Genomic DNA, 57,561 nt, shown 5'->3' with positions numbered 1-57,561 from the left:
TAAATACAGATTTATTGTCACGATGAAACAGCTTCTGGTATGCTGAACTTGAGCAGTTTTATTGCATATAAATTTTTTTGTTACTTTGTTTTATGGCCACCTCAAACGCAACCTAGCCTTCATAGCATTGTTCTTCTTTTTATTTTATTTTTGGGAGCAAGTTTTTTTGGTGCCATAATTTATATTAACAATCGTCTATAAATTACGCACCGCCTAATATATTTTCATTATAGCAGTAGAAGATTATTAATTCTTTTTGGCAGTGATTTTCATTACAGTTGAACCCCTATTTTTATTTTTGGATTAATTAATGACTCTGCGAGGGAAAACTTGTGATTTTTTTGCTTTCTTTATTAAATTTAGCTTTGCGTTATTTACTGATAATAATCTACTTATATTTATATTAAAAATTTATTGAGATTCAATGATCAATTATTCCCTATTTATCAAGTTAGGGTGGTCTTCTAAAAAAAATATTTGTTGCAAAGTTTATTTCAATTTTCATCATAACCAAAACCGACAGTTGGGTTATAACGAAGCAGCAACAGCATAAGTTTTTTAAAGTGTTTGATGGGCTTCGGGAGCAGATTTCTTTAAATCAAACTACATAATGAGTTTCGAAAATGCTATTTGGAGCGTTCCATGACTCAAGTCTGTAAACACTGAATAGCTCAATAATACTAAATGTATAACTGTCGAAATAACAATAGGCAAGTCGTATTTAAATGGAAAAATGTCAAAACCATTGTTATTAGAATTGATAAACAAATAAAATTTTTGTGTGGAAATCTTGTTAACTTGGAGGTTTTTTAAGACAAATTAAATATGCTGATTTCAAATATGCAAACCATATTTCACCATCACGTCAAGTTGTAAAGATATTTGGGTTCAAATCTTTAGTATTTGGGATAAAGTCTCTAATATTGTCGAAAAAAAAGTTATTTAAAAGTATGTCAATGAGTCTCAAAAGAAGCGTATTTTCATTAGGATTTTAAAAATGTTATTTGTTAGTAATAAAAATAAGTACAATTTATATTATTGCTGAGAAACATTTTGTTAAAACTTTTTTAAGGGTCTTTGGCATTTTTTTTTAACATAATTCTTTTGTCAATAAATTTTAATTAATTTTTATCTTTTCTAAAATCTCTATAAAAATACGCTTCTTTTGAGACCCAGGTTGATATACTTTTGAATAACTTTTTTTTCGACAATATTAGGGACTTTATCCCAAATACTAAAGATTTGAACCCAAATATCTTTACAACTTGACGTGATGGTGAAAAATGGTTTGCATATTTGAAATCAGCATATTTAATTTGTTTTAAAAACTTACCAAGTTACCAAGATTTCCACAAAAAAAAATTTATTTACTTATCAGTGTAATTCGTACTTTTACCAAAAGACGTAATTAATCAAAATTAATTTTTACAAAAGGACGTCATTAATAATATATTATATATATATATATATATATATATATATATATATATATATATATATATATATATATATATGTGTGTGTGTGTGTGTGTATATATATGTGTGTATATATATATATGTGTGTGTGTGTATATATATATAAAATAATAAAAAGATCAAAACTAATTTCCTTTTAGTTTATATACTAACCATATTTATAAGATTAATTATATTATAAGATTAATTTAGAAAATTGATCATCCGCTGTGCTCTGCGATTAAACCGTTAAGATTTTTTTGAGCACCTTGGTAATAAAAAAAATTAAAAAATTGCACTTTGAAATATTCCGCTTTTCACCCAGTGTTTCCGGAAATTGCGTATTTAGTTTTTAAAAATGATTCTTGACCATAGTAAAAAGTTATATAAGGATAAATTTTTTGAGTTATATAAGTTTTAATTTTTTAGGGCGATTAAAGTTTTATGGCGACTGATTAAGTGTGAATTTTATAACATCAAATCTGCTTAAATGCGAATCCAATTCGCACTTATGCCAGTGTTTGTAAATTCCTTCAGCGCACTTTGGCCAATTTCTGAAACTACTCCGACATAAATCAGTTTTTAAAACTGCTCCGCACCAACACCAAGTGCCCGTCTTTCGGGCACTTATGCCTTTGCAACTGCTACGCACTTATTCAGCCTCCTGGTTTTTTAATATAATTGGTAGCAAATTTTGCTTCCAAGATTTTTATGGCCATTTTTAAAAAACAAAAAAACAATGATCGCGTTTGCAAAAACTTATCTTCAAGAAAAAAAAAATATGATCAAGTTATTTACGAAAAGATTCTGTAAAAAATATTTGCGAAAAAATTTATTCAATTAGTTAATTAAGAACAAAACAAACATTAACTACTATTTCGTTACATTATCTATTTTATCCTCAATTTTGCTCTTTATATTAGTTTTTATTTCACTTCGTTTATAAATATCTTTTATATTCTTTAATTTTTGCATTACCTTAGATAAGAAAAAAATTAACAATTGAAGATTAGCACTGTGCTATCAAGGCACGACATAGAACAGTCTCTGTACCTCTTACGAAGCAAGCACTTAACGACTATAGAGCAACTACAAAACACTGTATTACTATAGATTAACTATAAAACAATTATAGAACACCGGATTACTACAACAAAAATAATTTTAACCATAAAATATCTTTATTTCAATTTCATGTCTTTACACTTTTTGTTTACACATTAGTGATTAGATATTTTTGGTGTTTCCTTTTTTTTAAGAAGTTTATATAGAAGAAATCCACTGAAGTACAAGCCTAAGTTCGCAATAACTAACTAAGAAAAAAAAAATTAATTATTATAATATATAATCAACAATCTATCAACAAGAACACATTTTAAAAATAATCTAAACATTTTAAAAATAATCAAAACTTACATTTCTTCGTCCTTTAATAGTGTCAGTATTGAAATACAATTTCCATCCAGTTCGAGCTAATTGTTCTGGTGTTAAATGTTCGACCATTTTTTCTACAAAACATAACATCACAATTATAGCAAATACAAATATAGTATTATAACTGAAACAGTGAAAAACGTATTAAAAATTGTAGTAAATAAAGTATATATCAATTATTTTCTAAACAAAAATAAAATTATAAATATGTAACTATTTTCAATTATGATTTTAGCAAGAATCTTGACATCCAAAACCTTTGACTATTTTTAAATATCTAAAATTTGAAGACCTTTTCCCGATAAATTTTAACAAATTTTTCTGTAAGAGTACAGAAAAATTTGTTAAAATCTTACAGAAAATTTAACAGGAAAAGGTCTTCAAATTCTAGATATTTTAAAAAAGTTTTGTTTTACATATTGTTTAAATTATAAAGCAATTCCAAGTTTTCAGAACTTTTTCAACGTTTATACTGAAATATTTAATTTTTAAGAAATCCCAAGAATTTAAGAGACAAAAATGTTTTTTTTTTTAATATATGGTTAAATGTTTTTTTTTTTAATATATGGTTAAAAATATCCTTTAAATAATTTTCTATTTTTTTAATTACTATCTGTATTAATTTAAAGTTTTTCCTTATTAATATATAGTATATAAAATACAGCTAAGTACTAATTTTTAATTTATTTACATGATATTTTTAAAAGCCTTTTTTTGTTTTACAGTTCTCTTAGTTCGCTGGATTAACTAAAAAAATCACCCCAACCTAGAATAAAATACTATAAAGCTAAAACTTTGCACAAGTACACATAAACATAAGATACTTCACCAAAAAAAAAAAACCCCATCAATTGGAGCATTGGAAGGTGTACTTTTAGGCCTAATTAAAAAAGAGTAATAATTTTTATGGTCAAAATTTTTTTTCTTTCAAAAATATACTTTTCATATATCGTTGGAAAGATAATTTAATACTGATTCATATTTGTATAAGAACTATAGGGTTGAAAATAAAAAATTAAGATATACTTGTTACTTTAGATACACTTAAAGATATATTTGTTACTTTAGCACAGCGTTTTATAGATTCAATAAATTTTACAGCACCCATGGGCATTAAAACATGTGACATTACAAGCTAAGTTAGTCATGCATGTTGTAAAGGTTTATATCTTTCTTAAACAATTTATTAAACAATTTTAAATAATAGTTAAAAGTTATATGATGTTTTAGTATTTTATGTTTATTTAAGGTGTATGCCTAACTTTTTAAAGAAACAGTAAAAAACATTATTTAGTAATTTCTTTTACTTATTTTGAATTTCTTTTACTCATAGTAAAAACTTTATTTTTAGTATTGAATTAAGTTTAAATCTTTAATGGTACATTTATTAATCTACTATTACAATAGTTATAAACATGGTTTTAGTTTACATGATCATTATGGTTATATGTTCCTTTTGATAACGATTACTCCAAAGCCATATAGTTGGTATTCTGCATTTTTGTAGATACAAATATATTGATTTATTTTTAGATGGCTCAAATTACCATAGAAGAAAAGTGTTCAATATGCAAAGAACCGTTTATTATTGACGAAACACTCAGTAAAGAGTCACATGTCATTGTCAAGTTAAAGGGATTAAAAAAATTCAGCAAATAAAGGAAATAAAAGATTTTACTGTGTACTTCAATTCTATGAAAAATCAGAAACCGATAGGTAAAGTTCTAGTTCATCATAGCTGCAGAAGAACATTAGTAGATCATAGAACTCTGCACACACACACACACACACACACACACACACACACACACACACACACACACACACACACACACACACACACAAAACAATCTAAATTGTTACATACTTTGGTATCATCTTTTATTCTTGGGAACTCTTTTAACTGAAAAAAAAATGATGACATAAAAGAAGCCCTGTTATTGAAGTAACAACTTTACAAATTTTGATAATGATATAGTTAATTGCACAGATGATATAGTTAATTGCAAAGATGATCCAAAAACATGGATTCCGAGTAGCTTTATGACATTTCTTTAACTGCTAATTCCATCCAAACTAAAACAAATAAGTATTGGACAATGTATCGTATAAGCTTCAAGGCTAGTTGATCATCTTTCAAAATATGGATTCTTTATCACATCGGGATGAAACCTTTCACTCCAAACAATCTGCTATTGAAGCAAATGACACAGTTAATCTAAAAAAAAGGCTACCATCTGTTGTTCAGTGGGTTGCTGATAATGTAGACCAGAATACTGTCACTATCTGGAGAGGGCACATTTCATGGGATGGGTATCATATCGGTTAGCTCGGTATCTGGATGCCAAAAAAGCTCTATAAAACGTTGAAAACATCTAATTTAGTTATGTATCGTGGTGTTAAGATATTACCTTATTCATAATCTAGTAACATTAGCTTTCAGATGACTAAATTTAAACCTTACAGAAAAATGGCCAATTACACTTCCCAAAGAATTAAATTTTGACTTGTTATGGCAAGGTGGCTGGTTCTTCAGTTCCACTGAGAACTTGCGGCCAAGCTGGTCAGGTTTTATGCAACTAGTAACTGATACAAAGATTTGTCAGCAAAAATCATTAGTTTTGTCCCTTCCAATAATTGATCTCAATCCTTCTGATGAAATATGCATTTACTTCACCCGTCGTTTTGTTATAAATCAGGCTGAAAAATTAAACATACCAACACCTTGCGTAACTTTTGACCAACTTTTTCATACCATAATGAGTTACATTGAAAGCATTGGTAAGCTTATGGTAGGATCTGGTTTGGAGGAGTTGTTTAATGAGATATATGTAGAAAATAGTATTATACACATGAAGTCTGGAAAAGCTATTGCAAGGTTGCTTCGAGCGCATATTTTAGAAGAAAGTGCCCTTAAAATTATACTGCTGGATATCCTTGTTAATGATGGAGAGATTAATCTTTCCTTGTTTTAACCTGTTTTTGAAAAAGCAATGAAAAGTACTTGCTAACGACTGAAGACGAATTTGAAGAGTTAGTAGAAACAGAATAATTTATCACTGTTTCAAGTAAAATATACAGTTTCATCAAATCTCTGAAATCACTATCTAAAACTGCAGAACTCTGGCTTAAATATATGGAATATATTACAATCACAAAAAACTTCATTATTGCAGAGAGAACATCAAATTGGTCTCTTCACTTACATACAACAAAGCTTATGCTAAATTTATTTGCTGCAACTGGGCACATAAACTATGTCAAGAGCACCAGAATTTATGTTCAAGAAATGAAACACTGATGGCTCAAAAGTTTTTGGTTTGTGACTGCTTTTATAATGGATCACATGCTGTAAAAAGAACCAGTCATTATTGGGCGGGGCTTTGGTCTGATTTGGTAATAGAACAAACACTAATGCCTTCTGTAAAAAGTAGAGGTGGCTTAACTCGAGGACGTCAACTAACAGAAAGTGTCAGAACTCTTTGGGTGCTTTGTTTAAACTCCAGTGCGGCTATACACAAAGCCATGACAACTCTAACAGGATGTGATATAGAAACAAGTGAACAACACAAAGAAATGGGGTTAGCAAGATTTTTGTATTGTTCACAAGTGCAAGGGATTTTTTAGAAAAAATTTGTAAAATGGTTAAGGAGACAAAATCCTTTTATATATCAAGACTCAAACTTGCATTCTCTATCAACAGGTTTTGTCCCATTGGAAATAATGATATAAATTGTGAAAAATCTTAGAAAATTGGATTGATAATCCATAACAAGTTAGACAACTTAGTTATCACTGAAGGTAAAATCAGATGTCAAGACCAAATAAAACCACTGGATGCATTGCACAATGTAATAAAACTGAAGGAAGGCAGCTCTATACATATTAACCCAACCATTCTGTCCACAAGACTTGCTGCAATTGCTCTAAGAGATGACAATCTTGAACACTATTTTAGTTATGAGTTGACTACCACACCTCTTGCGTTATTTAAAAACGAATTGATGAGGAAACCAGAAAAGTCATCACTGCAGAAATTACTTTTACCTAAAGAGGCTCAATGCAAAGTAGATGAAATATAAGCAAAATTTATCAGATTTGTAATAAATGGGGGAGTTTTGGTAAATTGAGTAAGATGGGTAAAAGGATTAAATTTTGACGATATTTGCGAGTTGTACTTAACATACACCAAACGCAATTATGGTGTAGTGTCTTGTTTGATGGATGAAACTTTTTTAACTAAATCAAATAAGCATGGTAAAAGACAAGAAGGAAACAATTCTTATCTGATCAATGTGCATGATGATAATACACTGCTGTTTGGTCATGAGCGCTTTTTATTATCCCAACAAAACAAAGTAGAGTTCAATTTAAAAGTACGTACATCGATTTTCTAATTTATCACAACTAACCAGCTAATCAATAGAAAAGTTAAAACTCTGACTAAAGATCCTAGTTTACCAACATAAAAAGATGTATGGTATAGGGAGTAGAGGGTACAGTTTTCCTCTATGCACACACATACACGGGCACCCGCAGGATTTTTTGTGTTTCCAAATAGCACACATTCACACATTGTGCAAACTCCAAACTTAAGTATGTTTATACCTATGCCAAATGAGGAGGCCTTGCAAAAAATTGGGATGGTGGAAATCTGGGAACAAAAAAAAGCCCTAAATTGCTTTCTCTTCCCCCCTGCCCAAACGTGAAGGCACTAATGTAGTAAAATTTTCAACTTTACTATCTAAAACTAAATTTAAATTTATCAACAGATTTTCGTAGAAAAATTTTGTAAATAACAAAAGTTATTTGAATGACCATGCAAATTTTCTGACCCCCCAAAATGAGGGGAGTGTAAATTTGGCCTCCTTATTTGGCATAGGTAATAACAAACTTTAGTTTGGAGTTTGCACAATGTGTGGAAGTGTCCTATCTGGAACAACAAAAAATCCTGCGGGTGCCCATGCACACATGCCACCCCTTATATACTGGCCCTGAGTAAGACGTATTTCAGGCAACCTATTTTTTGAGTCGACAAAAAACAGTTTTTAGCAGTGCCGTGGCTAATGGGTCGGAGGCCCCCTAAAAAAAATGTGTCATTAGGGTCTAAAAATCTTTCAAATTTTACTGCTAGGTTTTGCTAAATTAAAAAGCTCTTTAAATTAGCAAAAGAGCACTGGGTTTTAGGATTTGTTTTCAATATTATCTATGTTAGACTTATTTTTTACGGACTTACTAAAGAGGGGTGTCTGAAAAAAACATTCGCTTTAAGTATAGTTTATTTTTATTTGATCGTCATTAAAACAAAAAAGTACAATATGATTTGACCGGGAATCAAACTCCGGTCTCCGCCATCGAAGCTTATATCATTAACCTCTCGGCCAAGCACCACATTGTTTATATGGAATTTAACTTTATTAAAATTAATATTTGTATATATATTTGAAAACATTTTTTAAATTGAAATCCTGTGCCGCAAACAATGGTCTTTGGGGTCGTATAAAGTATCTAAGGTACCTACTCCACCTTCTTTTTTTTTCAATAAACTTTTTTATTAAAAAATAAAAAAGTTAGGGGGTATTTGAAAAACAAACATACTTTTTAAGAAGGGTGGGGACTATTTTTGGCGTACGTACTTTATAGATGACATCTTAAATTTTATCTCATAACATGATTTTTTTTATCAAAAGTACATACTAAAAAAATAATAAAAACAATTATTACTGAAGAATCTTATTACTTTCTGTGTTTTTTATAATTTGTTTCATAGACAATAAATAATAAATAGTATTCTCTAAACAAATTGTTTTTAACCCATAGTTCTTATAATAATATGAATCAGCATTAAATTATCTTTCCAACAATATATGAAAAGAACATTAAAAAAAAAAAATTTATCATAAAAATTATTACCTTTTTAAGTTAGGTTCAAAAGAGCACCTTTTTGTGCTCCAAATGACGGGGCTTTTTTTGGCGACTTATCATATATTAATGTTGACTTGTACAAAGTTTCAGTTTTATAGTGCTTTATTCCTGGTTGTATCGAAATTCTACAGAACTATTTATTGATTTTATAGCTTGATATTTTTCTCAACTTTAAATGGACCACAAGACTGCACAAGATATTTGCTTTTAGTTAACATATAAATTACAGTTCAAGCCTGTGTGAAATGGTATACAGAGTTTTTACAAAAATTAAATACAAGCTAATCAAAAATTGTATAAAACTAGAAAAACTGTACATTGCAGGACTTAGAAAATTCAACTAATTTTAAAATTATTAAATAGAATAGATCTTTGCATAAATATCTTTAAAAAAATCTACTTGGTTAAAAAATATATAAATATATATATATATATATATATATATATCCTGGAATTTTTTTTTAAAAATATCAATTTAAACAAAATTAATATTTTTTAAACAACTTTAAATTTACAGCAGAAAAGTAAAGGTTATGTTTACAAATAGAACTATATCTTTTGAATAAATACTTAATCTGAATGCACCTATTTAAAAGCATTGGGATACATGTATTAAATTTAAGTATGTTATTTATTTGACATTGCCCATTTGTTTTAAAATGTGGTTTTAAATGCGGTAACAGGACAATGTGATACATATATATATATATATATATATATATATATATATATATATATATATATATATATATATATATATATATATATAAAAGCCCTCGGAATTAGGGTCGGCATTTGGCAATGTCGACCTAGAAGCGTCTTAATATATATATATATATTAGGGCAGGTCGATTTTGGAACTGAAGTTTTGGACTAGTTGAGAAAGATGCCTAGTAATATATTATTATCATTTATAAAAGCTTTTTCAACAAATTTTAATAGTTTTTGGAGCATTTGAATATTTTTGGTGAATATTATTGATATGATTCAAGTTTGAATGTAAATTTTTATAAGTGTTGAGAGAAAATATCTTTAATCATTTCAAAATACAAATGCTTGAGATTAATAATGAAATAGTTATAATGTTTTAAAAATAAAACATTTTTTTATAAAAATAACTACTTTTTTTATAATTAATATAGGAAATAATGATTTAATAAAAAAAATTTATAATTTTAATATATTTCTATGAAACTTTCTCCTAAAGTTACTTTTAAAAATTAGCGGAAATTTTTGCGCTCGTTCAAAAATAAATAAACAAACTTTTAGATTGATAATTGTTTTTAAAGTCGTTATATTTGCTTTAACATATGTTATTTACAATAATATGTTTTAATGAAATGCCTAAAAACCATAAAGTTGTTTTAACACGTGGCAGTTTTGCTAAAAAATTTGGTGGTCAGCCTTCACCTTTAAATGAAGCAGAGCCACCAACCATTCGCCAGATTATTCAATACAGCTATTTCCTTAAAGACATCAACCAAGACTTAAAAGATTATGACATTGCAAAAATTATAGCAATTAATGTGATAAAAATATGGCACACTGTGAATCCAAAGTTACCACTATATGATAATTATTATGTGGTAAAGTTAATAAATAAACTATGCTTTATGAAAGCAAAACAAATTAACCAAAAATCTCTTTCTAAAGTGAAGTGTAATAACCTTGAGAAGAGTTTAGACACTCTTTTTGATATTTCAGCTTGCAAATGTAATCTACCTGTTCGTTCTTGTAATGATAAATTTGTAAAGTGCTTGGAAGACAATTGTCAAACACAACATATAGTTTGCACATGTCCTCTTGACAGAAAGGTTGAGATCATTTTAATATTAAAGTCACACACACACACATATATATATATATATATATATATATATATATATATATATATATATATATATATATATATATATATATATATATATATATATATATATATATATATATATGATAAGTGCTAATATGACATTTTGCAAGAGATGTGTTTGAAAATTTGATTTGTTGCTTGACAAAATATAACAAAACTGCATACTTATCTCAAAATGACCAAATTTTGCACTTATCATAAATTGACCAATGAATAAATGATATAAATTGTGTTTTTATTTTAAAAGATTCATCGTTGTTTTTTTAGGTTCCATTAGAAGATAGAATGTATTTGAAAGATCAGAGAGCAAAAATAGGTCCTAAGGGGTTGTTTCAACTTGGATCCATTGATCGTAAAAGTGTTAATAAGACAAACAAAGTTTCTGCTAGAAATAAGAAATGTCAGAAGCAGGTTTTAAATGAAGTTTCTCAACAAAAAAGCAATACGTATACATCATTTGATAACAACATGGAAAGGTTGGATGCAGCAGTAATGAATGATGATGAACACTTGAAAAGTTACAGTAATGAAATAAGTGAAGTATTAAAGGTATATGTTGTCATATAATGTACTTTTTTTATTGTTATGTACCTTTAATATTTTCATCTTTTTTTGCTTGAATGTTTTTTATAGACTCCTGTTAACTTTGACAATGAACGTTGTTACAAACCAATTAGAAATATATCTGGGGCTTACAATTTGTTTAAACCATCAAGATATGCTTTGGAATTAATAAGGGCTGATGTTTCATCAAGTATTGCGGCTAGCTTTGCTAATGCTTTCCTCTTAGATTTGCAGGCTGTGGGCCTACTTTGGCCAAATCTTAATTTAGATACAGTATTTATTGATAAATCAAAAATTGATAGAGAGAAAACTAGAGTAAAAAGTATAAGTCAAGATAAGCATATGGAAGATATTTATAGCATAATATGTATTGGAGTTGATGGAAAAGTTGACAAAGACACTTTATTTTACAGAGAAGTTAAGTATCCAAACGGAAAAATTAATTTAAGAAAAGATAAACAGTCAGAGCACCATTTAACTTTTACAGTAGAGTCTGGGTCTGAAATTGGATCATATCTTACTCACAGAGTCATTCCAATTAAAGGTGCTACAGGACTTTTGTTAGGAGATGAAGTTGCTAGTGTCTTAAATGAATTTAAGATTGCTCATTCTCTAAAAGCTATCCTCCTTGATAATACTGCTACTAACACTGGTTGGAAAAGTGGGCTTGTAACAGCTGTAGAAAAAAAAATTAATAGCAAATTGCACTTTATTGGCTGATCACTTCACCAAAATGAACTTCCCTTTCGAGCTATTTTTAAGCATCTTGATGGAGGCACCAAAAGCCCTAATCTTTTTAGTGGTCCAATTGGAAAACTTTGTGAAAATAACTATCAAGATCTCCCTCAAGTTGACTTCATAAAAATTAGTGGCCATCTAGATAACATACATTTTCATGAAAAGACATTAAAAGATTTGAGTTGTGATCAAAGACTTCTTCTAGAATATATTCTTGGAGTTTCAAAGGAAAATGTTGATCATAAATATGCAAAGTGGAAAATTGGACCATTAAATCATTCAAGATGGTTAACTTTGGCAATTCGATTATTGTGTATTTGGACAAGAGGCATATATCTACCAGAAATGCAAGATAAGCTTCAACAAATTATAAAATTTATTGTGCAAGTGTATGCAGTTAGCTGCTTTGAAATAAAATTGGATAATAAGTTTCACAATCAGCAGTTATACATTTTCAATATGATTAAAAGAATCAAAGAACAGTCTGAGGAAATCAAAACTATCACATTAAAAAACTTGCAACACAATGCTTTTGCTTTGCTGCCTGAAAATCTATTGTACTCCATGATGAAATCAGATGAATATAAAGTCAGAGAAGCTGCGACCAGAAAAATTTTAAGTATCAGGTAAACATAATATTATTAAAATAAAGTAGTTCATTAGGAATTTAATGTTTTACTCTAAGGTGACAAATGGAAAGAGTCTTAATAACCGGTTGAGCATTTTTGGAAAAATTAAATTGTAAACCCTTGAAAATTTTTATCAAGTTCTAAATTACTAAATGCGCAATTTCGGATGGGTAAAATTTCAAAACTGATAATGCGCCGGAACTTTAATTTGACACCTTGGTCTAAAAATATAACAAAAAAATAATTTATTAAATTTTGTTTTTAAAAAAAACTTAAACAAGATCAAAAAAAGATTTTTATTTTTAGAATTTAAATTTAATTCATTTAGAAATATGACGGTGCATACAACAAGATTAAACAAAATCACTGCAATAAATACTGATGCATATCATTGGTCGGATTTAGTAGACCTTTCTCAAACAGGTATTTGTGAACCAGGTCTCACTGAACACATTTTATCTCAGCATTTACAAGAATCATTGCTTAATGGAACGAAGTTTGAGTTACCGGTATTGCCTTCTCATACTCAGAGTGTCGAGAGAGCTGTGAAAATGACATCTGAAGCTTGCCATACAGTGTATGGAATAGAAGCAAGGCATAAACATATCATTGCAAAAAAATTAAGTAGTCAAAAGAGACCTAATTTTTCTTCAAAGGGTTCATATTGTCAAAAGTATGATGACGTTGTGATCTAAATAAACTGTATTTTAACAACAAATAAAACTTTTTTCTTGAAGCTTGTTTTTTTTGTTGTTGTTTTTTTAATAAGAAATATTTAAAAAAGCAAAACAACAAAGTTAAAATTGAAACTTGTTTTTGTTGCATTAACTTCTATAATTATCTGCTGTTTTTAAATATTTTTTATTAACCCCCTCATATCGGCTTTTATAGTAAAACTAAATTTTATTTCCTCAAAAATTGGCTATCAAAAAAACCTTTAATTTTTGTTTTTACTTATTATCACGTTAGTTTGCAACTTTCTCAACATGTCCAATGCTAAAATCTAAAAAAAAGTTAAAAATCGACCTGCCCTAATATATATATATATATATATATATATATATATATATATATATATATATATATATATATATATAATAATAAAACACAAAGGGGTTACCATAAAACATAGAAACGAGGACAGTGATTTTTTGCCAACCTTAAACACTTTTAAGTTGGCATTACCAAATGTCGACCCTAATTCTGAGGACTATATGCACATATATATATATATATATATATATATATATATATATATATATATATATATATATATATATATATATACACAAGGCTAGATTAAACCGTGGTTTAAACCAAGTTAAGAAACAAGACGGGAGTAGTAAAAGTAACAAAGCTTGTTTTTATTTACAGAACATTAAATAATAATGCATTGAATGATGAATCATAGTAATAATACTATGAAAATATAATTCACTCAAGTGAAATGTCTAATGCTATCTTATTATTATTGAAAATGTTGATTAAACACAGTTTAATAAAAAAAAAGCATTTATATGATAAAATTGTTTGATTAAATGGACTAAATTCAATTATAAGCTCATTTATGCTAATTTAGGTGATAGTATATTTACTATATATTATAAAATTGTTTATACACATTATACACGAAAGTCCACTTTTGTTATACACTATTTTTTTTTAAAGTTCATCTTTGTTTAGATGTCCACTATATTTTTTCACCTTGAAAATTGCATATTTTTTCTTCTTGACTTAAGATTATAAATTTGGTATCAAAATTCATCATTTAATAACCTATATACAGAATTGGTTGGTTTAAAAAATAAAAGTTTAAACTTAAAAGAAATAATACTTTTTGTAGAGTCCAAATTATTTATCTTTATAAAAAATGTATTTTTTTTAAACCTAACTCAACTATAAATCATAAGAATTTGACACAAAGAAATGTGTAACAGAACAAACTCTTAATACATAGATCTTTTAATTATGGTTAATCATTTTGGAATTAAAATATCTTCAAGATTATTTTTATTTCAACCAACTAGCTTTATAATATTCTAAAAATAGCCTAAATATTCTTGATTAATTTAATTTCCAAAAGTTTTCAAAAAAGAAACAAAAAATCAATAATATTTTAAATATACAACTAGAATGCTCAAATTTTATAAAATTAAACTTGAAAAGTTATATTTATTTTTGTAGAGACAAAAATTCACTTTAAATTCACCTTAAATAAAAGTCAAAAAAAGATAAAAGACAATTACAATTAAGACGAAAAAAGAACAACAACAAAAAAGCATAATGGAAATATTGAAAACTTATCAAATGTTAACTTAACTTGGGTAAAGCTAAAACTATTTATTATTTTTTAATGCAAATAATAAACTTTTCTTTTTCAGTGTCTCAATTATTTCTTTGAGATTTTTATAGACATTACTACATTTATAGACATTACTTTTAAGAAATATAAGAAAATATTCGTAAGAGACTCTTCACTCTTCCTACCCACTTAACACTTTATTTAAATTTTAATGAGATTTATTATTATATTAAAACTATACGTAAATATAACGAAAATGCAAAATTTACATTTGATCGCTCACAAGAGACAGCTTTCTGTGATCGGTGGCTTATTCAAAACGCTGTGCTGACTAAACTCAACCTTTTTCCGTGAACTATAAATAAAATTGCCGGGCCTCAAACATCGTCCTTGACCGACTTTTTCCTATCGCATCCGGTACTAATTTATAGTTTTAAATCATAAATAAAACAATATATATATATATATATATATATATATATATATATATATATATATATATATATATATATATATGCTAGAAATTAACTATTTTTTATCATAAATATTTATCAATTATATATCATAAATAAAAATATTTCTGTAAGAGTTAAATAAAAAAGTTTTTGTTACTAATGTGTACAAAGTTAAAATATTTTGCATACCATCTTTAGGTCTCAATGGTTGGTATGTATTTTATCAGGAACCATAATTTTAGTATTGCAAGGAAATCAAGGCACTAGCTTTTTCTGTCCTGATTGAAGCATTTTTTTTCCGCTTGTACTTAAGTTCTAATAGTTAAATTTTATCTAACGAGGTTTGATGTCAGCTTTGGCACATTTTCGACAATGGTAATGAAAAAGGCGTAAACTTCCAAAACTCGCGGTATTGGCGATTAGACCATAAGGATTTCTTAAAGACCCTTTAAAAAAATGGTTCTAGACACCATTCAGCTGACTTTCAGGGGTTTATTTGTTTGAAATTATCTATTAATAAAAAATCTAAGTTAGCTTTGAAACTTGTAACTACAGTTAAATAACTAAATAGACTAAACTTTCAAACAACATTATTACGCTCATTAAGAATATATACAAGACAAGAAATGAACTTTTGAAATTGTGTGGATACAATCATAACCAATTCTAAGAATAAAATAAGGAGGTGGAAGAGGGGAAGGGGGGGAACCCCTGAAAAGTACCAAGTGTTTAAAAAAAAAAGTCCTTAAAACTAAAAATCACCTAGTTTAAATGTGTCAAATTCCTGACTATACTCCTCAAAAAACCATCTATAACTTGAATATCAAGTTACAGTCATACCCCTCCCCTCCTTCTCTAAAAAGGCGAAATTTATGTCTTTATCAACTCTTAGCTAATCTCTAAATTACATCAAAGATAATATGAATGAGAGTGTAGACCACAAACAATATTGGCAATTTTATAACACAATATAAAACAAAGGTCATTTTTTTAAGACTCAACATCTCTAGTACCTGCTTAAAACAATGATCTCAGAAGGTTTTCTATGAACATCATTTGCATCTTAACTCCAGAGCCTTTTGCAGAAGGAGAAAAAAACTTCTTAGATAGAGATTTATTTTAAAGTTTAAAATTTCAAGTTCCATAGGTGATCTTAAAATTCCATGAGGTGATGGTGCCAAAAAATTCACCACAGAGGTGGATTTTGTCACTCGCTAAGGAGGGGGCTAAAAAGGTCTCAAAAAAAAAAAAGGTCTGCATATTTTCATTTATAAGTAACTTTTTTTTTAATTTTTTGTACTGTAGTGTATTAATCAAGATCAAATACATATAATTACATATAATAGTCAATTTCATCCATTAGTATAATAGTCAATTTACAAAAGACTTTTTTCTGAAAAATAGTCCCAGAGAGGGGGGCTTCTACCCCATGTCCTCCCCAAAAAAAAAAAAAAAATTAATAATAATAAATATAAGTTAGCATATATAACTTTAAAATATGATAAATTTGAGACAAAATTAAAATATACTTATAAAAAACTCATAAAACCATTAAAAAGTATTACAATCATCATGATTCACACAACTGCACTTATTTTTCTATTAATTTTTCTATTACTTTGTTTAGCACAGTTATAATCATTTTTTACAACTTTTAACATTATATGCTCCAAGAATCAAGGCCAAAGATTCAAAGATTAAAACTGAGGCTAAATTGACCAATATTAAAATAAACCACTGCATCATACACTCTAAATTATGCATTTTGAACTTTACTTAGAACCTTGTGCTTTTCCATTTAAAAACTTTTGCAACTGTTTAGTTCTTCAGAGATTGGTCTGATTTAAAAACTATATTGATTAGTAAGCACAGATCATGTTTATAAGTACCCCATTGAGGTAATTTGAGTTGCATTTGCACTAAATCTTAGCTTCTACTGGATAATGTGCTGCATGACCATAACCCAATGACCATGGAATGTTAACAACTTACTTTTTTACATTGTACACCTTGGCACTACTATTTTTTAAGTACAAATACTTACAAAAAATGCGTATTTAAACACAGTTTGAACATTTTAAAAATAAAAAAGTCCATATCTCTTAAGACGTCATACAATGATTTTATTCATAGTGGCACATCATACAAGTAAGTTCTTTAAAAATATCATAGACTATTTATATATATTTATAATTATATATTCAGACAACTACAGAGTATCATTAGAAGATTCTACTTCTCCAGTTTCTTTTATTTTTGTAAATGCTATTGAGGTGTTTGTAGCAGTATCACTAGAGTCATTTTTATTTTTATTGTTCAGATTGGGAATCAGTGACAGTGTTTATTAAAATATCTACATTGGAGCCAATTCATTTTAAACACTATCAAAAACAACTTCCTCTTTAAATTAATAAGACTTTCTGAATGGAAAAACCTTTTCCTAGCAATCTTGATTCGAAATCATTCTCTAATTTTTATTGGTTTGTCTTGCTAAAATAACTTCTTCTTTAGTGTTTTTGTCTATTAATCTCGCTTGTTTTCCATTTTATCCAAACAAGAAGTCTAACAAAATAAAGTATCCAAACCCAAATTACGTTTTTTAAAACAGCCTTTTAAAATTATATTACGATATTATGCTTTTAAACAACCGAAAACATATACCGACTTTTAAAAAATACAAAAGTTTCGCACTTTAGAACTGTTTTTATGAGAAATACGTCAGATAATTGAAATCGAAGGTCATTTTTCGTGTCTTAAAAAGCTCATTCTAAAAGTTTCATTCTATAATGGTTTTAGGAGGGCTTTCAACTAAATCCCCATTTACTTATGATGCAGGCGCCCATGATTAGTGGTACTAAATATGCATTTTTCCTTAATCTAAGTTCTTCTCACTATATTGCAAATATCTTCAAAATAATAATAGCATTTGCGTCAAAACAGAGTAATCTACATGCCGGGTTGCCGATTAATGAGAGCTTTTGGCAGTTGTTAAATGACACATATACAAAGATGGCTGAAGTGCATAAAACATAAAACTAAATAATAATTATATTGAGACTGTTAAAAGATTAACTTATTCATTCTACTCGTCTCGTCTACGGTGCTCCGTGACGAGACAACTCGGTCATTTTCAACCTCAAGAAAAAATCAAGGACTAATAAAAAAAAACAAGCATCCGTTATAAATAGGTATAAATTTATCTTCGGTAAAGATAATATACCCAGGTCTTCTTCAGGCGCGGTCGTGACCATTATAGTCGTCCGCGAAATATTTGAGTTACAAACTGAGATTTAAAAAAAAAAGTTTATGTGCCACATAAATAACATACTTTTTTTTTAAAGGTTTGATTTCGATAAATCCATAATAAAATGTGGAAAATACGTGAAATCCAAGACAAAGTGTAAGTTTTATATTTGAAGAGAGTATGTTGTTAATTACTTGAAAAATAGTTTTTTAAAAGTGATTACCTGTGCTGTTTTATAAAAAAAAGTATTAATATTACTGTCTTGTTATATACGTGGTATGTATTATGCTTTCTGTATATGTTAAAAGTTTAATTTTTTGTGCAGTTACTATTTCAAAGTGTTAAAACAAACATGCATTGTGTTATATTAAATATGTATTCAATATTATTTTATATTCAATATTTATTACGCGCGCGCTTACACACACACAAACACACACATACAAACACATACAATCACATACAATCACATACACACACAAACACACACACACACACACACACTCAAACACACACACACAAAAGCATACACTAACACACACAAACACACACACAAACACATACACACACATACACATATATATGTATGTATATATATATATATATATATATATATATATATATATATATATATATATATATATATATATATATGTATTTTGTTGTATTTTATGTACATAAACAAAAAAAGCGAAAACGTGACTAAGAATATTAAAAATTAAAAAGTGCTTTTCAAAATATTATTGCATAATTATGCAACATCATTAAAAGCAAAAGAAAAATGTTATGTTATGTCTAATAATAAAAATCCAATTCTAAAGAATATTTAAAACTTTTATCTTTTCTTTTTAATAATATTCAAACCTGATAAGTAAAAATTACATTTTTTTTGTGACTGAATTTCTCCCAACAAACTCATGTAATGTATTAATTAGCTAGTAAATGAAGCTTGTAAATAAAGCCTTATAGCACTTTGTTTTCTTTTATTGTAATTCTTGTTTCAATGGAACAAAATGCTTGTGGTTTATGACGTTTTTTAATTTAAAAAGTGCAATAAAAATGAGGTGTAAAAGTATAAATAATATTATTTTGATAAACTCTTCTTAAATTTTAGGTTTCATGATTTTAATGTAACGTTAAACAAAGTTTTATTAATTTTTTAATTTACGCAAACTCTTTTGTTCGAAAGTACTTTTATAACAAAAGAACTTTTTATTTACTTTTTAATATGCAATATGCGAGTTTCGTTTTTCACTTAATTAGTTTACATACATAAAATACAACTCAACCCTAAATATATATATATATATATATATATATATATATATATATATATATATATATATATATATATATATATATATATGTATATATATATATATATATGTGTATATATATATATATATATATATATATATATATATATTTATATGTATGTATGTATGTATATAGGTAATAAATAATAAATATATATATTTAATAATATTATATATATATATATATAATATATTTTTGTGTGTATGTATATACGTGTGTACACATACAAAGACACATGCCCACATATAATATTTATGTATACATGTAAACTATATTTTTGAATAAATTACAAAAAGGCATTTTTTAGCAAATCGTAGATTAAATTGTTGTTTATGTTTATTAATTTTATCAACAAAAGTTATAGTTTATTTAAATGTATATTCAATTTAAGTTTAAATTTTTAATTTCATATTTTAGCACAAATGTTGTGATGAACTACACAGAAGTTGAAACAAAAGTTCGCGAAGCCACAAATGATGATCAATGGGGACCACATGGAACAATAATGAATGAATTAGCAAAATTTACATATACTTATGAACATTTTCCAGAAGTTATGGGGATGTTATGGAAAAGAATGTTGTTGGAGCAAAAATATTGGAGGAGAGTGTATAAGGTATTTTATATATTTTTTTCTGATTTTTAATTAAAAAAAAAATTTTTGTATAAATTTTAAATTTAATTTTGAAATTCATTTTAAGTTTACCTTTTTATTTATTTTTTAAATTTATCTTCATTTTATGTCAACTAATGTTTTTTACTTTTAGTCTCTTTTATTATTGCGTTATTTAATAACCAATGGGTCAGAGCGTGTTATTACAAGTGCTCGTGATCATTTGTTTGATATGCGTCAACTTGAATCCTATCAACATATTGATGAGTTAGGCAAAGATCAAGGATTAAATAGTAAGTTTTTTTCTAAAAAATTTCTAAAAATATTTTTAAAATCTATTTTTGCTTTAGCAGCCAACCTAGAAGCTCTATTGAATATAAATAATTTATTAACAAATTAGTTGTTGTATTAAAAGTATTTCAATGAACAAATGAAATAAAATTTATATTAAGCAGGGCTCAATTTAACGTTCGGACATTTCAGCCCCTTAGACTTTTTTTGAGATCTGATTTATGGGGGCAACCAACCATTGTTCATTTTTACTGAAAATATCAACAACGGTTTGTTGCCCTCCTCTAGCAGGTCTCAAGAATGGTCCAAGGGGCAGCAATATCTGACCGTTAAATTGAGCCCTGTTAAGTGACTTGAATAAAACAAATCTGAAATTATAAACACTTTTTACTCTCAATAATTTTAATAGTTAAAAAAGCACTTAGGTAATCCAGAAAATAGTTTGTTTTTTAGGCTGAAGATGCACAAGCGCTCTCTCTTTTTTTAGAAGTTTGTTATAAATGTTCTTGATGTTACTTGATGGGAAAGTGTTTAATTTTTAACTGATGGAATCAGTTAAAAATTGCTTAAAGATGAATCAGATTGTAGACTTAGTATACACAATTGCACAAAATATAGAGGTTCTCCAAAACCCTTAAACTTTAAATGGTTCCTTAATGTTATCAAGGAAAATTTTCTTCAAAATTGCATTACCTTAGGCCTGAAATGAGTTATGTATTATTATTATTTATTGTTAATAACAAGCTACAATGACAAGTCATCAGAAATGTCTATATTAAGATCATAGTAGTTGTAAATTTTCATTTTTTGTAAATTTGTCATAATTTTTTTTTTAATGTTTGTTGTTTTTGAGTTTTAACAGTTTACTTGCAGTTGATTCCATCCGTTGACTATCCTATTTGAGAAGAAGTAGTTCCGGATATCAGACTTGTCTTGTTCTCTGGTTAGTAAGTTTTGTTGTCTTGTGCCGTAGTTGTGCTTTTCTTGAGTTAAACTTGAATAAAAGTTTATTTTATTTAGTCCATTTTTAGTTTTGAATTGTTGTATTTGGTTTCTTTTTATTTGTTTTTCTTCCAGTCTTGATGTGGTCTCCCCATTGCTGAGAAGAGCATCTTAAAAGTGGCATTGTTAAGGTTTTAGCAATACACTGAGGCATATTCGTTTAGACGCATCAATTTTTTTCTCTTTATCTTAATTTTTTTCTATGTATTGTCAACTGATGTGCATGCAAGTTATTATCAAAATAATTGTTGTGTTGTGGGCTAATAAAAACCCAAAAAAAAATTTTTCTATGTGTCTTTATTAACATGAGAGTATGTTTGATATACAAAAGCACATTTTTTAATTGGAATATATCTATAGACGCAATCAGGTTAATAACGGTAAGTATTGATTTTTAATCACTTTTACACAAATAAATTGATAAATTTTAGTGTAATTTGATCTTTTGCTCTGCCAGTATCATTTTTATTGTATTTTACGAAATGCCTAAAGGAAAGTATTTGACAGATGCTGAAAAAATACAAATTTATATCGTGGCTCAGAAATCTCACCAGCACTTTCTATACGAGAAATAGCAAGAAAAATTGGAAGATCTGACCATGTTGTATGAAACTACATTGCAAAAGGTGACATTTACAGTGTAAAAAAAGCGACAAACGGCAACAAAGTATTAACAAATTGGCAAATTAATCGAATTCGCTTCAAAGCAACCAAAAATAAATTGAATGCAACACAAATAAAGGATAAATTATTATTGCCTGTCACCAATAAACATGTTGCACATATTCTACGTACAACACCAAACGTAAAGTGGAAGAAACTACACAAAAAACCAATGTTAAAAAAACACCATAAAATTGCTAGATTACAGTTTGCTAAAAACCATATGCATTGGACTCATGAGTGGCAAAACGTAATGCTTTCAGATAAAAAAAAGTTCAATTTAGATGGTCCGGACTCTTACAGTTGTTATTGGCATGATCTAAGAGGAATAAATGACCCACAAACAAAACAAAATTATGGAGGAGGAAGTTTAATGGTTTGGGGTGGATTTTCTTATTTAGGAAAATTGACTCTGTGTTGTGGTTTACCTAAAATGAACTCGATAAATGAACTCGATAATATACAGAAATGTTGGATGATGTTCTCATAACTTATATGGATGAAAACATGGACGATAATGCCATATTTCAGCAAGATAATGCTGCAATTCTAACATCTAGGCATTCTATGAAATGGTTTAAAGACCACAACATCCCGGTTCTTGAATGGCCAGCTTGTAGCCCGGACTTAAATCCAATCGAGAACATGTGAGGAATGCTATCAAGAAAAGTTTATGACGCAGCCGGACACCAAATTTAAAACTGTTACTGAGTTAAAGTGTAAAATCCTTGAAGCATGGTCCGAGTTGGATCAAACTACACTTCAACGACTAGTGGAGTCAATGAAAGGCAGAATTAATGGAGGACATAGGCATTACTAATTTCCATCTTTTAATGTCAAAAATATGACTGCGTCTATAGATATATTCCAATTAAAAAATGTACTTTTGTATATCAAACATACTCTCATGTTAATAAAGACACATAGAAAAATTTTTTTTGTGATTTTTATTAGCCCACAACACAACAATTATTTTGATAATAACTTGCATGCATATCAGTTGACAATTCATCGAAAAAAATTTAGACAAAGAGAAAAAAATTGATGTGTCTAAACGAATATGCCTCAGTGTATGTGATATCTGTAGGCCAATTTATTTTTTTCATACTCAAATATTGTTCATTTTACTATTAAAAATGAGCAATATTTGAGTATGAAATTTCCCTCTATTGGGACTTTTTTTTTTTTGTTTCTAACCAGAGAACAAGACAAGTCTAATGTCCACAACTACTTCTTTATAAACAGGGTAGCCCAGGTATTTAAGTTTTAGATCATACTTCAAATCACTTTCTTTTAATTTGAACTAGAGTTTTTTTTTTTTTTGGTTAGCTCTATTACTTGTTTGTTGAACCAGTATGGCTGTTTTTGCATAAAATTTGAGTTTTGCTAATGAACTTTTCACATCCAGTGTCTTTTGTAAATTTTGTGTGAATATTTTGATAAAGTTTTTTTAGTTTGTTTCAATATCAAGATAATTGTTGAATTTTTTTTCCAATCAATATTTTCGAAAAATGAATTTGGATCATCGTAATTGCATCTTTTGGAGCCAATTTTTTTGGTTATCTTTTTGTCGTATTGTTGTTTGTCAAATTTAAGTTGAATCTTAACGGGAGATGTGCTTTATTGATATGACTTATAAGAACTTCTGTTTTTAGCTCACTTACTCTCTCATAGTTCTGTGAAAGCAAGGTCGAATATTTGTTGTTTCAAAATTGTTGTTTTGAAAGGCTGGCACATGTGTGGAAAAATAAGTGCATTTTGGATAGCACTTACTATACTTTTAAGTTGTTCATCTTCTTGTAGCAAAGATGGAACATTATTTAGGACTTAGGCTTAATTATCAGGTCCCGGCAATTTCAACTTTATTAATAAAGTTCAATTCACCTGTGATAATTGTACCAGTAGTTTTAACAATACAAACTCAGCCCTCCAGATTAGAAAAAATGAGTTCGGCAATTAATTGCTGACTTTAAATTATTAGTGGTCAGCATCAGGTTGGCCAAAAAAATTTGACACAAAGTTCTTATAAAACATAGAAATAAGGGTTAATTGGTGTTTTTTTGCGGACCTCAAACTTTTAGCTTGCCAGTTAGGTCAGCATTGCCGAATGCTGACTCTAAATCCTGCAAACTCTTAAATGCTGCAAACTCCTAAATAGATTGAATTATTTCTGAAAAATCGTCAACAAAAGTGGTAATGGGGACTTTTTAATCTCATTTGAAAGGACCTATTCTATTCATAATATATATCAATGGTTTGCCAGAACTATTAACAAATGTAAATAAATTGTATGCTGATGTTACTAAATTATTGGCAAGAGTAAATAACAGTGATGATAAAAATGCATTACAAGATGACATAAACAAAATATCGAAATGACAAGAAACATATCTTCCTTATTTGAATCATACAAAATATGAATTAATGCTTCTTGGCAAATCAAATAACAATCATAATTACACAATTCCATCAAAAAGTAATGAAATAATAATTTTATACAGCACAAATGAAGAAATTGATTTGGTATTTTTTTGTCTAGCAGTATGAAGAGTCATAGTCAAGTAATGTATGCATCAAACAAAGCAAATAGAATACTTAGAATGATAAACAATACATTCACTTATTTGGACATTAAACTACTCATAAAATTCTACACATCTTTTGTTAGACCTCATTTAGAACTTGCGATATCGGCTTGGAACCCTCACCATAAAAAAGATGTAATTGAGCTAAAAAAGAGCAACTTGTCTAATTCCATCACTCAGAAAACCAGAATACAAAAAGAGAATTTTGTGTATTCAATCCTAGAAGATCTCTAGAGAGTTTGAGGTAGCCTAATTCAGTATTTTAAAATAATAATTGGCTTCAATATTGTAAATTAGTGCCATGAGAATTAGTTATATTTTCAAGAAAATAAAAATAACAACTAAACGCGTCAACATAAATTCAAACTAGTAAGATAGTATAAAACAATAAACAACATCATCAATTTTTTACAAATTGTTTTGTGAATGGATGGAATAAATTACTGGATAACATGCCACTACTGTAAATAGTTTTAAATCAAGGCTAGACCTGTTTTTAGAAATTTTTAACCGACACATGATTTTTAATCAATAAAATAATTAAAATCAATTTCATTTTTGATTAAGCTTCTTTAAATAAATTGTAAATTTTTATGTAGGCCACCATAACCAGAATTGCTTACACAAGGTCTTGCTTGTTACGGCATAATAAATACTACTAAATTAGTTTTTGTGTTTATTCAGTTGAATTGACGATCCACTGGTAATCGTTGCAACTCAGTGATCTGTAAATGCACCCTGTAAGGATCCTTTCAGTTCCATATGTGAGTTCAGAAAATTTCATAATTATAATAATTGAAAATTATCATAATTGAAAATTGAGCTTACTAGTTCTAATTCAGTTAGTTTTTTATTTAAAGATGTTGCATTGCAGTTGATTTTTAGATGTGGTTTTTGGGTATTACTGTAAATATATGTTTAACTTTTGCTAAATCAGCTGCTTCCTTTTCTTCATCAGTTTTGGTCAGTTCTGAAACACCAGAAATAATAATATTCTCTTTTTTTTCCGAGTTTCAAAAAAAGATAGAGAATAATTAAAATGTATTACTATATATTAAATGTATCTTAAAAGCTGGATGTAGAAAGTCATTTATATAATTTAGAACTGCTTCACATAAGTTGACTTGAAGAACTGCTTGTTATTGATGGAAGTCATTAGTTTACCACTTCTCATTATACTTAATTATGTTGCTTACAAGTAAAACCATTGAGCAATAAATTTTATTTCAGAAACAATATTGTGATATTGAAAGCATAAATACTTTTAACTAAAATAATCTATAATAATATTATAAATATCATCTAAAGAGGTTATAATAATTTAATTTTACTGTGAAACAAATTGGTAAAAACTATTCTTCAAAAAAATCCCTATTTATATATTGTGTATGGTTTATTTAAGATATAATTATTTTCATAATATGTGAGACTTGGCCTATTATATTAATTTCAATTAATAGGTACATCACATACAAATATATATGTCAATATGTATGTATAAATTTTTTCAATATTATTAGTAAATATGTATGTATAAATTTTTTCAATATCATCAGTAATTCAATTTTTTCATTAGTTCGCCATAAGGTTAAAGAGATAATAGACCTAATCCAAGATGATGCCCGTCTCCGAGATGAACGTAAACGTTCTAAAGTGAATAAAGATAAGTATGTTGGTATGTCATCAAATGTGATAGAAGACAGCTTTTATAGTAAGTATGGTGAGTCTTACTTTCCAAATAAATTTTTCTAAAATAAGAAATATTTTATGGAAAATAAGTATTTGCTACATGAGTTAATTTTTTCATGCTTATAATTTATATGTTTTGTGTGTGTGTACATGGCACTTAACTATTCTATGACATCTAGCAAGACAAAATTAAGTACAGATTATGTCAAAATGCATTAATTTAATTAGGAAACTAATTTAATTAGGAAACTAATTAGGAATTTAATGAGGAAACTAATTAAAATTATTGTTATTTTAAAAAACCACAAAAATGCAAAATAAAAGACTACAATGTTTTTATAGACATACTGAATGTTTTTGTTTGATTTTTGTAAAAATAAAAACATTCTGAATGATTTTATTTTTATTTTTTTACTGTAAAACATGCGCATAGTATTGCTACATGGACTATCTTATAGTCTGCTGCTACAAGGGATTGCTGTTGCAAGACAGTTTAGCCCCATTGACTATCTAAAAGCCTGCTGCTACATTGACTATCTTATAGTTTGCTGCTACAAGAAAGTGCCCCTTTCTTGTAGCACCAGGTCCTTGTAGCAACAGGCCTGTTTTTGTCTAAAACGGTGTGTATGTAAAGTATTAAAACCAACTATTGTCAGTGTTATATGCATCAGTTTACTTATTAGAATAAAGAGAAGTATATGAATGCATAAAGCAGAGGTAACTTGGGGTAGTGGTGGTGGTGGAGAGGGACAAAAAAAATTATTTTAAATATTTGCGGTGAAATGCAGTAGTGGTATAGTGGTAGAGCACTCGGTTCATAAGCAAGAGGTTCTGAGTTTGTTTCTCCGTGCAGTGGCATTGTTCATCATGGTTCGTATTTTAGAGTTAAAAGGTTGAGAGAGGGTTATAACCACAACAAGTAGCCTCCTCATTTGTAGTGGCCCTCTTGGCCTTGGGGAGGTGAATTAACAGAAAAAGAAAAATTTAAAAAAGCTCCTTAATTTGAAACATCTGTAATTTTGTTAATTGTTATTATTTGGAATGATTATTGCTTAACTGTCTTTTTGTAGTTTCATTTAAAAAAGGTTTCCAATGGTATTCAACTACTTAATAGAGAAGCTGCTGTTGACTGTCATTTTTTATCAAAACTTCATTTAAGTCAGTGACCAATTTAACTGCCTGTTCTGCACAGTCATTAAGCACTTCCATGGCACAAACTATATTAAATGTAGCCTTGTATATACAAACTATATTAAATGCAGTCATCACAAATAGATTAACTTTTTGCAGATGATGTCAAGAACTCTTTTGGTAAATTATGAGAGTCAAACAAATTTATTGAGGTTCGTGTAACAAAATTAGCTATAGAGAGTTAAGAGAAAGTATAAATTTTGTTTAAAGCAAGTTTTCTTTTTTCGCCTAGTAAAGTTCTTTTGTAAGGCATTTATGATTTCCACTTTTTCTCTAAAAGAAGCTTCATCACTTAATTATGGTAGTACTGCTAGATCTTCACTTATATATAACTGAAATTTAATCTTTTTAATAATTAAATAAATTAAATACTGTCAACTTGACAATATTTCTTGATTAACTTTAAAAGGAGATTTTTGGCATTTCTGTTGTAAAAGGAGCTGAAAACCAGAAACACACATTTATTATGGTTATCGAGAGACATATAGTTCATAAAATCCCAATTTTTCTCTGTGACATTTAAAGGATGAGGAAAATTTTTAAACTGTATATATCTTTAGCTTTACCATTGTGCAAGATGGATGGTATATACTTTAACAGTATATACCATCCATCTTGCACAATGGTAAGCCCCAGGAATGAAAATAGTTATTGCAACATCATCTTCTCTCAAAAGGAGCTAGTCTTCCAAATTCTTTATAATCATCATGAGGTTGAGTGCCCTTCAAGTATCCTTTTAATTTCTTCACTACATAGAATTTTCGACATGCAAACCACTCTTTTTCAAGCTTTGTAAGGTATCCAATTTTATCACTTTCAAGTGTTTCAAACTGTAATTTTTCTATTAGCTCCCAATGCGACTTCAGTCTACCAAAAAGTTCAATGTTTGGTTCTTTTGATACAAAAAATGCATCAAACACTGCATTTGGGCAGATTCAAGAATATGATGTCAGCAGGCTATAAACAGAGCTCTTCAATTTATTGGTTTATGTATGACAGTTATTGCCCCCAATATGAGTTCCTGTATTACTTGCAGTTGTGTCAAAGCAAAGACCTGCAAGATACACCTCAACACAAGGCTACTTATAAATGAACTCTACTACCTTCTGTCCCATCAAAGCACAAGTACTAACAGGTATCTCAGGTATACCTAGTAATTTTTCAATGTCTGATTCAAATAAAATTGGCAGACATTTGCGCCTGATTCCATCAACATGGCAATATTTTGCCATCAAAATGAGCATCTAGTGGAACCAAGGGTTGAAAATTTTTTCTTACTACTATTGCAAGAGATTCACCTGATGTAGTTCGAGCTTCCATTAAAGAGGTATGAGAAAATATTAATTATTTTAAGTTATTTACATCAATACTAATTGTAGCTAGGGTTGGTGTAACAATCATTGTTGGTTGTCTTGGTGTTGTTTTTGTTTGATCTAATGCTGCATAAAAGATTGTCAAAAATACAATGTTTGGATACTTTAATTGATAGTTTACTTTAATTACTAGTGCTCAAAGTAGAGTATTGTAAAAGTCTTAGACAACTGAAGTCTTTTTACTGTAGTAAATGTAAATTTTATAAATAAAAAGTGCTCATAGCCAATAAAATAATAATAAAAATAAAAATAAAAATTTGAAAATAAAAACTAAATTAAAAAATAATAAAAATTTAATTAGATAAAATACAAGAGAAAAAAAGCAACAATTAAATTTGAACGAATCCAGGTTTAACAGTAAAAAACAATTATTTTTAGTATTTAAAGTACCCACCCTTGGCTTTGAAACATATTTTCACATTCCTGGGCATTGACTCTATCAACTTCATGCGTAGTTCTTTGGAATTAAGTTCCAAGTGCTTTCAAGAACCCCTTTTAAGTGTGTTTTGCTTGTGATTTTAACACTGCACATTTTAAGGTCCATCCAAATCCAAATGTTTAAATGGGACTTCAATCAGGTGCACAGATACACCATGGCAATAAAGGTATTTTATTGGATTGTAAATATTCTTTAATGTTTTTAACGATCTTATTGGTATTGTAGGTTGCATTATCTTTGCTAGAATTTTGATATTGATATGTGCAAAAACTGATTCATTGAGCTTGTATATCTTTATGGACCCAGCACCTTTAAAGGAAATACATCTCCAAATGCCTGCTGAGCCACTGCCACTTGCATAAGCTGTACACAAAATCAAGTGTCATACGTCTTGCTTTTCAATATCTTTCCAAAAAAATTGGAAATTACTTTCATCACTGAAAATAATTTGGTTCCAGTATTCGACAGACCAAGTTAGTCTCTCCAGACACCATTAACCTTTTTTTTCTCTGCCAAGAATTGATTATTTTATCAATAAGAATGAATTTCATTAATAGATATATTGCTTTTAATCAGGGGAGCAATTAGCGGGTTTTTAACAAGGGGAGCAATTAGTGGAATACTATTCATTTGGATGTCGTCCAAATTTAATTGTCACTTTTTTTTCTTGTATTTTATTTAATTAAATGTTTATTATTTTTTAACTACCTACTAAATGATTTTTTTTTAAAATTTTAATTACTGGCAATTTCGCTAATAAAAAGTTGCTCACAAAAAATATTCATTTAAACAAATTTTTACATATATATATATATATATATATATATATATATATATATATATATATATATATATATATATATATATATATATATATATATATATATTTATTTAAACAAATTTTTATATAGGCCTTGGTGGGAGTAAATGAGTGCGAGAGCATAGAAAAGTTTTCCTAAAACAAACATGGCGAGCCAATGATTTAAGTCAATTGATGTACACTCTACTGTGACTATGGCTATATCAGTTGATTTATGTATGGATTGATGCACTTATTCTATACAAAATTTTAAAGAAAAAACAAAAAAAGATAAACATAACTATAAATAAACAATATTAATAGTTAAAAACTATTTCAGAAAAAAAACTTTTTTTGAAAAAATTATGAGGCATAACCTTGTCAGTTGTGCCTCTAATTTAATATGTAATTTTACATTGTAACATCCACATCAAACATTAGTTATTCTTAGTTATACAAAAAAAATATTTATTTTATATCTTAAAAATATTTTGGTGATATTTTTAGGAAAAACCTTTCCGCGCTTTTAAAAATGACCAGGATAATCATTGTATAATAGGTTTATGTATTGACACTGCCTACTTGGCATTGCTAAAATGTGATTTATGCACTTAGTTGTTGCAAAATACAATTATATTTTTAAAAAAATACAAAGATATTTTTGGTCTTAAGTGTTAAAGACATTTTTAATAATCTGATGGCAGAGTCAGAAAATGAGTTTGTTGACCAACTGATTATTTGTATCTATAAATACATGCACCATGTCATATTATAATGAAATATTATAATTTGTATCTATAAATACATGCACCATGTCATATTATAATGAAATCAATGCTAAAAGCATCACTGAAAAACAAACTATTGAAAACAATAACAGTTTGTTCTTTTACAAATAATTCATTCATTCGGTCATAGCTGTCTGATGAAGATGCTTATGCGTCTTCGCAGACAGCAAAAAAAACTTCTCTTTTTTTTTGAGTTTTGAGTCTTTATCACTTTTGAAAAATTTTATGTTGCCCTGATGCCAACCAAAAACAGCATTAAGTCAACAATATATAGCCAACCTTTTTTTTTTTCTTAATTCTAAGGATTGACATCATTCTATTAGAGTATTTTTCAATAAGGGATTTTACTTATTTATAGAAGCTTTTTTTGATTTTAAATAATTTTTGTAAAAAATAATCAAATTCATTTTCTTTATTACCTTTATTTGTGTGTGTATTCATTTTCAATAAACTACAAAGAAGTTGGAAAAGATCATTAAAGAGCAAAAAAAACTGAAGGTATTTTTAAGACTGACAGGAATGTTGTCTGAACCACAAACTATAGAAGAGTGTTTGTGAAAAATAAATTTAGCCGTAGAATCAAAAGAGGTTCAAATTTTCATTTGAATCCAGAGATTAGTTGAAGGAAAAGTTCTTTGCAAACAATTCATGTTTATTTTCGGGAGAGTTAATAAGATAGACTGAAGAGAAGTACAAGGTTCACCATTAAAATACTATTATTGACAACCATAAGTCTTTGTAGAAGCTTCTGAAAAGTTAAATACACTTTTTGCTCCAAAAAGTCTAGGAAAATATTTATATAATTAAAAATAGCAGTTGCACTAGATGGACAAAACCATAGAAAACAGCAAAGCTTGACTTGAAATCTATAAAATAGAATAATGGCTGCATAACTCTAAAAGGTGATATAAGAAACACATTTGTCAGCAGAGAGATGTCAATAGAAGACAATAAGAACTGTTAAAGGAAGATATTAATTAAAGGACCATCATAAAGAAAATCACTGAAAGAAGTCAGCTATAAAATAGTTCTGTCAGCTATAAAATAGTGAAGTGTGGTGATTAAAAGAGTTTAAAAAAGATTAATAAGATGACATTTAGTAAGATTAAAGCATGTTCTGAATGACTCAAAAGGAGATAAACTGTTTAAAAGCTGAGTGCAAGCTTGGGTTAGAGACAAGACACATGCCAAGGAGCAAAATTAGTAAATAGGGTTGACTGGAAAGTAATTTAGAAAGTTAAGCGAGATAGCAAAAAATAAAAGTTTTAAGGACTTTTGTCTGTGACGTAACTGTTACTAGATTTATTTCTTTCATTATAAAGTGCATTAAATATAAAAAAAATAATAAAATAATAGTGAAAATAATAATAGAAAAATATTAAAATAGTAGTGACTAAAAATAATAGTGAAGAGTAGGATTAAGTAAAAGAAAGACTTTCAGATACATCATTAGGTGGCCTATAACAACATCTTAATGGGATACTTTTTATTATTATTGTTCAAAATTTCAACATCATCGATTTCGTTATCACTGTCAGAATCAACTTCAAGAAAGTCTTGGAAGAAAAGTTTATGAAAAAGGGCAAATGATAAAGAACAAAATAAAAAAAGATAAATTTGAGTGAATAACAATTATTGATGTTAAAAACTAACCACTTACATTTACATAAATCAAAGTTTTTAAATGTTTCTTTGTAAATAGAACATAACTTGTCAACCATAGATTCCATATATGCTTCTTTTTAATAGTCCTAACACTGTTTAGTTGTTTTAATTTTTTTATGTTTTAAGTATTATTGATTTAAAAAATGTTTTTTATATCAGAGTTTTCCATCCAATAGAAGTTAGTAGAATTTCTAATGGAATAAATGTTTTTAATAAGAGGTTATTCTTGTTACCTTGTCTTAAATTCTTACTAATAAATTTATGCAAATCTTCCTTTATTGTTATAAAATTTGTTTAAATACTTTTATACTGATTCAAAAATGAAGCAGGACTCTAGTAAAGGTCTAATATAAACAATATGACTACATTATTTTTGAAAGATTATCTTTAACTTTCTTTAACTTTCTTTAACTTTCTTAATTATTGTTTTAGGAGACCATGCAAAATAAAACATTAAAATGTTTATTGATCTTGTATATTTCTATATTAGGTGATAAATACAGTCGGGATATGAATACTTCTCAAAGTCGAATTGAGTATGATGATGACTTCAATAGAAAAACAACATTTCAACAGATTAAAGACACTATTGAATCTATTCGACCTGGTAAAAGAGATTATAGTGAATATAACACTAAACCTAGCAGGTAACTTATATTTATATTATAATCTTTAGGCTATTTTACAACAAGTTTCAGAAATATTTAATTTTTTTATTCACTTTACCAGTAAGAGTTTTCATATAACGAAAACATATACAAGTTTTAAACTTTTTATTTAGGAACCTTTACCAAAGCAAAACTACTTGATTTTTAGCTAGAACAAATAAGTCTCTTTCATTTATGTTATAATTTTTTTAATATGATATACAGTAAGTTAGATAAGTCTCTTTCATTTATGTTATAATTTTTTTAATATGATATACAGTAAGTTAGATAAGTCTCTTTCATTTATGTTATAATTTTTTTAATATGATATACAGTAAGTTAGATAAGTCTCTTTCATTTATGTTATAATTTTTTTAATATGATATACAGTAAGTTAGATAAGTCTCTTTCATTTATGTTATAATTTTTTTAATATGATATACAGTAAGTTAGATAAGTCTCTTTCATTTATGTTATAATTTTTTTAATATGATATACAGTAAGTTAGATAAGTCTCTTTCATTTATGTTATAATTTTTTTAATATGATATACAGTAAGTTAGATAAGTCTCTTTCATTTATGTTATAATTTTTTTAATATGATATCAGTAAGTTAGATAAGTCTCTTTCATTTATGTTATAATTTTTTTAATATGATATACAGTAAGTTAGATAAGTCTCTTTCATTTATGTTATAATTTTTTTAATATGATATACAGTAAGTTAGATAAGTCTCTTTCATTTATGTTATAATTTTTTTAATATGATATACAGTAAGTTAGATAAGTCTCTTTCATTTATGTTATAATTTTTTTAATATGATATACAGTAAGTTAGATAAGTCTCTTTCATTTATGTTATAATTTTTTTAATATGATATACAGTAAGTTAGATAAGTCTCTTTCATTTATGTTATAATTTTTTTAATATGATATACAGTAAGTTAGATAAGTCTCTTTCATTTATGTTATAATTTTTTTAATATGATATACAGTAAGTTAGATAAGTCTCTTTCATTTATGTTATAATTTTTTTAATATGATATACAGTAAGTTAGATAAATCTCTTTCATTTATGTTATAATTTTTTTAATATGATATACAGTAAGTTAGATAAGTCTCTTTCATTTATGTTATAATTTTTTTAATATGATATACAGTAAGTTAGATAAGTCTCTTTCATTTATGTTATAATTTTTTTAATATGATATACAGTAAGTTAGATAAGTCTCTTTCATTTATGTTATAATTTTTTTAATATGATATACAGTAAGTTAGATAAGTCTCTTTCATTTATGTTATAATTTTTTTAATATGATATACAGTAAGTTAGATAAATAAGTCTCTTTAATTTATGTTATAATTTTTTTAATATGATATACAGTAAGTTAGATAAATAAGTCTCTTTAATTTATGTTATAATTTTTTTAATATAATATACAGTAAGTTAGATAAAATAAAGTAATAGTAATAAAATAGATAATTGAAAAGAATAAGTTTAAAATACTTTCATTACTTTCACTGAAAAAAAATTGTTACAAATTTAGTTGAGACAAACTTACTAGGCATATTAAAATTAATAAATCTAAAAATTTCATTGCAATAAACTTGTATAGTTTTATAAAATTCAACAAAAAAAAATAAAATAATAAAGACCCACAAACGAAAAATTCACGTCTTTTAGTCAAATTTTTATAATCAAGTTTATCAATTTTAGAATCAAGCATTTTTTTGAAAAAGCAATAAAACGCCCAAGTTGTTATATGTTACTTTTACTTACATTACTTTTGTGAAACAACACAAAGTAGATGTTTCACAAAAGTATGCGGTAGAATTTATGACATCGAAATCATTAGTTATTTATCTTTATTGCTAACTAAATTTTTTTAAATAATTCAAATTTAGCAAAGTATTTTTCTTTACCCTCTGCCTTTCATTAATTAATTATGTCATTAAATCAAGAAGAAATTGTACAATGCTGTAAATTTTCAATCAAGTTTTTTTATATATAATTTTACAGTTTTCAGTAACTTTGTAGGCCAATTTAATAGACATTGAAAAATCTCCCTACCCCTTTAGGGATGAAGGTGCAAGTTATGTTTAGCCTTAAACAAAGCTTGCTATGGCAATGAATATCAATATGCTTAGCAAATAACAGAATAAAACAGTTTTAGAAAATTTTGAAAACAAATTATATAGTTATCTATACAGCAAAATACCATAAGAAATGTTTTTTAAATAGGGCTTTCTAAAAATTTTATAATCTGCCTCACAATATTTTACCACAAATTGTCACAATTGTCCACAACAACTGCCTAAATAAGACATTAAATTTTACCCATTAATTATAAGATAAGTTATATTTTTTTAAAAAAATTTCCAGAAATTTTCTGGAAAAGTTTCCCAAGTTGAAAATTGCCGATAAATTTTCAACCCTTAGTAAGTTTGTTTTGACTTTAATTAAAAACTAGTTGATTCCATTAATAAGACTACCTAATTATTAAAACTACTTCTATTACTATGCATATGTGAAACACACACTATTCATTATTTTAAAATCATAACATAATCTATCTATTTTCAATGGATTTCCATTTTTTTTTATGTCAATGTAGTTTAGCTAATAATTTAATTTTTATGTAGATTAATAGAAAGCTCAAATATTAACTAGATTTTTATATATTATGAACAAATTAATAAGTTAAATAGACAAATCAGTACAAGACAGCAAATTATTTGTAGTTGGTGGACAATTTTATTTATTTTATGATTTCAATAGCTCTAGAAAATGACATAGCAAAATTTTTAAATAACCTCTAATAAATGTTTATAAAACTATTGTACATTTAATATATAATAATAATATATAATAATAAACTTTTATAAAACTATTGTACAAAAATTTAATGACTTAGTTGATTAGAAGCTATATTTTCAACTTAAAAATTTCAATTGTTATTCTTATAGATTTTTTTTAAGCTCTGTTTGGTCTGAACTTTTGTAAAAATAGCGTTGTCTTTCAAATAAACAAATATTTTTTTGAACATAGTTATCCCTTTAAAGAGTGATTAAATGACTGAAAAAAGTGTTGAGTGATGGTAATCTTGAGTAAAACATGATTATCACATATATAAAGATAAGTCAGAGAAGATTTAGTTGAAAGAGAAGGTTAGTTAAAAATAAAGAGAAGGTTAATTAAAAATAAAGTAAATCAGAGAAGGTAAGTTGAGTTTTGGTTGTTTTGAGAGTTTTGGAGTTTTAGTTGTAAAGATGTAGCTGTTTATATGAATATTTACTTGATCTAGTTTAAGTTTGAAAATCAACAGCTTGTAAAGCAGCGAACTGTCAAAAATTTAATATAGTTTTTATTAGTTATAAAGTAATAAATTAATTTTTAATGGGTTGTGCTGCACAGTTAAACCCAGGTAATAATAAAATACTTTTTAACTTAGAAAATTGCATGAAAATTACATGGCAAGAGCTATATTAATAATCCTCGTACATATAAACATATTATGTGTCTCTTTGATAAGTCAAATATGTCACAAGTGTTTTGCTCCCATGTAGCCATGTAGGGCTTCAATTTTATAATTAATTATATCTTAGCATAAACTCGAAGAATGACCCCTATAAGTATTGCAAGCACTTTAGTCTGAAAGAATTTTTGAAGAAGGATTCAATTCGCTTTTATCAGCTATCAAGAATGAACCAATGGGGTCAGGGTAACAACATCAGTTCTTGCCATAACATCTGTCCAACAACATCTGTAAATATAATGAAGTATAATAACATCTTTCCAACAACATCTGAAATTTCATTGATGTCTAATAACATCTGCCTAACAACATCTGAAATTTTATTGGTGTCTAATAACATCTGTGCAAAAATTAAATGAATATTACAGGTGTAGTTACATATTTTAAATTATCAAAGTGTATTAACACCTGTACAGCTACATCTGTGGGCTCCACAGATGTAGTTACATCTTTTAAATTATCAAAGTGTAGTAACATCTGTGCAACTAGATGTTGTAGATGTGTAGGTTTTAAGATTCAATTAACTAATAATGCATTATTTTAATCAGATATGAAAATTTGCAAGTGTTTTTCAAGAGTTGTTACAAGTTAAGTAGGCCCAGAAGAGGTTCCATCCAAGTACTATATTCCAACCAAGTATACTAAATGTCTCTATGGTAATTTATTAAAATAGAACATGCACACTAACCATTATACTGGATGTCTCAAATACAGATTCAGTCATCTTATTACAATTTTGAAGGGTCAGACTGTAACAAAGTATATTTACTTCTTTACAATACCTTGTTATTTTTTGCAGTACTTCTTCATGAAATAAGTTATATTTACAACACAGTACTTTTACTTTAGTTTTGTAACTTTTCAGCCTTACATTTTTATTTTGTAACAAGTTTCTTTCTGAAAAAAAGTAAAAAAGTAGTTAAACTTTATTGGTATGAATAAGTTGTAAAGACAGTAATATAAAGCCAAAACCTTGATATTAGATTTCAGCCATGCATCATCAATGCATCGCTACATATCGAACATTCATCAATGCAAGGCTGCATATCGAACATACATGATACGCAACCGAAATATGTATGTTTTTCAAACTGACTGTTTGAAAAACCGTTCAAAAATGTTTATGACAAAATGCAACTATGCTTTCACCTTGACTGACTTCCTCATCAGCGTTTTGCATGCTACTCAATGAACTAAATAGTTACTCACGATGTTGCAACTGCTTACTCATGATGCAGTCTTCAAAAAAATTAGTCAATCAATATTAACAAAATGTCAAGTGCTATAAAAAAATATAGTCACAAAGTAATACAGAGGTTATTAATAATTTATTAGGTCTGCAGTTTGTTGTTTCTAATTAGATAAGGCGGAGTTCAAAGTACATGTCTTCAAAAAGCATGTACAGGCTGATAACTGACAAACAAATTTATGTGATAAATGTTGTTTGAGACAACTTGATTTGCAACAATTTTGACAAGCTAAAGTAGCATTTATTGCAGAGTTTACCTGTGTTATGAAACTCCTTGCTTAAGCATTAGATATCCTGAAATGCGAAACAAAGGTCTACATACCATAACTGCAGCCAACTACATTAACTTAAAAAGAGAAAATGCAGTTACTTTTTGCAACACCTCAATTCGTTGCTGAAAGTGGTAGGTATGGATGCTGCCATAGATATTAGATTCAATTAGTACATCATGAATGCAGAATTAGTACCAGCAACAATTATCCTTCCAAAAATGTAAAACAGTTTAAATCAACACAATGAACAAATATATATATCTATATAAATATATATATATATATAAAAGTGCTCGAAATGGTAAAATATATATAAAAGTGCTAAAAACAAAGTACATGCTTTTTGAAGACATGTACTTTGTTTTTAGCACTTTTATATATAGTATACTTTTATAGTAACTATTTAGTTCATTGAGTAGCATGCAAAACGCTGATAAGGAAGTCAGTCAAGGTGAAAGCATAGCTGCATTTTGTCATGAAAAAAAGTTATGGGATGGTATTCGGCAAATTAAAAACGCCATCTCACCTAATCATTGTTATATGTAGAGATTTATAAAAAGGTGGCGAAATGGTTAATACTTTATAAAAAGGTGACAGGATGGCATCCCGCCCTCACTTCGAGTACTGTATATATATATATATATATATATATATATATATATATATATATATATATATATATATATATTTGTTGTTTACTGTTTTTAGTATTTCATTATTTTCAGCGGAGATATCTTCTTCACTTGAAAGTTTCCATATTATGTATCTGTATTATTTCATAATTTTATTATGTTACATTTATTTTGTTATATTTATTTTACATTATAACATATTTATTTTACATTATTTTATTATATTTGTTTTATATTATTTTATTATATTTATCTTACATTATTTTATTATATTTCCACAATGTATAGATAGGTAGTTCAATCATACTTTTTTATTCCAGAAGCTGATGCATCAAAAAGTTGATAACTTGTTGTAATATTTAGTTCTACTAATTTAGTAAGCATTAGTTTCAACACAATATCGTAGTGTTTTAACAGGTTTAATTTGTAATTGATAATAGGAATATTCTTCTAACTGTTTCCATTGATAAAAGAAGCTCTTATCCCAACTGTAGTATCTGGGAGACCCCAAGTGAATTTGGATACTTCAAGTAGTAAAACAAAGAAAATAAAATAGGTGCCATTAGTTGCATCTTTTTTATTTTTGGAACAATTGTTTGCATCAGGTTGTAGTTTGTGCCAAGATGGTAAAGAAAAAGATGCTAAAGCTGTTTTACAATTATCAATAATATATGAGTTTTAGTTTGGAATATAATTTTGAACCAAAACTTTTATATTATTATATACACAAAAGGTTTAGGTTCTTTTATATGGATTATGTAGTAGTTTCAAGAAATATAAAATAGAGTCCTGGAATTGGATAAAAACATCTTAAATTTGTAATTAGGTACGTGTTTAACTTTTTAAATGCATAAAATAATTTTCAATCAGACTGCTACATTATTATTAGCAAGATGATCTGTTGCCAGGCATTTCAGGTGTCACTATCAACCAAATAAAAAATCCATAGTACCACTATATTTGTAGTATAAAAAATACTCTGTGATAATTATGGAAGTAATCCGATAAGGTTATTACTTTTGTCCGGTTTATATTTATTATGGTTAATAAAATTTATGGTTGCTAAGCAATTTAGGTATCCATAGCAACCTACATTTAAACTAATGTCACCATTAAAACTAACATCACCATTAAAACTGCTAACACCATTAACACTAACATCACCATTAAAACTGCAATTCTATAGTAATTAGTAAATAGTGCGAAAATGGTCCTTAAATCTTTTTTACATAATGATTTGTTAGTTTTGTCCGGTAAAAGTGAATTTTGGTCGATTGTGCGTTAGGGACAAAGTACAAATTTGACATTCCTTTAAATTAAATGGATAAACTAGATATGTATTTTTGGGTTAAATTTTGCAGTTTGCGTATAATTTACCTTCGCAAGAGTTTTTTCAACATTTTTTAGATAAGAAATATGATTGTCATTAATTGTGAATCAAAATAAAATAAGACTTGTTGCTAACAATTCAAAATTTTTCTTGCAGATTCTGATACAGATTATTACATATTTGGCAAATCCTTTCCTGCTGGTCATTATTTTGTACTGTTTTTTTTTTTCTTCTCTTTATATGGCAATTGTTACTTGTCTTTCTTAATGAATAATTGATCAGGGTTGTGATATATCCAAATTTGCGAATCTTTAGTGATTATTTTTCTATTAGGTGATCAAGTATGATTTTGAGGTGCCTAATGTTTTTTTAATTCTTTTTCTTGCAAGGTGGTAACTTTTTTTATCTCATTTATAATCAGAGACCTTTTTTGCATGTTGGATTAGGTTGGAGATTTTATGGATTATTAATTATCTTAAGTGGTATAGTGTGAACTTTTTTCCCGAAAAAATGGTGCGCTAAATAAAATTTCTAAATTCTAAATCTGGTACTCTTTTTTTTGTTTTGTTTTGTTTTAATGTTATTTTTGTAGAAATATGGAGCTTTTTGACAAAGCGCAATTTAGCTTCTTCTGAAACCCAGGTTGACATATTTTTGAAAAAAAAATTTAGGATAATATTAGATACCTTATAATAATATTAATATTAGATATTTATTATTATTAGTATTAGATATCTTGAGTAAACTTTTAATATTAGTTTTATAATATAATTACTTTTACCATATAAAACACAATTTTATTATTTCTTTAGACAAAACGTTTACCAAGATGAGCCTGAAGTGGAGGAAGCTACAGAAGATTACAAATCTGGAGATGAAGATTCTTATCAATTTAAAATATCACGTGAAAATAGTATATCAAATAAAGAAGAATCTCAACCATCTCAACGTAAATCCACATCACCTAAAAAAATTATAGACCTTGGCGCTTCTGCAAATTTAGGTGCTTCTCAAACTAAAGTATTGCAAGTCGTTTCTAATGATGAAGATAAAGAATTTTCTAACTTTAATTCTGCTCCAATTTCTACTGTTGCTGCAGTTCCAGTTAAGCCATCTGTGTTCGATGACCTTGCTGACGTTTTAACCGCACCACTATCGTATCCAGCTCTCACTCCTATGAATGCAATTTCAAACGAACCTCAAGGCAATCTGTTTGGTGATTTCTCTTTATCATGTACAACTCACTATTTGCTTTTATAATTATTTAAGATATCAAAAAGTTAAAATTTAGTTTAATTATTTTTTCTTATAGTATCTTTAATTTTTTCTTTCATATAGTTTTTTTTAATTTTTTCTTGATGTAGTTTCTTTTTTGTTTTATTTAGCTCAGAACACTAATATTAACTCTAATGACTTTGCGAACTTTAATTCGTTTGATTCATTCAACCAACCATCCGTTAACTCTGGTGCTAATTTTGGACAATTTGAAACAAATTATAACAATCAGGTATAAGTTTTTTAATTCCTGAAGGTCTTGCTGTATTAAAAATAGTTTTAAATTGCATTTCAACGATTTTATTGTTTAGAGTATTCCTATGATGCCTCAAACTCATCAAACCTTTAGCACATATTCGATGCCGCAAAATAATTATTACTCGCAGCAACATCAGTTAATGACGCCATCTGTGATGCAACAAACAGCTTTTATTGGTCAAACAAATACTATACAACCTAACTATCAAGCATCTCCATTTAGCAAATCTTCTAACACGGTTTCTGCGACATCTACGCCTCTTTCGCATCAATCTAATGTTAGTATACCTAGCTTATTAAAGCGTTAATCAACGGATAAGTTTAAGTTGCCGATCTCCTCTTTTTGTGTAGGATAGCTTTCTCATTTACCTTAAAATAATTTAAATAAGCGTTCAACCAGACATTACATTATAGTATAATAGAGATAACAATTTCATTTAGTGATGGTTTTAACGTACTATCCTACTTTAAAGAGGGAATGGTAACTCTAAATAAAATCTTTACCTCCTGATTATCATTAAAAATCTGTTTTCGAAAATTTTTATTGGTTTATCTAAAATGATGTTTGTTTGTTTTTTTGTTTACTTAGATTAATTCCGATAAAAAAAATCTTTGGTCTAATTCTGGTGGAGTTGATATAAGCTTAGATTATTTAAAACCTGGCGTAACTCGACCCAAAGCACCTCTTCCAAGCATGAATCAAATGTCAAATACCTATTCGGCTGGTCAACAACAGCCAGGAATCAATTGGTTAGGAGGCCAATCGAATATTCAACAACAAAACTTAATGATGAATAATGCTATGTCTAATTTAGGTATGCATTCTTCTACCGTGCGAATGCAGAATATGTCGCCTGTTCGTTCGAATATAGGTATGCCAACAAATATGGGTATGTCAATGCCAACGCATATGGGGCAAAATAAAATGGTACAACCAATTGGAATGCAGATAAACATGCAGCCTACGAGTCAACAAATTAACTTTGCGCAATTTAAAGCTAGTTGATTTTTTTTTTGTCATAAACAAAATTTCCCAAAACGAACCACTAACATAATGAATACTTATAAACGAATCTTCACAAGGTGCAAAAAAAGCATTCGCGCATTTTCAAAATATTACTGTTAACAGTTAATTAAATACAATATTTTGAAATGCTTGTGCATATTTTTGCGTCTAACAGATTCGCGTTAGTGGATTTTATATCGAGACACTATTTAAACCCTCAATATTTGCATGCAAAAAATATCCATTGCTTTTTGCGCTCTTACGAAGTTCCAGATTTCTCATGTTACAACGTAAAATTTGGAGATTTGATTTGCTAAAAATTTCTTTACTTTTATATAATTTTTTATAAATTAAATTTCCCTACTACTGAAATAATTTTTTTGTTACTGTAACTATTGTTTACGTGTTGCATTTATTTTTCAACGTTTTGTATGTACGTATGAGTATTTTCTCAGTTGTATAAATTAGGGTTTCACATTTAAAATGACTACACATTTCGATAAATTCATTGTTTAATTCATTGTGTGAACATGTTTGTTTTTTTTTTACACTAAGAACCTGTATAGACTATCTTGTAATTCATTTATTTATTAGGTTTTAAATATTTGCTTTTAAATACATTAGCAAATATAATGAATAATTTATTTTTTAATTACTAGCATTTAAATACCTTAAAACGTACTTTTGACAGTCCTTACATTATATACAAAATTTATCTTAAAATATTTTTAATGTTTCTTTTCTATTTTCAACTAGGGGAGACCGGGGATAGTTAACTACAGGGGTATGTTGACGAACTGCGTTTATCTTCAGAGCCTTTCATCAAAAAGTGACAAAAATTACACAACCTTCCTAATTGGCAATTTCATCATTTACTAAAGTATTGTTAGGACTCGTGCATGCGCATGAGAGATTAGAAACTATGAGTTTTGATTCAATTTGATTCAAAATGTTATAATTGCAGACGGTTTTGTAAATCACAACCACACATTTAACATTCTTGTTAATGAGCGCGTCTTTATTTATACCACCCAAACTTGCTTGTGGTTGTGTCTTTTTTAAATTTTCATTTTGTCTGGTAGTTTTATCTAAAACATCCGTTTTGATAGCTACAAAGTTAAGATATGTAGTTATTGAATAAATGCAGACTTGTCGTTATGTTATAGTTAGCTACAATAATATTTTAATAATATTAACGTTATAGTCGATATTGAGTACGAGTTTAGATGTACATTTATCTTTTAGCAACCTTCATATATATATGTATATATATATATATATATATATATATATATATATATATATATATAAAGGGCTTATTGTGAAACAAGGACAAGCCACAAAAACAAATTTTTGAGAAAAATGACTTTAAAGTCTTATTTAAATCTATAAAATTACATTTTGCAGTAAGATGATTTTATAATTATAGCCCCAATTTTAAGAACTTTTTTTTTTTACAAGTTCTTTGCGTAAATGTATTTATTATTTAAATACTAAGGAGAGAAAGTTTAAACATGTCCTGAATTATGGGGGCTATAACACCATGCCCTGAGGATTAAAGAGTTCTGAACTTTTTAGAGGATGCTTTATTTTTGTAAAGATTTTTCGCCAGTTTGATACAAAAAAAGTCCACCGGCTCAAGAATATCCTTTGACTCTAAAAGTCTTGGTTTAAACAACTACGGTACTTTTAAAGGGGCATGAAAAACTTAGAACTTTTTACGTAAATATCTTTATCAGTGTGTAGTATCAGTGGCCTAGCTACCGCAAGGCCAGTATAACCAAAACTTACGGTCCCACAAGCAACTGAACCTAGAGCCGCAAGATTTAGGAGCCCTAACATACATTTAAAGAGTTTTTTTATGTCCTTTTTTAGAAAAGTTATTGTTTCAGAGAAACAGAAATTTGGCACCTTGGCCACGTATGTCTACTGAGCAAAAATACTTTGCTACGCCACTGTGTAACATACGTATAACCCGAGCTCTATCTAAGCAATGATTTATGCGTAGGTTAAGAAATAAAACTTGTGGTGATTGGAGCCTGGGTCCTAAAACATTTATCATCTCTACCCTAAATGTGAGGGCAGCAAATTAGTAACTTTTATTTTTAATTTTCTTACACTAAATTCAAGTCGACAGGTTTTAAAATTCAAATGTTATGATTATATAAAGTTTACACCCAAACCGAATAAAGTGGTTGTTTCAACATTTTTCTAAACATTCTAATGTGATATAAACATGAACATACTTAAGTTTGGTACTTAAGTATGTTTTATTTACGAAAAGTATATTTATTAACCAAAATCATTGGCTTTTCATAATTATATTAATAATAGGGGGGTAATTGGTCAGTTTTATTTAAATAAAAACTTCAGCAGTTTTGCACAAGTTTTTATTCACGCAAAGTTAAACAATTTACTCAGCTAATTGCTCAGCTTTACTTAAATAAAAACTTAAGTAAAATTGCTGAAAATTTTATTCACGTTAAGCTTACTGAATAAATGTAACTGCTTTTTTTTATTCACCCGGCATATTACATCTCAAAATTTACGCAAGTAGACATTATATTATTGGTTACCACAAAGTTATAAATGAGTTTAATATGGTTTTTAACAAACATTAAAAGACCTCATTTGTACGTAACTATTAAAAATACCATTAGTTAAAGATACTGTTGATTAAGTAATTCTAATCGGTTTGGTGAAAGAAAGAATCGCCGCATTTTCAAATTATGAAACCTTTTTACATTGCTTTTGACGTGCTATAACACCACGCAATACTTGTATTTAAATCAATTTAAAATTAAATATTTTATTTTGTTTAATTTATATTTTTCATGGATAATTTTGTTTTAAAACATTTTATTTATGTCAAAAAAATAAAATTATTCAAAATCTCTGTTATTTATGCAATATTTCATCTGTTTTGGTATGTTATTTTAGAAAAAACTTTCCCTTTTTCTAAAAGAAGATACTAAAACAGAAGAATTTGGTATTTCAGCTACATATATATTATTTTTTTAGATATATTCTCAAAAAATACAAAACTATAATTGTCAACTAAAATAAACTTATTAAACTCAAACTTCAGAAAAACGTATGATCAACAATTTTTAATAAGTTTTTAATGACTTTATTATGTACGGATGTTTAGAGGTTTGGCAATAAGACTATTTTTATTTTCTTCTTGCCCCCACCATTCGTATATTTTACAAAAAAAAAGTAATAATTTGTAAAGGCAAATTTAAAAATATAAAAAATTAAAAATCAACCACTGCAATAACGAATGTCTATGTGTAATAAAAAAAAAATCAATGACGGAATTAAATTTGAAAAAAAAATTAGTTTAATAATTATCAAACTAATAATAAAAATAAGAATAACTTGAAAAATATTATATTGTTTGAAAAATACAAATGATCTTGTAGACTAAAATCACTTATAAAAAGTTAATTTTCTTCTTTATTCTTTAAATTATAGGTCCGCGTCATTTAATTAATTATTCACGAAAAAAGACTTATATTACTTTCGTTCCGAAGCACGGCGTTAATTTTTGTTCAAAAATCTCCTGATTGCCAGTTTGCGTGTGTTTTCACACTTCAATCATATTAGTGGAAACCATGTAAAAACAACACTTAAATTTTAATAGACCGATCAATATCTAAAGTTTTTGAGAGCGGTTTCTATCGGTACAGACATTTTGCGCTAAACTTAAATTTTATTTATTAAAAAAACAAAGCGTATGTTTATGTACCTCATCCTGCCATTTTTTAAATTATATCTTGAGATTATACTTTCACATTGATAACATTATATCAAATTGATATTCACAGAAAAAATATTACAAGAATTGGACACTCCAATTATAATTGTACTTCTGAATAAAAATTAATTATTAAAAAACTAAAAATCTATATGTAAAATAATTTTTTAAACTTAAAATTTTGTAAAACACCAAAATTAAAATCCAAAAATCTCCAAAAACAATTTAAAGAAATTATGGAATAATTTATTTAGTTATAAATGTATTAAAACAATCTAATTAGTAAATAAAAGGAAGGGAAAATTCTTCTTAGAAAATGCTGCTATGAAAATTATTTTAAATTGGTTGTAGTTGAAGGTACAGCCTGCCAATACCTAAAACACAAAAATAAAAAATTATATTTATAAAAACTAACACAAATAAATTATTTTCATATTTTGAATATCTTTTTCTTTTTATGAAGGTTATATGAAAATATCTTGAAATGATATAAATACAATCCAAGTCTAAAAAAATATATTAATTAATTTGATCAAATATAATTTCTGAAATCAAGATATAATCAAAATGCAAAAGAATTTTCAGAAATAAAATGAAACCAAAAAATTTGTTGCTTGTAAATCCTTTTTGATGTTTGCCAGCACAAATTTTTTAATAAAAAGCCATAAAACTGAGCAGCCTTGCAAGTCATTACTCCTGTAATACCTATTTTAAAATTCACAATACTTGAAGTAATCTTTTTGTGACATACAAATCCAGAGTTCTTTTGAGACTCCGCATCTCTGCTTGGATCATGATCTTGGATTAGATAACCTTGGATTAAATAACCTTGGATCATGATCTTGGATTAGATAACCTTGGATTAGATAACCTTGGATCATTATCTTGGATTAGATAACCTTAACACAAACATCAAGGTTTTTAATAATCTGATACCTTGTATCAGATTGCAATAACATACAAAGTATATCTGATACCTTGTATCAGATGTTTATCAACTTTGAAAAACAAACTACAATTTGTTTTTATTTTTGAACATGCAACATATAAATGAATATTAATGAATACAAATGAGAAATACAGTTTTTTAAGATATACACCAACATTTGTATGAAAAATTATTAATATAAAACATTTAAATCTGTAAAAATAGAAAATTTGTGCACACTTCAGTTCATTACTTATATAATGTAACATATTCAAATAGCCGTTTAAATATACTAATTATAATTCCTAAAATACTTTTTTGTAGCTGTTTATACATTTTATTCACAGTAGTACCAGTCTTTACATTCCTGAAGGTCTTTCAATAATAAAACTGTTGTAATCAATAATAAACTTGTTTATCAACTTAATAATAAGTTAATATGTAACCAAGTAAAAAATTTATCCTTCATAAAAATATTTAATGAAGTTACAATACAAGAATACAAAAAAAATGCAGAATAAAATCCAGACAATTTTAAAATTTAATGAACATAACTTTGAAATTCATAAACACGGAATAAAACAGAAAACAAAACAAAAATATAAAAGTAAAAATAATAATTAATATAAACAATTATAAAGATCTAATAATGAAAAGATAAAACTTGAAACTTCAAAAACTTTCAAGCATTTTTTTATTCTCACAAAGCCTGCTTACCTCAGCCAAATAAAATAAAAAGTAATATTTAGTGTGTTTAAATATCCTAATAACACAATGATGTAGAATAAACATAAACTTCATAAAATGATCTGAATGCATTTCTCGTTTAAACATGGACAACACTGATGTGTAACCAGTCACACGTTACAAGTTTAGATATTTATAAACATTTTTTCGTACTGTTTTATATATATATATATATATATATATATATATATATATATATATATATATATATATATATATATATATATATATATATATTTATACCTACTAATAAATATCGTTTTTATAAAATATATTTTATCAACTATAAAATTTAAAAAAAATTTTTTTAAATGCCAAGTGACAAATAAATAAAAAATTGTATACATTTTGACATTCAAGATAAAATCAAATAATAAAAAAATGTTTTTTAAAAATGGCTGCCAGTTTTCTGACAATTAGTCAAAAAGTTACATAGAAACATAAGAGATAAACTCAAGAGATAACAACATAAGAGATAAACCTTTTACTACATTTATAAATAAATTCCGCAAATGGTCCTTAGTGTGTTAGGTCTATATTTAGTTAAAGATTTTAAAGTTAATTCGTTATTTTAGGTTTTAAGACTTTTTGAAAATCAAAAATGTCAATTTTTACAACAAAAAAAACCGACATCTAAAGATATATTTATTAACTTTTAAAATCTTAAGCTAAAAAGAAAGATACTAATGTAAGTATCAATTTCAAATGTAAAACTGTGTGTATAGAAGAGATAACATAATGGTTTATCGAGCATCTTTTTGTAGACTTATTTATTATGATTAAAATAATACGAAGAATGTGTAAAATACATATATTCTTCCATGAACAAAAAATATAACTCTTATTTCAATATATTAACACATTAAAACATTCAACTTTTGACCAATTAAGCCATAATCTTTAGTTACTTAACTGCATTTTTTAGTGTAGACTGAACTAAAGGTAAAAATATTCCAATCTCACAACACTTAGTTTTAATAGTCGCGCAAACAATTCGCGCTGAAGATTTTTGACCAAAAATTAACGCCGTGAAACTTTTGAATGAAGAACAGTATTTGATTGTCAGACGAACTTATAACTTAATTAAAGATAATATTTTAAATCCCCTAAATAATTGGGGAGGTTGCCCAAAGTTTAAATGATCATATGGTTTTTGAACTTTACGAGATTATTGCATGACATTAGAGACTTGTTAACAAACTTAAAATAATTTAAAATGTTAAAAAAATGTATATATAAACGTTATAAACTTGTCACTCTCACGCAAATGGTATGAAAGAGAGGTAAACAATTTAGGGGTTTATTGTTAACAGGCTCCGATTATCGCAATACTTTTGAAAAGCTTTACATAAACATGAATATAAAAATGTTTGGAGTTTGCTCCATGTCATTACATAAAGTTGAATTCTCAAACAAAAACAAAAGCTTGCTACGGGCCTGATTTAAATATGTGATTGGAATTTGGTTGTTTAAATATTCTGATTTGCACTATTGTTAACTTTTTTACTTTAAATTTTTGAAAATTTAAAGTAAAAAAAGTAACAAAAATTTATTAAAAAAAAAGAACTTGAGGTTATTTCATCTGTATGATAAAATAACATCAAGACACTTTTCTTCACAATCGACCATATAATTCTAAGTTTGAAAGTGTGCTTTTTTAAACCATCCTACTAAATTCCCTATATTAAATAAATTAAAATAAGCGGTTGTTGTGGTTATGAAAAGTTTTAAATTTTTTTTAAGTTAATTACTTTTACTTTTACTTTTTTAAACTGATCGTTGATTGGTTATTTACATCTGTTATTTAAAAGTTTTTTTTTAAAAGATGGTTTTTTTAAAAGTAACTAATTTTCATTTCTGTTAGAAAGGTTGTTATGAGGACCTTTTTTGTGTGTGTGTGTGTGTCTCTAGTTAGCAAAAACACATACAATTCTCCCCCCCCCCCCTAATAAAAGACCTCTTTGCGACGGCCCTGACAACAACCACACTGAATAAGAGAAGCAAAAAGCAGCAGCATAGCAGCAAATATGTCCGGCTCCTTTACGGTAAATTTTTATCAGGGCAACTAACCTATATCCTCCCGACAAAAAAACTATTTCTAAAACAAATAAATCAAAAAAATGCCTTTTCAAATCTTTTTTGCAAAAAATCTTTCTTTCTAAAAAGTTATAAACCTCAACTTTAAACACGCATGTTCATTGGGACAACACAAATGCTCTCAAGATATAATAAAATCAAAGTAAAGTCTGAAAGATCTGAAAAAAAAAGATTCAAAAAGTGGAGTACTCCAGTTGGCACTGATAACAATTTTAAGATGTACTTTTATTAAATTTAAACAAATGCTGAAAGATTCCGGGACAACTGACAGCCAACAAACATCTTGTGAAGTCAAACTAACGTTTGAAAAAAAATTACAAGTTTGTTCTAAAGCACTATTTTAATTGAATAAGGTTTTATTTTTCTAATCATTCTTGTGCGGGTTGGACACCAACGCTACAAAAAGGAGGTTATTAGGGTGCCCACAACCTATAGTAGAAGATTGAACAGCTTTCCTTACCATCTTTTTTCAAATTGATTATGTATGATAAAACGCAATAAGTTATATCTGATAAACACTTCTTTAATCATATAAATTGTATAAGAAAAAAACTGGAGAAAAAGCGCACTCTAACAAAAAGTGGCTTACACGTGCATGAATTACCCATAGCTTGAAAATTATACTTCCTTCCCCCTCCTCTTCCCGCCAAAGTTTCATTATGGCCACTAACCTAGTTCTGCTCAACAAAAAAAAGAAATAAAAATCAATGATTATTTAGCAGCCCCTATTAGCACTCATGAGGCAGTGAGTCCGTCTCTACACTACTGGTATACCCACATGTTGACTTTATTTGCCCCTAATTATAATAGAACTACCCATTATGATATACGTAAAAAAAAAATCCTTTCGCAATGCCCTACCACAAACACTGCCCACAAGCATCAGAGTATTACCTGAAGTATTACCCAGAAGTGCCCTCAAACAGGCAATGGATTTAAATGCGCTACGTATCTCAAAATTTATGTTAAATTAACATGAAATGACTGTTCTCTGAGAAAGAAAATAATATTACTTACATTTTACTTACTTACAAAGAAAAATATAAAATTTCATAGAAAAAATTTACTTTTATTTGTAATTGTAAATAACAATTTTTTTCAAATTACTATTATGTAAGCTGTTTTGCTAATTAGTTACTTTTACTCGTAAAAGTAATTTGTTGTTATGATGTAAATATTTACAACACTTATAAATTAAAAAAAAAATCAAAAAAAAAAATCATAAATTTAAATTTATTTTACTTAGAAAAGTAAAGTAAGTGTTATGTTTTTTAAATATTTACGTTTACTTCATAAATAACTTTTTTTTACATATAAAAAGTAAATAATATTTCAATGAAAATTTTTTACATAACTATAACCAAAATTACATTTCCAAGTAATTTATTTTACACGACTTACCGTTAAAAGTAAGTTACATTTACAAGTAAAAGTAAAAATGCAAATAACTTTTACCCGTAAAAGTAAATTACTTTTTCAAGTTACAGTTTTACTCATTTAACTTAACTTAATTTAACCATGAGCGAGATCTCGTCTCGTTCTCGTTTCTCGTGAGAAATGTGCCTTCTCGTGAGAAACGAGAAATAGAAAATTCTCGCGATAAGTAGACTTAAATATTATATTATTTTCCAAATTAAAAATTATTATAATTTACAAAATGCTTAATAATTTTTTTTTTTAATTAATTAATATTTTGACTCCGTGATTTTAATAAATCTAATTAAAAATTTAATTTGTTTTTGACAAAAACAAATTAAATTTTTAATTAGATTTTTAATTAGATTTTTTAATTAGATTTTCTTAAAAAAACTAATTAAAAAATCTTAGTTAGATTTTAAATATTTTTAATTAGATTTTAAATACAAAAACTTTTTGTATAAAATAGTGCACTTTAGACTTAATTTCATTAGTTTACCAGTGGAATTCAACTTGACACATATTGTTCATATTGAAAAGAAATATTCTTGCCTCATTTCAACGATCAAAAATGTCACCAAGAAAAAACAAAATCTGGAGATATTTTCAAAAAACAAGTGACGGTGCTGAGTGCAAGGCGTGCAAAAAGTCTTTGAAAACAAAAGATGGAAACACAAGCGGACTTCATCGTCACCTCGAAAAAAAACACAGCCAAGATTACGTTGAGTATTCTGAAAAAAATTCTGTCAAGAGAAGTTTAAGCTGGAATGAAGAGCATAATAACGGAGATTACGCCAAATCTAAAAAGTGCTGGATTTACTTCTGACCTTTGGACTTCTAGAGCTCAGGACAGCTACATCTCTTTGACTTTTCATGCTATTGAAGAAAATTAGAGACTACATCACTGGACACCCATGTCCAACAGTTCCTAGGCAGACAAACAGGTATCTTAATTGAAGGAAAGCTGGATTCTTTCTTAGAAGAACTAAATTTGCCTGCTAATTTGCCAACGTACTGCGTGAACGACCAGGCAAGAAACATGAAACTTGCAGTTAAATTGTCAAAGCGCCTTGACCAATACTTGTGCAACAATCATATTTTGCAATGTGGAGTTCGAGACTCATTTGGAATGACTGCTGGAATGGATGATGCGTTGCAAACATGCAAAGATTTGGCTTCTTTAACTAACCAGTCAACAGTTGCAGCTGAGTTGCTTGAATCAGAATCAGACGCTCAAGGAATCAATTTTAGACAGTTACGCCAATCTGTTGACACAAGATGGAATAGTGAACTGGATTGCATGGCTTCTGTCCTACATCTAAAGAGTGCAATTATCGGCTTATGTGCAAATGAAGATATTTTTTCTTCAAAGACCATCAGTGCATCACAGTGGAAATCAATCGAGGGAGCAGTAAAAATTTTGGCACCACTTAAAGAAGCTACAGAAACGCGGTCGGCTGAGTCTATTTCAACAATTAACACTGTCGCCAATTCTCTTTATTTAATCCATGACAAAATTGATCAATTTATTGAGACGGATGGAAAAAATGGCTACGGCGTCTTGTATGCAAAAAACTTGAAAAGCTGCATTGAGAAAAGATTTCCTCTTTGTCACACGGCAAAACTTATTGAGTGCTGCAGCAAACTACTTAAATCCTGCTTTAAAGGGACTTCACTTGAAGCTCTTCAAAAAATTTCAAACAACAAAAGAATGGTTAGCCTCACAGGTTAAGGATAATGTTGAGTGCCAACCTGTTGCCAGAGTCCTTTCAGCAGATTTTTCGCCTAATTCAAAACTGAAGCGCAAGTTAAACGTCAGACTTGAAACACAAGAGCCAACATCTGAACTGAATCCTATTTTGAGCAAAATGTGCCAGTATGAATATCTCCCTGATGCCAAAAAAGACTTTCCGATTCTTGATTAGTGGAAACTGCATTAAAATACATTGCCAGAACTCTCTTCATTAGCTAGACAAATTTTAGCTATTCCAGCAAGTTCAACTAAATCAGAGAGAGTTTTTAGCTCAGGTGGAAATGTCGTCCGATCATCCAGACACAACTTACACCCAGAAAAAGTAGAACAAATCATCTTAATCAGAGAAAACGTTATCTTGTTGGAAAAGTTTGGCAAAAAAATTCTGAATTAATATTTGAAAAAGCTGTTTACATTTGACAGATGTCATTTGTGTTTATTTGTCAAAACCATGTTTACATTTTTTTTTTTACTTGGATTTTAATATATTTGTTTTCAAAAATTGTTAAATTTCTCGTCTCGGTCTCGTCTCGCTTTGAAAAAACCTAGTCTCGCTCATGGTTAACTTAAGTAAATAAGTTTACACGTCATATAATTTATGTAAAGAAAAACGAATTACTTTTAAATGTTAGTAAATTATATATTTTTTTAATGTAAGTTATGTAAAGTAATTTACGCTCAAAAGTAATTCGCGTTGTTACATCAAAATAAGTGAATACCCCATCCCTAGTCGAGGAAAAAAATTTCAAAAACTATTGGAGTGATATATAGAGCTAAACCATTTCTTAATTTTAAATCATTAAAAGGTTTATACTTTACTTTTTTTTATAATTGCTTAACGTACTGTGGAATCGCTTGGGCAAGTACCAATCGTATAAAAAAATAAAAAAGCTTTACTGTAAACAAAAACATGCATGTCGAAATGTATTTGGTGCTAAAAGAGAAAAACCTTGCGAACCTCTCCTACGTTTACGATATATTATCTTATAGTTTATATATTTACCTCTTTATAACAAATATTTGTAAAATATTTATTATAAAGACGTAATATATAAACTAGATAAAACTTTGTAATTACGAACTAATTGTAATTAAGAATTAATAAAAATTTGTAGTTACGATTTTATAAAAATGATGCTCGGTGATAAGAGATTACGTCTTCTTCTTGCTCCAGCTATTTATTTTATTGTATATGTATGTATTTGAAAACTGTATTTATAGTAAAAGTCAAAATAAACAAAATTAAAAAAAAGGTATTCAAAAAATAATTGCTTTACCTATATCGTGCATTCTGTTGTGATTACATCTTTACAGTTCGAAAACCTGTTAAAAACTTATCCCGTCAACTTTTAAGATTTCGATTCACTTTGATTACAGCTTTCAAAGCTTACAAACTACATTTCCAAATTTTCCTTTTTTCTCGCAAAGGCGCCTTTTTGGTTACTACTGGCATTAGTTATACTACAAAGACTATACGCCTTCCAGCTAGTCTATTATATCACTTTAATATTTTAAGTCGTACTAAATACAGCAACTCTTCACAAAAAAATTTTCTCTTTTAAATATGAGTTATGCTCTACTGATGTCTAATATAGTTTTACTTCAAGTATTTTCAATTTACTTCAAGTAATCAAAACTATCAATCAAGTAATTCAAATTACTTCAAGTAATCAAACTAATTACTTAATAAATTATTTAAATTAAATTATTTATTCATTTACTTCAATTTAGTTATTTAGAAGCCAAAAAAAGTATATCAATTCTTTTTTTCAAGACCGCAGTCTTAAAAAAAAAATCTAGAGAATAATTTGATTATTTTTTTAATTTTATGAACCTGTTTTTACTTATAATCTAACTCGTTATGCGAGTAATCGTTTTCGATAAGTCAATTGTTCTAAAATATTTAACACCTAAGGCTGCCTACCTAATACGTCGTATGATGTATAACGGTTTAGAGCTCGAGGATTTAATGTCAACACTTCAACAAAAGGAATGTTTTTTTAAAACTTTTTAAAAATATTTTATAGTTTACAATAAATTTTGTTGAGTAACAAGAAAGTAAGCTTATGCTTTCCCGAATAGTTATACCTTTGTAGATAAAGTTGCTTGAATTTAAGCCCTAGGGTTGTAAAGTTACACATTTGTAGATAAGGTTGCTTGAAATTAAGAAAACAAACATTGATTTTATTTTTGATTGTTTGATTTTATTTTTGTTCTAGTTTTTATTTGTATAAGTATTTTTTAATTGAATTGTTTTATTGAAAACTGTTGACAAGGTTTGGTAAAGACAGAGCTAAGCTGTAAAAATTGTTTATTGCTATACAAAATTGTATATAAAAGCATAATAAAAATACTTGTATACTTATTCAATACCTTTTAAAATCTGAATGTCATTGCACATGAGGCTAAAAGTGTCATATCCGGGTAACTAAGCCTTTTGCTAGTTGCTGGTTTAAAAAAGCATTAAAAAAGTGATTTAAAGTTACATTATTGCCAAGTTTGCGGATAAATGAGATGTTTTCTTACTAGTCTGAGTTTAAAATTTTTATAAATCAAAGTCTTATTTCTGGAACACACGCTCATGTTTTTTACACGCACATGAAAAAACAAGTACTTACAAACACAAACACATAAGAAGTATTGCTCGAATAAAACTACATTTTTTTCAAAGAAAGTTTAAAAAAACTTATATGACAAAAAGTTTATATTTATTACTGCTTTTATTTATTTGAAGTTTTAAGCACAAAATAAAACAAAGTTCTTAAAAGAACGATAACGCTTACAACAATTAAAACGCTCTGCACAATATTTAAATTTACTGGTTTAATGTACGGCATTATCTGTCGACCTTCAATGTACGTTCTGTTCTTTAAACACTCTTGAAATTGACTATGCGGTGAACATCTTGAAATAAATAAAAAAATAATGGTAAAATTAAAAAATTTGTTTAAAAAAAAAGTCAGAAATGACACCACTTCAGTAATGACATCATGTCAGTATATTAAAAAATCAATTCAAATATATTCTGAATAAAGTTGTTACATCAAGGTTATTTACTAATAGTAATAAGTACTAATACGAAGTAAACACCTGTCAAATTCATTGTAGTAAAGTAATAATAATAACAACAATAATAATAATAATGATAGTAATAATAATAACAAAAATAATAATTATAATACAAGTAGGAGTAAATAAAAATAATAGTAGCGATAACAGCTATTAAAAGTAATAGTAAAGATTATAAAAAGTATATACTTTGATATAATAATAACAATAGTAATAATAACAATAAAATTAATAACAACAATAATAACAACAACAATAATAATATAACAAAAAGAGTAATACAAAAATAATTATAACAATATTAACAACAGTAAGAATAATAATATTTATAATGAAAAAAATATAGTAATAATAACAATAACAATAATATTTATACTGATAAAAATATAGTAATAATAATAGTGATGAATAACAATAGTAGTGATGAAGAGAATACTAATAAAAATATTTCAGCAACAAAAGATATAAAAATTAGTACTCCCTCCGTCCGGAAATATTTACATTATACATTTTAGTCCGGAAATATTTACAGTATATCTCCGTCCGGAAATATTTA

The 57,561-nt window shown here is 27.4% G+C and overlaps 2 protein-coding genes and 2 long non-coding RNA genes across 5 annotated transcripts in view; 1 reads left to right on the top strand and 3 right to left on the bottom strand.

Annotated features, from left to right (window-relative positions):
- Positions 1 to 2,617: 2,617 nt before the first annotated feature.
- LOC101238955 (uncharacterized) lies at positions 2,618 to 15,334 on the bottom strand. The gene is made up of 3 exons (XR_010637244.1): positions 15,187 to 15,334; positions 2,872 to 2,963; positions 2,618 to 2,768 (listed from the first exon to the last, which is right to left on the bottom strand). It is a non-coding gene; the product is annotated as an uncharacterized LOC101238955 (long non-coding RNA).
- A 3,028-nt stretch (positions 15,335 to 18,362) lies between these two features.
- Positions 18,363 to 43,739, top strand: LOC100213437 (clathrin interactor 1). 2 transcript variants are annotated; one of them, XM_065793345.1, is made up of 9 exons: positions 18,363 to 18,772; positions 20,351 to 20,549; positions 20,701 to 20,839; positions 26,664 to 26,798; positions 33,522 to 33,678; positions 41,509 to 41,930; positions 42,082 to 42,203; positions 42,283 to 42,507; positions 42,819 to 43,739. In XM_065793345.1, the coding sequence occupies exons 1-9, from the start codon at positions 18,741 to 18,743 to the stop codon at positions 43,233 to 43,235; spliced, it is 1,848 nt and encodes a 615-aa protein (XP_065649417.1). In that variant the 5' UTR covers positions 18,363 to 18,740; the 3' UTR covers positions 43,236 to 43,739. The 2 variants fall into 2 exon arrangements, with proteins under 2 accessions (XP_065649417.1, XP_065649416.1); XM_065793344.1 differs by having other exon boundaries at positions 26,664 to 26,807.
- A 3,351-nt stretch (positions 43,740 to 47,090) lies between these two features.
- LOC136078185 (uncharacterized) lies at positions 47,091 to 48,634 on the bottom strand. Its single transcript, XR_010637593.1, has 2 exons — positions 48,238 to 48,634; positions 47,091 to 47,369 (listed from the first exon to the last, which is right to left on the bottom strand). It is a non-coding gene; the product is annotated as an uncharacterized LOC136078185 (long non-coding RNA).
- An 8,003-nt stretch (positions 48,635 to 56,637) lies between these two features.
- The window catches only part of LOC101239081 (uncharacterized), a 52,226-nt gene continuing 51,302 nt past the window's right edge, over positions 56,638 to 57,561 (bottom strand). Inside the window, exon 15 of the mRNA XM_065794491.1 lies at positions 56,638 to 56,840. Coding sequence (XP_065650563.1) covers positions 56,657 to 56,840 — 184 coding nt within the window. The 3' untranslated portion in view covers positions 56,638 to 56,656. The remainder of the gene's footprint in view (positions 56,841 to 57,561) is intronic.

Source organism: Hydra vulgaris, chromosome 03, assembly GCF_038396675.1.
Source record: "Hydra vulgaris chromosome 03, alternate assembly HydraT2T_AEP".
Classification (NCBI taxonomy): Eukaryota; Metazoa; Cnidaria; class Hydrozoa; order Anthoathecata; family Hydridae; genus Hydra; species Hydra vulgaris.
The sequence above is the reverse complement of the archived record's forward strand: the minus strand, read 5'-3'. Positions and strand labels throughout refer to the sequence as shown.

What these genes read in the sequence shown, in the direction of transcription:
- LOC100213437 (XM_065793344.1), top strand. Translation starts at nt 18,741, where the DNA reads ATGTGGAAAATACGTGAAATCCAAGACAAAGT. An exon ending in CGTGAAATCCAAGACAAAGT is followed by an intron (nt 18,773 to 20,350) that starts GTAAGTTTTATA and finishes TTCATATTTTAG; the next exon opens with CACAAATGTTGTGATGAACT. An exon ending in CAGCTTTTATAGTAAGTATG is followed by an intron (nt 26,808 to 33,521) that starts GTGAGTCTTACT and finishes TTTCTATATTAG; the next exon opens with GTGATAAATACAGTCGGGAT.